The sequence below is a fragment of the Apus apus genome, chromosome 2, assembly GCF_020740795.1.
Source record: "Apus apus isolate bApuApu2 chromosome 2, bApuApu2.pri.cur, whole genome shotgun sequence".
In the NCBI taxonomy this organism is placed as follows: domain Eukaryota; kingdom Metazoa; phylum Chordata; class Aves; order Apodiformes; family Apodidae; genus Apus; species Apus apus.
Window position 1 is genome coordinate 95,203,856 of NC_067283.1, and position 72,089 is coordinate 95,275,944.

At 38.6% G+C, this 72,089-nt stretch overlaps 1 protein-coding gene and 1 long non-coding RNA gene across 2 annotated transcripts; both read right to left on the minus strand.

The window, feature by feature from the left end:
* Window positions 1–18,892: 18,892 nt before the first annotated feature.
* Window positions 18,893–29,896, minus strand: GALR1 (galanin receptor 1). The gene is made up of 3 exons (XM_051611171.1): window positions 29,190–29,896; window positions 22,108–22,173; window positions 18,893–19,455 (listed from the first exon to the last, which is right to left on the minus strand). Exons 1-3 carry the CDS (start codon window positions 29,892–29,894, stop codon window positions 19,138–19,140), a joined length of 1,089 nt encoding a protein of 362 aa, XP_051467131.1. The 5' UTR covers window positions 29,895–29,896; the 3' UTR covers window positions 18,893–19,137.
* Window positions 29,897–33,784: 3,888 nt separating this feature from the next.
* On the minus strand, window positions 33,785–49,241 carry LOC127381079 (uncharacterized). Its single transcript, XR_007888649.1, has 6 exons — window positions 49,199–49,241; window positions 44,424–44,574; window positions 41,561–41,651; window positions 40,259–40,415; window positions 34,032–34,274; window positions 33,785–33,929 (listed from the first exon to the last, which is right to left on the minus strand). It is a non-coding gene; the product is annotated as an uncharacterized LOC127381079 (long non-coding RNA).
* Window positions 49,242–72,089: the final 22,848 nt, after the last annotated feature.

Genomic DNA, 72,089 nt, shown 5'->3' on the forward strand with positions numbered 1-72,089 from the left:
CACTGGTGGCTCATGTTGAGCTTCTCATCTACCACCACCCCGAAGTCCTCCTCAGGACTGCTCTCCAGCCATTCTTCCCCCAGCCTGTATTTGTGCCTGGGATTGTGCCAACCCAGGTGCAGGACCTTGCACTTGGCCTTGTTGAACTTCATGAGGTTGGCACTGGCCCACCTCTCCAGTTTGTCAAGGTCCCTCTGGATGGCATCCCTTCCCTCTAGGGTGTCAACCACACCACACAGCTTGGTGTCATCAGCAAACTTGCTGAGGATTCACTCAATTCCACTCTCCATGTCTCCAACAAAGATGTTGAACAGCACTGGTCCCAGTACTGATCCCTGAGGGAAACCACTCATCACTTGCCTCCACTTGGATGCTCATCTTCAGTGAGTTTAAATGAATAAGTAAATATAAAAATATAGCATAAATATCTAAATGTATAAAATACATCAATAATATGCATGACTATTTAGTACATCTGTAATATGTTCAAAACTCTTTGCAGCATAATATAGTCAGCTAAACATAAAAATTTTAAATAAATGGAAATTTCCACTACCTAAAAGCAATGTCACAAAATCTCTCATTGGAGAATAGAAGGAAAACAGTAGAAAAAACATTAAGGTCCTGTTCTCACCAAGCAAACTCTTTTGTTTATCTGTTCATTCTTATTTTATCTCCATTTCAGGCCTAGTTGTGGGTAGGCTGAGCTCCATATTCTTCAACACCAGAGAGCAGCTGGTGTTATGAACATCATTGTGGCCTCTGTACTTTTCAAGGTTGTTTCCAGCTTAGACCTTGCTAGGCCTGTTTCTTTCTCATGAGAATCTTTCTGCTCCAGGCCTGGTCCTGCAAAATTTAGAGACAAAAAGTAGTTGAATCATAAAGGGAAACTGAGGCAGGCATACTGAGGGATGGAGCGTCCTGCTACACACATTCCACTAGACAGGGTTGCTCAAAGTTCCACTCAACCTAGCCTTGAACACTTCCAGGGAAGGGGCATCCACAACTTCTCTGGGTAGCCTGCTCCTGTGTCTCACAGCTCTGACAGGAAAGATTTTTTTCCTAATATCTAATCTAGATCTACCCTCTTTCATCTTAAAACCATTCTATGACTCTAAGGTAAGAAAAAAATTGTCATGAGCTAAGAAGATATAATGTTAATCATTGCCCTTGCTGGTGGACATTTCTAAGGCGTCTCTGAAATCAAATGAAAAGCTGTAATTTCACTGACAATCTACAATGGCATAAAGCTGGCACAGCTGTCAAAAAAAGCAGTCTGCAAGTGCCAACTCTCTTTCTAGCATCACCCCATGTTTCTACTGGCACAGGTAGCATTCAGCTACTAGCATTTAGCTATATGCTAAAGCTCATGAAGAATCTGATCAAGGAGATTTCAGCTTAAGGTGACCATGAAACTCCCATTACAGCTTCAACTGAGTGAGAGAGAAAGCGGCCAGCAAATACTAAAAATGAAATGTATATACATTTATAATAAGTTGTGAAAAGTAAATCCTCTTGCTCACTGATAGATATATCAGTGATCATAAAAAATGCATACCTGTAATTTTTTAATGGGGTTATAAATCCATCTGCTGCTCTTGGAAAGGCTCATTTTTTAGTCTCTTGTGCAGTCAGTATATCTATATACTCACCACACACTTCTGTATGATTGTTGACACTTGCCATTCTAAAAATGAAAAGATCTGAGACAGGCTTTTTCAAAAAAGGTTTGAACTCTAATCTTGTATTAAATCTAAACAAGATACTTTCCTTCTACCTATTAATAACATTAGATTTATACTAACAGTTTAGTGGTAAACAAAGCTGCTCATTTTTTTTTTACAAAAAAAACCTCTCACTCTCACAGAATAGAATAATGGCATCCTGGCAAGGAAAAGAGGAAAATAAAGAGATCCGTCAAAACAAACACGATTTAGAATTTTGACATCAACACCTTGGGAATGAACCACATACTCAGATTCTTCAGTAAATAGATTTAAAAACCTGACTTGTCTACTCAGAGTTTACTATTATTTGTTTTTAAAATTAGTTCTGTAGCAATGATTTTTTTTTTCGTTTTCACAGAGTCATGGAATTGTCAAAGCTGGAAAAGACCTCTAAAGTAACTGCATCCAACTGTCAAACCGGCATACCCCCAAAAAACAAACAGACAAACCCACTCGAGCATGTCCTGAAGTGCCTCATCTTCACAGTTTTTAAATACCTCCAAGGATGGTGACTCCACCACCTCCCTGGGCAGCCTGTTCTAATGCCTGGCTACTCTTTCAGTAAATAAATTCTTCCTAATATCTAGTCTAAACCTCCTCTGGCATAACTTTAGACCATTTCCTCTAGTCTTATCATTTTTTACTTGAGAGAAGAGGCCAACACACACCTGCCTACAACTTTCTTTCAGGTGGGTGTAAAGAGTGACTAACTCTCCCCTCAGACTCCTCTTCTCCAAACTAAAGAATCCCAGTTTCATCAGTGACTCCTTGTATGACTTATTCTCCAGCCCCTTCATCAGCTTGGTTGTCCTCCTCTGAATTTGCTCCAGCACCTCAATGTCTTTCTTGAAGTGAGGGGCCCAGAACTGCACACAGTACTCGAGGTGAGGCCTCACCAGTGCCGAGTGCAGGGAGAGAATCACATCCCTACTCCTGCTGGCCACACTGTTCCTGATACAAGCCTGGATGCCATTGGCCTTCCCGTCCATCTGGGCACACTGCTGGCTCATGTTCAGCTGGCTGTTGACCAATGCCCCCAGGTCATTTTCTGCCAGGCAGCTTTCCAGACACTCTTCCCCGAACCTTTAGTGATGCTTGGGGTTGTGACCAGACTGCAGGACCCAGCACTTGGCCTTGTTAAACCTCATGCAACTGGCCTCAGCCCGTCGATTCAATCTCTCCAGATCAATCTGCAAAACCTTCCTATCCTCACACGATCACCACTCCCACCCAATTTGGTGTCATTAGCAAACTTACTGAGGAAGCCCCTCAATCCTCTCATCTAGAAGGTTGATAAAGATGTTGAACAAGACTGGCCCCAAAACTGAGCCCTGGGGGACAAATTTCCTAAGTGTAAAAGTAAAGGTAATATCTGTATCCTTGGACAGAGGCATGCCAAAATACAATGCAAAAAAGCACAGCATGCAAGTCAGCTACCGAATTGAGGATTCATCATTTTGTTCCTTCATAGATTACCCACACAGCATTTGAAGTCACTAGAACTAGCATTAATGTTAAGCAAATATAAAATACAATATAAGCTTAGGGTATTATCAGGCCTTAAGTATGTAATTTATAGATTTGACTCATATTGCTTCTATTCTTTTTTGTGAATTGCAGTGTTGCTGGATCAACCAGGAGAAAAACATTTCAATAGTTTTAGTGTGCAAAGCATATGAACTTTAACCAGTGATTACTTAATTAAGTTTGGGTTTTTTTAAATCAGATCATGTTGTCTTAAGCTGCCATTGCTATCAGAATTTGCAAAGCTCATTTTTGCTGTGAGCTTTTCTGGTTTAAAGAGGCAATATTTCTGTTTTATGTCTCCTATTACAGCACTCCCCTGGTTGACTGTTATGAATTACCTCTGGGCAACATTCAATCATTCAGCAACACAAGCCTCGTCCCTGTTACATATGACAGTAGAACTACGTATCTGTTGAAAAGCAAAAGTAGACAATATGGATTTTATGTCAGTTTATACTTCTATGTGTGTTGTAGAGTTTGCAGAACCTTATCCAGCACAAAGCTTTCTAGTAACAAGTAAATTGACTACTTTTTCTGAAGCAGAGCCAACCAAACATGTTTATATCAGATCAGTGCTTTGTATCATGAGGCTGGTGGACTTTCTGGTCTCGAACTATGAGCCTAAAACCAGATTTTGTCATCAGATCCCACAGCTACCTCATCATCAGGCCTTGTTTATATCTATTTTATGCTTACAATAACATGCAATATTCCAAATCCCTCATTCCACATGCAACAAAAATTCATGAGATAAAAATTTGTGCAGAACAATATCAGTTCAAACCTCTGCTGTTATAAAAACACAGCTGAAAATGTGTTTTCACGTGATGTATAAGTCATTCTTGCAGATAATTATAAGACATTATGAAACACAAATTATTATCTGCATCATAATAGAAAAATTGGATGCATAGCAACCTATTGGCTCTCTAAAGCTCTAGCTCTATTAATAATCTTGTTATTTCTCACTCTACCTGATAAAAGTGGAATAATCCATAATCCTCTCATATAAATCTTATTTAACTTTTATTACTTCCTTTGCTCCTGCCCGAAAACAAACAAAAACATTGTAAAGATGATTAGGCAAATATTTTACTAAGAAACATGCCCTTGGGCTAATCTAATGGATGGTGATATAGTCTGGTACATTTTGCAAAAGCAGACATCATTTGACAGTATCCCTATATTTATGGACTACTTGGGAAATACTGCCTTGTACAATATAGCATACTTTGTCTATTAAACACTACAGTTGTGAACATACAGTCTTGTCTTATATATTCAACTCCCTAAAATTATCTCTCTGCTCCCAATAAAAAATGAATGCATGAAAATTTCTTCAGAATTAAATATATATAGTATTGTCTGTCTTCATCAGACTTATCTGCTCTGTCACCATTGCATGGGGTTTATATGACATTTCTTCAAAGTTGTCCAGTCAGCTCTGCACCATTAGTATAAGTTAATTACTGGCTCCATCTTATGGTTAAAGTGTTGATGAGCTTGCAAATAAAAATGACAGTTATTTATCTCAGGGCCCCAAGAGCACCCACAGCCCTGCTTGTCCCTTCTCACCCCTCTGGGGGTCCCTCCACCTGCCCAGGGCTCAAGACTCCATCTTAGCCCCTAGGACCATCACCCCCTGCCCCAGTGATGCTGCAGCAGGACCCATCTTCAGCTCCCCACAGCCCTGCCCAACCACGGGCCCTCAAGCCAGACCCACCCAGAGGCCCACAGCGTGGCCCAGAATAATGGCCCTCACATCCCCATGGCCCTGCCTCACCACAACTGAGTGGTGAAGCTGCCACAGTTGCCCACCTCTGAGTATTTTATCAGATTAAAAGGTAAATACTGAGATAACAAATAAAAGATGCAATTAGCAATCTTGTTTCCACTTTTCACTTCTGTCTTTGTAAAAAATGAAGACAAGAGGTGCTTTGTATTCAAAAAATCAAAGTGAGCAGCCAGACTTGGTGGGAAAACAGAAAAAGAGTGAGAAAAACTCAGGCATGTAGTTTTTTTCCAGAGTACAGCCAATGGCAGGGGTCAGAAAAAGGAGAAGTTGAATAGAAGGAAAATGGGAAAAGAAAACAACATTTTTTGCCTAGAGTTTAATTACTAGAAACAAGACATCCTAGTGAAAATGGCTACTTGATCCTCCCATCTAGGGCACAGGTAAATCATAATCTGCCATTACTTCTAAGCCACTACAGAAGTTTCCTAGCATTCTTTGTTTACCTGAGAAGGGGATTAATTTGTCAACTTTATAAATTGTTTGGTACGTATGTGTATTCACCAGGACTATGCCTCTTAACTCACAACCCTCACATTAAAAAAACAGGTATTGCTTTAAAAAAAAAAATAAAAAAAAATCATGGCATGTTGAACTACCCTGTCTAGTTAGCAAGAGAACTCTATGAAAAGAAGATACTTTTGTCCCTCTTTCATACATTTATATAACTGTCAGAAATCTGAGCTCTGTCCTTGTTCTTACCTCATTATGAATTTTCTCTTTAGCACTCTTCAAAGTATTTGTTTCCAAAACATATTTTCAATCATCTCCTCTGGCTCCGTCGCTTAGCTGCTGTGCTCAGAAATGTAAACAGCCTAGTGAACCAACAAATAACTTTCCCTTTGCTGCAAACATTAAACGTGTCGCTGAAGTACAAAATAACAGCTGTGCTGCTAATCCTTTCCATATTTCTTATCCCAACTTCCTTAGCTTTGCTGGCTAGGAAGAGTTTGGTATAGCGTGTTTTCTTTTTCTTCGGAAAGGACAGCACTAAGGGCTGTGGAAACCTACTTTTGGGTTTCAGGAACACTACTCCAATAAGAATAAAATGTATTAGACACACTGTTTAAGATGTGCTGTGAGCTAAACTTGTACAGAAAAAATTGTTCAAGGCATGCCAGAAATAATGGGAATGTTGAAGCACTGCCCTGCACCAGGCAACTGTGAGATCAGTCACTAGTAGAAGTGCCCCCCCAGCTGCTGCATTAGGTGCCATTAGATGCAATCCCAGCACCTGGTGCATGATATTGCCCAGGAAGTCAGTAACAACCTGCACTGTCAGAGCTCTCTCACCAAGAGCCTGTGAAGAAGGCAGTGAGACTAGAACGAAAGTCTTATAGGGATAGGCTGAGGGAGCTGGCATTGTTTAGCCTGGAGGAGACTCAGAGGGGACCTTATCACTCTCTTTGACTACCTGAAGGGAGGTTGTAGTCAGATGGGGGCTGGGCTCTTCTCCCAGGCAGCTAGCAACAAGACAAGAGGGCATGGCCTCAAGCTGCTCCAGGTTGAGCAGGTCCAGGTTGTCAACAGCAACAGCCTGTCTCAGTTAAAAGACATGAGGGATGTCAGGGAACACAACATGTCCAAGTTCCTCCAGGTCCTGGTCCAATGGTCCTGATCCATTGCATTACTTACACCATCATTTTCTTGTTTTTCTCCTGGTTAAAGCAACAGGAGTCATAGTATGGGTTGGAAAGAACCTTTAACAGTCATCTAGTCTGATCCCCCTGAAAGGAGCAGGGACATCTTCAACCTAATCAGGTTGCTCAGAGGCCCATCCTACTTGTCCTTGGATGTTTCAAGGGATGAAGGATCTACAACTACGAGTAGTAGTACCTTTAGCACCAATAAAAGCAGACTTTGACAAATAATAAGCAGTTAAGATACAAAACAATAACAAAAGAAAAAGCTCTGAAAAAAGCTATACCAAAATAACCTTTCAGAAGGCAGTGGGTACCTGCTTTCAGTGATTTAACCTAAGCAGTCTTGCAACTGCAGTCCTAGAGCTCTTACAGACAAAACATTGTAACAGAATTAACTTCACTGAAAACCTTGTTAGTGGAGATTAAGCCTGACCAAGTACAGTAAACAGACCCACAGAGCTACACAATGCTTTAGACACCTACTCCAGCTTGACTGTTCCTGGTTTAATGGAACAGTATGTCTCAGAGCTCCTAATTAGTTGACAGTGCGTGCAAAATGAGATGTTCTGGTGACATCCGTTTGATGTCTCTCTGGAAACTTTATTTTACTTGGGCTGGTCACTTACATTTGGGTAAACTGACAGTTTCACTTGTTTACACAGTGTTAGAGCTGGTAACCACTTCACCAGCATTTAGGGATAGATGCAATCAAATATGTCTGATTTACTATTAAGACAACCTGTAAAAGTATACTAATACAATATAAATATACCAGACACTTAAATTACTAGTTCTGTAGAAATGCAGTTTGGGTTTTTAAAAATAAAATTGTAATTCATACTAGGAAAGTAAAATAAGCAGAAAGCACGAAGTAAAATCTGAAGCAATACTAAGATAAGATACAGAAAACAGGGAGGAAAGACCAAATGTCCTCCACTTTCTGCAACTCGATCAAAAAGTTTCATTAATATGTGTTGGCTGCCACTCTAAAAGGCTATTATCTAATTCCTTAACCAAATTATCAGTTATAACATTCAAGGGGTTTGTTTTTTATCAATCAGTTAACCTGTTGGTAATTAGCATATTATGTACCTGTTATTTAACATAAAATTAAGTACTGTGTGCTGTGTGTATTAAACAATGTAATAGAACGTTTACACATTGTCTAGATACTTCTGAATTTAACATTATTCCACAAATCCGAGGCCTATAACAAACAAGATCATCCTTCTCTTTTTTCTTTTTTCAGCAGTAGAAATTCAAAGTAGTTTCGGGAATGAATTTAAGCCATCAATTTTGTATTGTTCAGCAGTCAGCAAATGGGGTCAAGTACTATCTGACAGACATTGTAGCTTTCCTGATATAAGTTCAGATTTCTTGACATCAAAAGCTTATCAGGAGATTTTCCTCTTCCTTAGAGCATACTTCATTTTCTGTCTTTAGAGCACTGCTCTGTAGCATGGAGAGACACTGCAGAAGCAGCAATTTGAACACCAGTTTGCAGTGGGAGAGGGAATTGGATCTAATTTCCATGGAAATAATTGGAAAGACTAACTAATATCCTGAAAAGCTAGATCAGATTTTAAAAAACAAAACCAAAACAATCAAAAAACCACCAACAAAAACAAGCAAACAAAAAAAGCTAAGTAAGTGACAGATCATAACAGGCCTATGGCTGGTAGGAAAGTTTACTGACCTGCTAAATCATGTAGTGATCCAACCCAAAAAATTGCATACTGGAGAACTTTCCAACTGCCCAATGGCAGTTTGCAACCCCAGTATCCCACTTATTTCTTCAGTAAAATCCAGATTATTAATTTAATGAAAACTTTTCTATTGCTCAGGTGAGTTACATTAGAAGTCACAATAAAAGTAAAATGAGAATAGAATATAATTTGGTAGACAGGAACATTTTTCATTATCTCTTCTAGTGAAAAAAGGGATGCACTTGACTTAGACATCTATGTAAGTATGCAGCAGCAAGAAATCAGTCTCACCCTTTTCTGCACTTTGCTAATTTACCCTCTTGCCTCTTAGAATGATGTGTAATACAGTTTTTGCTTTAGAATTGTAGTCTTAAAAATATTCTTCCTCTTGTTTCTCTCTCATGTGCTCTAGTTGTTAGAAGGAGAAAAGTAATTTTAAAGCAGTGTATTTTTCACTAAGAGTGAAAGGTTTTTTCAACAGATTAGAAAAGCAGGACATGAACAGGCATTCAGTGTTATGAGCTTTAATTTTATTAATACACAGTTTTTTAGAAATCTGAGTCACCAAGCAAATAATATGTTCCGTCTGCATCTTTTTAGCCAGGCAGAATTAAATACAACAAATATCATTCATACATAAGAAGAAAAGGATTACAGTTATAACTTTCAAGTCAAATTTTAGAAACAAAATAATGTACACACCATAGTTCCTCCTATAATAGCTGCCTCTTTATCCAACATGAGGCAGCCATTTTATTACTGTGTCCTTTTACATGATGTAAGTGATTGTACTTCAAATCACATGAAAATCAGTATTTCACAATGAAAAATGGGAATGGTCTCTGAATAGTACATGTGAGAGTGGGTAAATACTCTAAGATTCAAATTAGAAGTAGGAAACTCCATTTACTTTCATTTCTACTCAACTAAACCATTTATAATATTGCTGCCTCAAAAAAAAACCAATCTCTTGCCTTCATATATTAATGGCAACTATCGAATAAATAATTTTAAAACAAGATTACAAATCATTTGGCATTATAGAAATCTTATGGATGTAGTAAAATCAGAAAACATCAAAAACATTCTAATGAGGGTTCTGTCATTACAAAACATTCTAAACATTCTCATAGTATTTCATCCAGAGCAAAATGGTTTTGAGCCTGTTATCTGGACAGTATTTTCTGTCCATGTTCAGGATACTGTTCTGTAGTACTTCTAGCCAATTTTTTTTTCCAGCATGGGATTGTAGGATAAGTATTCTTTCCAAGCAAGTTTCACACATACACATCAATTGTAATGCTGCAGGTGAAAATTAAGCCCGTATTTGAACCTACTTGGTGTGTCTTGTTTTCCCCCAAGAATCAAATGTTATTGGATTATGTCTCTGTATGCCTAATAGTGATTTATACATAAAAGGTGCCTTGCAGTCAGGAGTCTGCAGAATTGGAGGTAAAAGACCTTTTTTTCTTAAGGTTACCGCAAGAGTTAAAAAGAATATTTAAATCTTCATCCATAGGAATGCAAGAACCTTTGAAAACACATCTCAAGGAAGCTCTGTAGAGCAACAAGGGACAACATAATAGAAATACAATTCTGCAAGGTTTATTGTACATATGGAGAGATAAATACCTGTAAAAAATAATGACTCAAGTCCAGAAGATTAAATTCTTACCTTATACTGACAAACTGCCTCCAAACTACTAAATATTGCCTAGGTAGAGGTTGAAGGTTGGAACCCTAGATATATTCCTGTTACTGACACTGATGGTCTTTAACATTTACTCCCTCTCCTCCCCTTCCTTCTCCTCCTTTTCCTTCTCCTTCTCTGATGTTAAATATTAAGTACTACTTTTAATCTAGTGCATCAGGCCATATTATCAGGATACCTTTGAATCTATAGCAACACATTTTGTCTTTACAGACATAGCACTGTGGGATTAATGAATAGCTACAACAAGTTGAATTTCACCTAGGGTGGCAGATGGCAGAAGATGGGAAGGAAGAGAAAAGACACTCCCTGTGACTGCTGCGATATTGCAGGATCACAGATTTCATGGTTGAAAGTACAGAACTGGTTTCCTTGATGCTCTAGATCCCAGTTAGGCTGCTTAGTTTCAAAGGACAAAACAGTCTCTTTGCTCCTTCCTTACACTGAGGGTAAGGGGAAAACAGAGCAAAGCACAACACAACCTCCTGCTCTGTATACACTTCAGTAGGGAGCAACCACGAGTCTTGAAAACAGCAGAGCCCACTTTCAAATCAGCCTTCCCACCTTACAACCCCACATGAAGCCTTGCGTGGCAGGTAAGCAAGGTGGGAAGCAGCGTATCAGTAGAACAAGATGCTGGCCTGACCATGGATCACGCTAGCAAAGCCTAACTGCTGACAAATCTTTAGGGGGACATCCTTCCAAAGAGACAGGGTGCCATGACCAGAGCCCTGGACAACTCTTCCAAGTGAGCACAATTCAGAACAAGAGAAATTTTGAAGTTGTTTTTTCTTGCAACTCACACAGGGCACTCAGAACTAGCCAGGTTTACCTACTATCCAACAGGTATAAATTTCCCCAAAATGCTGACTGCTCTATCAGAAATGCCATGGCAGCTCTTGGGTATTTGGCGTAGTATTGCTTTTTACAAGGTTTCACTTAAGCTGAGCTAAAATGAAAATATTATTGTGAGAGCCTCTGTCTTGTAAAGATTTCCAATATAGTTTCACAATAGGTTGGTAAAAAGCTTCAACAGTGACTTATGGAGTGAAATGAAACTAGCACTGGTGTTGCGAACGAGCCGGAAACTGTCAGCTCAAAGTTCTCAAAACAACAATAAATTGCTTTCCAAGAGTAATGCAGAGTGATTCCATTTAGATTAATTATGGAAAAAAACCCCACAAAAACAAAACAACAAACAAACGTAAAATGAGAAGAGCACAGAGCATCATTTTACTTTCTCTAACAGTGACAATCCACATGCCAGAGATTTCAATCGAATTTCTTAATCATCATAAGATCTTTTCAGATTGTAGCCCACTTGTGAGTTATTCTAGCTACATCTTCAGATGATCACTTATAGATGGAATAATAGCACCATTTTGTGGTTTGTTTTTTTTTTTTTTTTTTGTACCTGCTTAACTATTATACTATTAATTACAAAAATAAGAGTAAGAATGCTATTAGACCCAGGCCAGAAGGGACCACTGTAATCAGCAGGTCTACATACTCTGTAATGTAGGCTGCAATTTTTTTCCCATAACAGTAAACATCTTTTGAGAAATACCAAAATGTGATTTGAAGCAAGACAAATACATCACATTTGCTCATCAAACATTCTATGGATTAATGAAATGACCTTCACCTTTTTTTTTTTTCCCCAGATTTAACTGTTAAAAGTTTAATTTCACTGTACTGGAACTTGCTAACTCAACCACCCATTTAAGAGCAGAACAGCATCAGTTATTTCTCTGTCTGTATGGCTACAGAGTTATGTTGGAATTAAGCCACTTCTCAACCATATCACAGAATCACACAATCACAGAATTATTGAGGCTGGAAAAAACATCTGAGGTCATCAAGTCCAGCCTATGACCTGACACCACCACATCAGCTAGACCATGGCACTAAGTGCCATCCAGTCTTTCCTTAAACACCAACAGGGATAGTGCCTCCACCACTTCCCTGAGCAGTCATTTCCAATGTCTGATCGCCCTTCCTGTGTGGAAGTGCTTCCTAATATCCATCCTAAACCTCCCCTGGTGCAGCTTTAGGCCATGCCCTCTCGTCCTGTCACTAGTTGCCTGGGAGAAGCGCCCAGCCCCCACCTGACTACACCCTCCCTTCAGGTAGTAGAAGAGAGTGATAAGATCCCCCGAGTCTCTTCTCCAGGCTAAACAACCCCAGCTCCCTCAGCCTGTCCTCATAAGACTTTCCCTCTGGTCCCTTCACCAGCCTTGTTGCTCTCCTCTGGACCTGCTCCAGCACCTCAATATCCTTCTTGTAGGGAGTGGCCCAGAACTGCACACAGGACTCGAGGTGAGGCCTCACCTGTGCTGTGTACAGGAGGAGAACCACGTCCCTACTCCTGCTGGCCACACTATTCCTGATACAAACCAGGATGCCACTGGCCTTCTGAGCCACCTGGGCACCCTGCTGGCTCATGTTCAACCAGTTGTCAACCAGTGCTCCCAGGTCCCTCTCTGCTGGGCAGCTCTCCAGCCTCTCTTCCCCCAGTCTGTAGCGCTGCCTGGGGTTGTTGTGGCCAAAGTGCAGGACCCTGCACTTTGTCTTGTTGAACCTCCCTCTAAGCTGAATAGCTAAATCTTTTCAACTTGGGTGTTTTGACGTTTTTTGTGTAAACGCCTCCTTTTTTTTTTTTTTAATTTTTATTATGTGTTTTCTTTCAGAATCCTGATATTAAACTTAGATAGGCTGATAAATTCTCTACAGGTATTGCTAGGAACATCTATGCAGCTGAGACAGTTTATTACTGAGAGACTATTTTTTTCTCAGAAAATTTTAAATATAATTAGATGTCTATCAGGGAATAGAATAACCATGCAATGTAAATAGTACAAAGTTTTCCAAGGGGAGAATGCTGTACTTAAGGAAATATTTCTAAAAAAATAAGACACCAGCCTGCATCCAGTAAGTGTATCTGGTCAAAGTGCACCAATGTATCTAGAAATGTGAAGTACATATGCAGATAAAAATAATTGTTTGAGTACTGCACCGTAAAATTGAGATATTGGAGTGCATGTAATTTTAAATCCATGCTGTAACATTTACTTTTGCTTTTTAAAGTACATTTCATTAGGCATAGGACTGATGACATTCTGGTTTCATGCTCATCTAGCTATTTTTACTGTACTGAAATAGCCAATGCTCAATGCTAATGCAAATCTACGCAGAAATATGCACAGATTTGACTGTCTCCTTCTAAAAGGGGAGTCACATACAGGCTTCATATAATAAAGTAGGTTTGGATTTCACTTCACTGGAGAGCTTTGTTTCTTGTCATATTCAAACACATGGATCTGGGTCTGTTTGTGTGTCCCGTAAGCAATGTGTAAATTACAGAAATTTAAATTGTGCTTGAATAAGAAATACCAATTCCATCCATTTCAACTGACTTTTACCAGCCTGGAAGAAAGGAGGACCATGCCTCCTGCACTTAAATAGTTGAAAATGAGATTTTTTTCCTGTAAGTTAAATATTTTCTATAAGTTGAATATTCAAATGGTATTTTAAATCAATAATGACATCTAGGCATGAAACTCTATAGAGTTTTGTGCACATTTTTTAAGTTTTCCTGAGGGCATTGCTTGGTTTTGAGCATTATGTAAGTATTTTGTAAGAAAAGCAGTTTGTATTTATAAGCAGAGAGAGTACAGACCTATTGAAAAAAAATCACTTGACCATTCATGCAAAGAACAGCGTATCCTAAAACAACTGCATGTTACTTTATATTCCTTATACATCGAAACAAACACAAAATTTTAGCTTTCTGCTCTTCAACATTTGTACCTGTACTGAATATATAAAAATAATACAAGCTCTGTAAGCTAGAAGCTGTTCTTTTCCTTGTGTTTATCCCTTCCTCAAATACCACAGATATCATTAGGTTCAATGTGACACATTATACTGTGAAGCAACCATGAAGAGAACAGTGTCTAAAGCAATGCATTCACAACATTATTTTATAAAAATATCCCCCCCTTTCCCTACAATGTGGGAATTAAGGTAGAATTGACTTAACTGCAACATTAAATATACAAAGCTTAATTTGTCCCTTGATGATAGTGATATTTTTTAAAAATGAAGATATAGTAGATTGTGAACACATTAAAGTTAAGGTTTTAAGAAAGAGATGCAAGCATAAAAAGGGAAAGTGAATACAAAGCCAAAGGACTGTAAGTCAAAACATGTCACTAAAATGTCTTTTCTTGCCAAAAATGTAATAGTTTTGCAAATGCTTTTTCAATGTTTAAATTTAGAAAAATAGCACACAGGAATCTGTAAATAATCAAAGATCCAATTAATTTAATAATACAAAATACTGGAAGATATCAAGATTGCAGATGGAAACACCCAACTACAAAATTAGTTTTCTCCTTATACAGTCATAATTTTTACATATAATTCATGTATGAGGAAAGGCTGAGGGAGTTGGGCCTCTTTAGCTTGGAGAAGAGGAGACGGAGGGGAAACCTCATCAATGTTTACAAATACATTAAGGGCAAGTGTCAGGAGGACAGAGCCAGGCTTTTTTCAATGACGTCCAGTGATGGGACAAGGGGCAATGGGTACAAACTGGAACATAAGAGGTTCCACATAAACATCAGAAAAAAACTTCTTTACTGTGAGAGTGACAGAGCTCTGGAACAGGCTGCCCAGAGAGGTTGTGGAGTCTCCTTCACTGGAGACATTCAAACCCCGCCTGGACACGTTCCTGTGTGATGTGCTCTAGATGACCCTGCTCTGGCAGGGGGGTTGGACTAGATGATCTTTTGAGGTCCCTTCCAACACTTAAGGTTCTGTGATAATTTCAGCCAGTTCAGCCTGACCTTTGTAATCTACTATAGCATATGATTTTGTTACCCACCTTAGACAGATTTGGACAGGCTGGACAGCTGTGCAAAGAGGAACCTAATGAGGTTCAACAAGAACAAATGCAGCTTCCTGCACCTGGGAAGGAACAACAAAATGCACCAGTACAGGTTAGGAGGTGATCTGCTAGAGAGCAACTCTGTGGAGAAGGAACTTGGAATCCTGGTAGACAACAAGTCATCCATGGGACAGCAATGTGCCCTTGTGGCCAAGAAGGCCAATGGTATCCTGGGGTGCATCAAGAGGAGTGTGTCCAGCAGATCGAGAGAGGTTCTCCTCCACCTCTATTTGGCCCTGTTGAAACTTCACGTGGAGTATTGTGTCCAGTTCTGGTGTCCCCAGTTCAAGAAGGACAGGGATCTACATGAGAGAGTCCCACAGAGGCTACGAGTATGATTAAAGGACTGAACACCTGCCTTACAGGGAAAGGCTGAGAGACCTGGAGCTTTTCAGTCTAGAGAGGAGAAGACTGAGGGGGGATCTAATTAATGTCTACAAATACATGAGGGCTGGGCATCAAGAAGGCAGGGACAACTTCTTTTCACTTGTGCCCTGTAATAGGATGAGGGGTAATAGTTTTAAACTCGAGCACAGGAAGTTCCACCTCAACATGAGGAAGAACTTCTTTACCATGAGGATGACAGAGCACTGGAACCGGCTCCCCAGAGTGGTTTTGGAGTCTCCTTCTCTGGAAACTTTTAAGACCTGTTTGAATGCCTTTCTGAGTGATCTGCCCTAGTTTTAGGTCCTGCTCCAGCAGGAGGGTTGGGCCCCATGATCTTCAGAAGTCCCTTCCACCCCTAACATTCTGTGGTTTTGTGAATGCCTCAGTAAAGGGACAGAACTGAGCTTCTTTCCAGCCGAGGCAAGAAAGGAGGCTCTATCACAAGGTTCTGCAGAGATAAGAAGCAGAGTATTCATTCCTGTTGCCTATTTTGTTTTGCACAGAATAATATTTTCAAATTCACACAACAGGGTGGAATTCAGTGGGATTATTTACCTTTCAGTGAGTGGAAAATTCAGCCTTGTCCAGATAATTTTTTTTCTCTTTTTCTGCAGTGTGCACTGAAGTTAACCCTTCTGTTTAAAAAGATTTTTTTTAAAAAAAGCTTATTAGACAAGTAAGTGGTGTGAAACTTTTGCTTTTTCTGCCCATATTAGCTGGTTTTGTAGCATGACAGCTTCTTGCCCAACTGTCCAGCTGCTCAAAGGTTAGACCAAACTCACAGCATATGTTAACACTGCTTTTGCATTCACAGCCTCCATGTCAGAGCTGGGCACGTCAAAGTCACTCTGGAGACACTGATCAGCAACAGTGTGTTTTAGGCAGGAAACAGCCTTGGCATGTCAGCTGCTCCTTAAGGTTTCTCTGAAAAGGGAGGTAGAAGTTTTACTGACACTCACCAGGAACCAGGTGAGGCCTCTCTAAGTAGTTGTTACTGCAGTCTCCCCCCATTCGCCCATCCTTAAATTTTCAAATAGATGTAGCTCCATTACTATCAAGCACCTGGGTTTAAAATTATGTTCAAGTAAGAAAAAAACCCCCACCTTTTCTAGATAAAACAATAAACTCAACTTGTTAAATTTATACAATTACATATTTACATTGTAATTTTTTATTCAAAGTAAGAAAATAACAAGCAATTATTTTAAAGGAAAAACGTAATTTTCAAAGCTGTAGAATGTCCTAGTGTTATGAATTCAGCTGAATTCTGATAGTGCTTTAATGATTTGAGTGATTAGTGGATGATGCGACTCTGAAAATTCAAAGGAACTTCAACATCGTTCTAGGCTGTGTTTCCTCAATCCTAACCCAGGAAATGGTTTCCTGCACAGAACAGCCCTTCTGCTCTAGCAGAGGTTTTTTTAATATATTTTGTTTTGTTAGCAATATCATCAAACTGTCTCTTAATGTGAAAGAATGGACATACACACCATGCACACATCCATGTAATAGCATGTCTTCTATATGATTTTACTGATTCCAAGCAGACAATACTGACACATAAACATAGACATTTTCATGTGAAATAAACCTCCATAGCTGAAGTGGTTCCAACACTATGTAAATTTTTTTTAAAATCAAGTTTATGGAGAAAAAGGAATGTGACTGAGCATCTGGCCAACACCATTTAGCATCTTCAAAGACCCAGACAAGGATGCAGGACTCTCAGCATGTTTACACTTGATACTAAACCCAGGGGAGTGTGGATATGCTGGAGGGCAGGGCTACCTGTCAGAGGGCCCTTGACAAATCAGGAGAATAGAAGCAACAGCTATCAAAGCCAAAAGCAAAGTCCTGAAACATGGACTTGGACTCAGTGCAATTCTGCAGAAAAGGACACAAGGATGCTTGTAAAGCAGAAATTAAATATGAGCCAACAATGTACTCTTGCATCAATAAATTATTGTAATACTGGGTTGTATTAGCAAGAATCAGCCAGCAGGTCAAGAGAAGTGATGAGTCTACTCAGTGCTCATGAGGCCACATCTGGAACACACTGTTCAGTTTTGAACACCCCAGTTTATGAAAGGGTTGGACACACTGGAGGAAGGCCACTAATCTGGTCAGGGAGCTGAAGGACAACAGATGAGGAGAGGCTGAGACTGACACATTGTTTCAGAAGAGAAGGCTTTGAGGAAATTTTAATTGCCATCTTATATTACGTATTAAATACAGAGAAGACAAGCACACAGCGAAACGACAGAAGGCAACAGTCACAACCTATATCAAGGGGAATCCCAACTGTGGATAAAAAAACAAACAAAAAACAATTTTAGTAAGGGTGATTAGGCATTGGCACAGGTTGCCCCAAAAAAATTGTTGAGTTGCCATCCTTAGAAATTTTTGAAATGTGCCTAGACAAGGAAGCAATCCAACTCTGAGGGTAGCCCTGCCTTGAGAGGATCCTGCTCTGGCAGGGGAGTTGGACTTGATGACCTCCAGAGGTCCCTACCAACCCCTAATATTCTATGATTTTATGACTCTATTAAGTCCAGAGCTTCCTTCTACTTCATTTATGAGTCTATAGGTCATTAATAAAAAAGGCAAAAGCATATCTTACTCCATCTAATAATAATGTTCTCAAGGGATTGAGTGCCCTTCCACTATTTCTTTGGTGGTTTACCACTTAGAGACTCATTAAGTACTTTCATAAAACTGATGTAACTACTCATCTAAAAATTTGCAGAATTGGACTGTTTCCATTATGTACTTTGTATGGATTTAAATGCCACCTCCTGAATTTTTCCAATTTAGAGTTACACAATATCAAGCCACTCCTACAGCTTTTAAGGGAACAGTCTTTTAAAATGCTTAAGCATTGTACAGAGTTGTTTTATGGAACATAATATTTTAAAACTTACATATGCACTGCACATTTAAAATTCTATCTCCATCTCCAAGTCTACAAAGTTAACAAAACATACACAATCCTCATTTTGGTACAATGACATACCAACCATAAATAAAACCCTATATAGTGTACACAAAAGTTCCATGTATACAGTAAGGCAGACATATGGAGTGGTGAAAAGTCCATCATAAATCAGTATATTACATTAAAAAGACAGCTAAACAGACAAAATTAGCATTTCCTCTCTAAAGCAATTGCTTCAAGTTGTAGACAGGTTATTACAATGCCGAATAAAGCCCATCCTTACTATAAAGAGAAAAGGCATTCTCAAAACAATCTGAGAAGAGAACAAGTTTTCCTCTCAGAAATCATAGTACAATGGTATTTATTATCTGTAAGCCAGAAAATTTAGCCAACTCTTCACTTTGATGGAGTAAGATGTCAGAAAGTTACTTGTCCATATCAACATTTCCTTTGTGCATGTTTGAATGTTTATACACCATATGCTTAGTAAGAACATAGACACAACATCTCCAACTTTTCTCCCAAGTATCTTTTAAAAGTCCAAGACCTTAATTTGACAAAGCTATTTAAGATGCAAAGAATCAACCCAGGTTTCTTTCATGACAGTCTCAGAAACTTTTGCTACAAATGCAACTTCAGTATATTAAATACTGATTAGCTTTATTAAAGTAAACCCCAGGGATAAAGTTCATTGTGCTTTGTTTTCTAGGTGTTTACTTCACACAAGTGAAGAGCCAACATACAGGACTTTTCAAAGTTCACACATGTGTACAGTTGGTAGATGGTGGTGTATCTATCCGACTTTTATTTTCCTTAGCATCATTCAGAGGTGACTCATGACCTATCTGGCATTTGAAGACTTGTTTGTAGGCCTTCCTAAAATTTTCAGAGAGAAATGCATATATAATCGGGTTCACAGAAGAATTGCTGTAAGCCAGGCAGTGTGCAGTTACTCGGAAGAGAAAGGAGGCTTGAGTCAGTGGGAAAACTCCAAATTCAGCCCAGAGATGAATCACATGATGCGGCAGCCAGGAGATGCCAAAAACCACCACAACCACCAACACAGTCTGTGCTGTCTGAGACAGGGAAAGGAAAACACAGATGTCTGATGAGCATTTGAAGAATCAGCTTTAACCAGCTTCAATACCATTGTTTGGGGGCTGGGGGGGAGAAAGGTATACTGAAAAAGAACACACTTTGGAATATTTATTGCCGATTTTACTCCATTACCTAGATGGGCTTCATTTTGCATAGTGAACTTCTGCAAGAAGCACCTTAGCATTGAATATGCCACCATAAAAGGCAAATGTATAATTCTGCTTGAAAGTAAAAAAATATGTTCCTGAATTCCCACACAAAAGCCCAGCCTTCTCTGAGGTTTTCATAAGCCTCAGGTAAATTAATGATAACATAGGTCTTTGGGAAGTCTCATCCTGATCTAGTGAATCATATTTTAGTACAGTGCACAGGGATTTCTGACCAAAATTCTAGAGCCATCTATTATACACGAAGGCAGCTGGTGGAAGATCTTAGAGCACTCAAACATTTTGCTCAAGCGTCTACAAAAGGAGCAGAGCTTTTTTGAAAGTCTCTCCTTTAAATATAACATTTCCACAGGGAGAGTCATTCAACAACATTCCAAGATACAACTAGGGAAAAAACAGAGATAAGTATAAGGAGCTTAAAATACCTGGTGACTGCAGATTGTCAAAACAAATCTGGGAATGAAGGCTCACCACCTAACACTGAATTCAGAAAAATGGAACACAATGTGTCCTCAGTGCTGCCTCCTGACTCCACTTCTGTTATTTATGAGAGGAAGGGCCATCCAGTTCATTAGATCCATCCAGACAGCTACAGTGTGAGTCAGTACAGCCCTCTCAGGAGCTGCAGGTATTCTGCCAGGGCACAATGGAGTTTGACAGTCAATGCTTTCTTTAGCTTTCACTTACTTCAGAAACAGCAGTCAGTGCTTTGCAGTTGCTCAACTAATTAATATCTACTCCTCTAACAAGTGCCTCATTCAGCTGAATCACTCTCCTAACAAAAACCAAATATTAATTACAAAGCATATTATGTTACGGACCATTATAATTACTGTATTAACACTTTACAACATAATTTTTCAGATAACTTAAGCTCTTCTTTACAGGATGCTAACCCAGTGGCCACAGAGTGGTAAATACTGCAGCATGGAGAATATCTAGGCTTTTTGCTGGTTTATTGAACTTGGTTTATGCTTCTTGAATTGTTTAAGGGTCATTAGTAATTCAGACTGATCTACCTAATCACAACATGACTTCTCTTATAGAAAATCACAGGGAAAAAAAATGAAAACAAAGTTTTATTTACCAAAATTTTCTTAAGGGTTTGAATAAAGCTAGAAATGTATAGTTAGGCCTGAAATGCATTCTTAACAAAACAGTAGAAGGAAAAAAAGAAACACACAGTAACCAGAAAGAGACAGCACAGTAGTGAAAACAGAGTGGCTTTGGAAAACCTAAGTTAGGCCCTAGGGTCAGAAACTTACTTTCTAAGGCAAAAAGAGTTTGGGGCTGCCTTTTTTTTTTTTTTGGTCCCCTTTGATTACTGAAAACTGATATGTCCAAGCAGTCTTGGGCATATCTGTAATGCTTTTCCCTGAAGCTATGAAGCTAGTTCCTAGCCAGATCTGATTTTTATTTGCAATTTTTAAAAGGAATTGCACAGATATTTCCAGTTTGAAAATAATTTAGATGGAGTAGAGAGATGGCATCTACAGAACGCCTTTGAAAACACCACATTTGTGGTGTCTTAATGTCTTGATGACATTAAGTGCGAAAATATGTATGTTAAGTATTTTACGGAATCAGGGCCATAATGCTTTTAATTCTAGGAATTAAAATTTCTTGACTAGGATATTTTTCAAAGCCATAGAGAATGCATACTTATTCCCTGTTGAGCCCATGTATACCTCATTTACATTGCAGACAGTCTGCTTGCCCATATGGTAATAGCGATCAGATCAAGTGAAGAGCTGTAGCCTAAGGGGTTTTCTGACTCCACATTCATAAACTGAGAAGTTAGGCAAATGATGTCTCTGGTCAAATCTGCTCGAATATCAGAACCATGTTATATTAACTGACAAATTCAATATATAACCATATATTTTAAATATTATCTATTTATGTTCTAAATCACAAAGCTTATATTTTGCTTTTAAGACCTCCATGATTCTATTTGTAACCAGTATATGACTTAAGTCTTGAAGAGAAAAAGACATTCTGTGGAAAACTGATAGAATTGCAGAGTCATTAAAAGTCCCTTATTAGACTCCTACCAGGAAGCATAATAAAACTCATTTTAACGTTTCATCATAAAACCTAGGAATTCTTAATATAACATTTTTAAAAACAGCTAGTTAAAAAAAAAACATTATTAAATGATATTTAAATGTTAGGGGAAAATATCTGTGAGGCAAAAAAAACCCCTCATGTTTAAATTTCAGATGCTCTGAAGTTCAAAATATTGGGATTTCAGGCAATGGCTTGATGCACTGAGGTGGAAAAATTGGATCAGAAAAGATTAGTTCAGTCCTGGTAAGTTCCGAGCGACAGCAAATATGTAATTAAATGCTTCATTTAAATTCCTTCTCTCCATTACATGTTTGGCAACAAGCAATATAATATCGAATTCGCTTAGACACAAAACTAAAATATTAACAAATATTGGTAACGAAAACACTCTACCTTTTTCTTGGACACTTCTGACTTCTTTGACATGTTTCTCAGCTTTTTATGCAGATGATTAAGAACCTGAAAAGATTAATTTGCATCTTGTATTTCACCATTTTCTAAAATTCAAACCTATTTCAGAGTATGCTTTCCAGTACTGCATGAGTCACTTATCACTGATGCAATTTACACATTTCAAAAGTGCACAGTATAACATCCAAAGGAATTACGTATCTGCATTTGTGTGAGTCAACAAATATGAAGCAGACTGCTACTGAATTATTACATAACAATTCAGATGAATTACATAGCAAATACATATTACAAATGAATAAGGCAAGATATGGAAATGCATCATGAACCAAGAATTAACAATCATTCCTCTTCCATAAAAATATCAGTGCTTGTTCATTTAGAATGACCTTTACTGCATGTAACATAGAAAATACATGTTTTGAGTCAGAGATTTTCTGAGTCACCTGCGTAATTTGCTTTCTTCAGATGGATCATTGGTTAATATTATTAGGATGTTGGCACTATTTGATCTTTGAAAGAAGCCCAGGCATTCAGAAATAATTTTTACTAAAAGGTATGGCCTTTCTCAACAATTTGATGACAATTGAGCATGTACCTTTCACATGTAATTTTCAACATATGTCTCAAAAGGCTCATCATCCAAAAGCAAGGTCCAAAGTTAAAAAAAAAATTATTTACACATAATATTTTGGATAGTGGATGCATGATTTGTAGGCACGGGGGGCAGCGAATGTGCTTTTCAGCTGAATTTGTTTAACAAGTTGTAAACCACAAAAAAAAAAAAAGAAAGAAAATGTTTAATGCAATTCAAGCATTTAGTTAAAATATGGTAAGAAGAATTTTTTAGAGTGAGCATCAAAGTGTAGAGCTTAGTTAGATGATGATTAAAGTTAGGTTGCATTTTACATAGCTCTAAGATGAGCTGAGAACAATTTAATAAGTAAGATCATCAAAGCATTACAATTATTTTTTAAAGGAATATAACAGAAAATTTTAGGGCTTATAAAGAGGCTTCTTGAGGTAGGAAAAGTGTGTGAAATAACATTATCTTATATCATCTGAGGACATTCTCTGTTTCTAGGATGCACAGCTAACTACTGCCAAGACAGACACCAGACAAGATGACCTACTGACTTGATCCCACTCTGGCATTTGAGTCTTAGAAACATAATTACATTACAAGAAATTAATTACATTAATTACAAGAAATAAGACGACATTTTTTAGTAACCATAGCTCAGCAGTAGATTCCACTTTTTAAGTATATACTCTTAGTTACCAATGAACCACAGGCAACAAGAAAATTCACTTGTGACTACTTAACATTTGAAGCGCAGTTCATTTGTGCTTATCTGTGCATGAACATTCTTGTGTGTGAAAGGCTCAGCTGTGTACACTCTCTCTATTCTGAAACACCAGCCAGGCCACTACCAAGGCTAATGGCAGCTCAGGAAAGACAGAAGAAAAATAAATGGGTTTTCTCTGAAAAGGTCTGGTTTTGGCTTCAGCCCTTCTTCCTCCTCCAGGATGTAGCAGAGTGGAAGGAAAGGACAAAAGAAGCTCTGAGGTCCAGCACAAGACCAAGGACATGATCCTCTGGTTCACACACTCTTTTTCCACCTGCTGGCACGGCATGCAAGACAGCTGAATTTCTTAGTCCATGGGTGAAAAGAAAAAAGAGCATGAGAGAAAAAAAGTGAAGTTCACTTCCCATCTCTGCTGCTTCACCTAGCATAGCCCTTTCACATAACTTACAGTGATGGACTGTTTCTACTGGACATTTGAAAATCCCAGCAGCTGCCTCCCAGAGACTTTACTGTGCTGGGATTTTCCCTCACAGCCCAAAACTACAGTCAGATAAACTCTTCCCAGAAATCAGGACTGCAAAATCTTCTTTTAAAGTTATGAACATTTCTATTTATTTTTTTTGTTCTGAAACTTTTAGCACAACTTTTTGCTTTGCATCTCTCTCCAGACCAATGAAAGATCATGGAATAGAATCATAGAATTGTTTTGGTTGGAAAAGACCCTTAATATCATCACGTTAAACTGTTAACTTAGCACTGCCAAGCCACCACTAAACCATATCCCCAAGCAGTAAGAAAGACAGATGCAGTAGGCAAAGCTGTTAAATTGGGTATTTTGGGGATATTTGAAAATTTAGATGATAACATTCCAATTAATGCTTCTCAAATTCCCCTCTTTCAAATTATATACATATTTCATAAAGTAAGTCTCTGCAAAGAAAACATGCTGCCTGTATGTGGTATGTAAAGCAGCAGTGAGAGGAATAGGCAGAATTTTATTACCTATCAACAGCTGTAGAACAGCACTCAGAGACCTATAGAGAACACCATGGAGAGATATTAAAGGCGGTCTTTATGCATAAACAGTACAAGGCAAATCAAAGACACCTCTCCTCACTGTCCTGTTCAAATTACCTCTTCTCTGGGCCAATGAATAAGCAATTGCTCCTCTAACAACACTGTCGCACCACCAAAATGAAGGGTAATTTTAAATGAACATCTCATTTTGTCTCAGGTTATTTCTTCAAGGAAAGTCTTTCAAAATAGTTGCTAATAAATGTAAATGTGGTGCATTTTTAACTCAGGGAATTAAATACTCACCTTGCTGAAAAACAGGTCACAACATTCTTAAACAAAGTGTTACATTTTCAAAAAATTCAGCTCTGTGGAAAACTTAAACCTTTACAGGAAGCTTTTCTAACTCCAGCTTTCATGTATGTCTTGATCTGAGAGTGCATTTGGCTCTTGGGGAAAGAATAGTTTCCTTTTTTTCCTGGAGATGAGGGTGGGGTGTTGTGGGAAGAAAGCTACACTGTTGGGAAAGAGAATGTAAGGACACTTGTAGGATCACAGAAGTATATGAAGGTCCAGGATGGTCCAGGCTGTGCTACCACAACTCCCACTGATGGCACTTGGGAGGCCCTGAATTTTGCCTACAGACTACCAATTTCTAATTTATTTGGTTTTTTTCATTTGTTTCAGAGACTACCTTCAGATAGTTTGACAGCCCAAGTTGAGGTACTATGACCAAATAAAGCTGAAAAGGGGATTTTTTTTCCAATAAGGGAGAGAGAAAAAAATAGCTTAAAAGATCTGTACCTGTTCGTATAGGTCTACCAAACAATATAAAAGTTTGAAGTCTAGACTTGTTGCAGAGACTATTTCCCATCTGGCTACATTTCACTGACTACACCTTCCTTCTCAGTCATTGAAAATCATGCAGCAAGAAAGCCTGGTCAAGGACATAATCTAGTAAGAACAAAGTGCTTGTTTAACAGAGCCATGATGTGAGTATTACAAGCTGAACCATATTTTATAGTATGAACCTGATTTAAATCCAAGTGCCATTGCCTGCAATCCATTTTTCAAAGAAATCATGCTACTTCTATTGTCACAACAAATCCTTCACCCTCTTTCATTCAATAATCTTTGGTAATGTATCATACTCTTCTTTTTTTTTTTTTTTGTCAGTGTAGTTTAGTAGTTTTCCCTTGCTGCTCAGCAAGATTTAAGATAATAGTATCTTAAATCAAGCACCACACAAGCTTGTATTTTATGTTGAGGTTTCTACATTTTATGGCTTACTTTTAAGCAAGTCTATAAATCATAACTGTCTTCCATGAATTCAGAATATTCAGAATGATAGATAATAATAGAAACACTTTTAAGGCAAATAAAATAATAAAAAAAAAGCTGATAACATATCTATAGGAAGAAAAGTTTTTTAAATTTTTTAGGTGTCCAACCTAAATGTTTGATAGGAGGCCTGACTTTCAAGGACTGAAGCCTCATAATTGGGTACTCAAAAGCAGAGGTACACAAAATCAGTTGTCACATTGCCTCACCTTGGCACATGTTATTTGTTAAAAGCTAACTAGGAATCATTTATCCCTTTAAGAAGACATTAGTGAGCAAATGTTGTAGCAATGTTACAAAACACATACAAAAAGTCAGTTATTAAAAAATATATAAGGGATATGATAAGTAATGAAATAAAAATACAGGCCGTCTAGAAGCGTGTAGCACTGTAACTCTACTGGTAACTATATTTTCATTGCTCCTCTGGCTGAAGTGGTAAGCTCATTTCAAGAGTAGCTTTGTGAGCCAATAAAAGTTGGTTTCCTATGGATTTGTGATATCTTGACTGTGTGTTCCCAAAGTCTCCTCCATAAGCAGAATGACATAAGACCTCTTCTCCCTATGTCATATTTTTAACAGCTGAGTGCAAATTGACTCCTTAAAAGAGAGAGTAGAGGGAGACTCCACCTTCTTTACTGACTCCTGTTTCCACAGAACTAGGGAAATACCATTCATTCCTCTGACATTTTCCCTCCCCTGTCAAATTTGGTTGAAACTGACCCAGTTTTCATGGGAGAGAGGAAATAAGTATCTGTACACACAAGACAGAGAACGATCTCATAAATCTCTGCTTTAAGAGCACATCACGTGAGATTTCACTGTTTTGATTTTGTGGGGGGACACTCTTTCCACATACCTAGCACTATTTTAGCACTTCTGTAGTTTGCAACAGTCTTGCTGCCCACTGGGGAAAACACAAATAATTTAACATATTTTAAGAGAGAGTGAGGGAGAGAAAAGAACTCAACTCCTTGTTAGAGTACTTAAAAAATGAGACTTTGAAAACTGAAAGTTCAGCTGCAATTTGCCTACAAGAGAAACAGAACTGCCTTAAAGGATTCTGGAAGAGGCAATATATGCAAATAGAAAAATGAGTCTCCTGTTATCAGAAGACTGTCTTATTTATCTGGCCCATGGTTCATGAAAACCAGCAAAGTTCATAAGAAACTAATGCGTTTATTTTTATAACACTTCTGAGGCTCTTACACAGCAGCAATCCTCTAAATTCTGTGTGCATCCAGAAGCCAAAATTGTTGTTGTACTTCATGGTACTCTACTGACAGCAGTAGAAGCCCACAGTGACCACTCTGCTGCAGAGCTGTGAGCGCAGCAATAGCTTTGGCAAACCTAAAGCTTCAGCTCTCATTTTCAACACAAATCATCCTTAATTTATCCTCACTCCGTTCCATGTGCTAAAATATTGCAGCTGAAGATTTGCCAGCAGCTCCTAAGGAGGGCAGGAATGAGCCTTGATGCCATAGGGTGCAAATACATCAAATAACCTTGTAGAAGTCATGGCATTTTTCAGCTTCATTGACACTGATGGGAATGCCACATATCTCCTAGGTGTCTCCCAGAACTTACCCCTTCGGGTTAGGTTCTCCAGCCCGACATCATGGCAAGCAGGATCATACTTACAGAGTCAAAACACATCCCCCAGTAAGGGAGATACCCTAGTCTTGGCAATATTTAAGCAAAATATTTTAATTGGAACTTTGAGTGGCCTTTATTTTATTAACTAGTTCTGGGCACATATTTCACACAATTGTTTTGTTGTTTGTTGAGGGTTTTTTTCCAAAATACATATTCATACTGATATTATGGTATCTATTTTTGTAGTGGTGCTTTGTGACAACATGGTGTGTTACATTTACTATGCTTACATCTTGTTTAGGCATATTTCCTTCCCCCCCCTACTATGCAGGGCTGTCATAATTTTGAGACTTGTTTTCAGTCTTCTGCCATATAATTTGAAGGCTGGTACTTCATGCTGAAACCAAATATGCTTTGCCTTTGAAAGATACCAGGAAGATTCTTAATAGCTGAAAAGCTCCCCCTGCATGCATTTGGTAACAGTCTCCCTGAACGATATAGTATTTTCTTAAAACTCTGATGTTCTCTGGCTATGGCAAGTTTCATCCTTCTCACAGCTCAGTCATATTCACCACAGTAGATGAAATACCAGTGTATTCACCTAGGGAAAACAGAATTTAGTTTATGTATGAAAACATGTATTTCTTCTCCGTTTGCCAGGTTGGACTTGTTTCCTTACAAACCATAATTAAGAAATGCTGCCCTTTGAGGGCTGCATAACTCAGTTTTCGCTTAATTGGATGCCATTCTATCTTAAATTTGCACATCACAATTAAGCTGATGTAATACATATAAAACTGAACAGAGCATAAAATTATTTGTTCAAATCTAATAGATTAATTACATCTGTTTAACTTGTCAATTAAAGACTTCTCAACACTTAAACAGTCCTTATTTGGGAGAGCAGACCTATCCCCTCAAATGTAAGTTACCGCCTAAGGAGAAATGCTGCTACAGAAAGTTGCTGGCACAGAAGCAGGAGGATCTCTGCCTAACTCAGCAGGTAGCAGCCAGTGCTCCGGATTCCATCCAACAGCAAGCAGTGGACCCTACACTGAAGGCTGCAATAAATATTCCCAGAAAAATGTGACAGTTTGCCTGAGCAGAAAAGTCCGTAAGTATCATTATCCAGGCACCCTTACACAATGCCTTTTCCTACCCAGGTCCTCCTGTCACTGTTCCGTGGCACCATGTGCCCTTCCCAAAGCCAGAGGTAAATCTCCCATCCACTTGGACTGGGGAAAGACCTGGCCTACAGGAATTAGGCAGCATGATGCACCTTTTGCATGCAACATGGTAACCTGATCAGAGCCAGCTGGTGGATTTCTGTCATTTTTAAGTGCACTGCATTTTAAAGAACTGTAATGCTTCATCTGAAGCCTGAACACCTTGTTGCTTTATTGTATTTTATTTGAATCAAACTCCTCATACAGCACTGCAAGGAAGTAGGAGAGTTGCATTGACAGAGAAAGGAGCAGAGCACAGAGGCTTCTTAGCACTTTGGAACAAGGAAATCTGTCAGAGGGGACCCCAGTAATGGCCTGTACAAACCCCCTGTCTTCACTGTGGGCAATCCTGGTCCTGACCTTTCTGTGTCACACACACGTGTGTGATCCCCAGTCAGCCCTTGCTTGTAAAATGTGCTTTCTCCGTTTATGCTAAACTCACCCCTGTCCCATTGGCTCCAGACAGTGCCATGTCCCTCCATATGCCCAGAGACGTCCCCACAGCTCCAGGACACCTGCCACCATTGTTCACCCCCTCCCTTTCACAAACCCTTCACCACTTCCCAGTTTGCCCCACCTTGGCATAGCAGAAGGAGATGAGCATCAGAGGGAGCAGATAGCCAAAGACAAACGTGCAAACCACGTAGACCTTCTTGTGGCGGGGGTTGGGCCAGTGCTCCCAGCAAAAGGTCTGGTTGCTGGCATCACGGTGGAAGAGGCGCTGGTGGTGAGCCACAGGCGAGGCCATGGCGAAGGAGAGTGCCCAGATGAGCCCCACACCCAGTAGGGCATTGCGGGAAACACGCAAGGTTGAGGAACGTCGGGAATGCACGATGGCCACGTAGCGGTCCACCGACATGGCCGAGAGCGTGAAGATGCTCACCAGCATGGAGACAGTGAAGAAGTAGTGGATGAACTTGCAGATGAAGGCACCCAGCACCCAGGTGGGGAGCACGTAGACTGTGGACTGGAAGGGGATGCAGAAGAGCAGGTAGGCCAGGTCAGCAATGCTCAGGTTGAGGATGAAGATGTTGGTGGTGCTGCGGCGCTTGCCCGGCTTGCTCCTCGCCAGCACGGTGATCACCAGCGAGTTGCCCAGCACCCCCAGGGCGAAGATCAAGCCGAAGACGATCAAGGTGATGAAGTTCTCGATGCCGATGCCGAAGAGGGGAAGCTTCCCCTCTGCCTCCAGCGGCCCGGACAGGTTGAACTCCCCGCGGGGAGGCTCTGCCCCAGCCAGGGACAGGTTACGGAGCACCTTGGCGGGCTCCCCCGGCTCCATCCTCCCCCTTCCCAGCCGCCCAAAGTTCCCGCGGGCGGAAAGCGGAGCTGCCGCTCCCTGACACCACAGACCGCGGCAAGCAAAGGGCGGCCGCCCCCTGCCAGCGCCGGGCGGCAGCAGGGACGGGAAGGGGAGGGGGAAGGACGGAGGGATGGATTAGTGGAGGGATGGAGGGAGAGAGAAGAGATGCCGCCCCGCGGAGTGCCCAGCCACTCGCGGGGACTCAGCCCGGCTGCCCCCGAGCAGGCAACACCCTGTGCCCGGCTGCCCCGCCGGGGGAGGCACCCGGACCCTTCGCGCTGCGCCCGGGGCCCGCCCCGCGGAGCTGCGGGGCCTCCGCGTCTCGCCCGCTGCTCCGTGAGACTGCGATCCCTGGGGTGTCTCCTCGGAGAAAGGAGGGGAGGGGATTTTTTGCCCTTCCTCCCCCCTCACCTCCACCTCCCGCCTTTTCCCCCCCCGCCCCAGTCCAACTTGCAGTTGCCTCCGCAGCGCTGCTCCGGGTTGGCAGCCGGAGCGCGGGACCGACTGGCTCTGTCCGCCCAGGCTCAGGAAACTTCGTTCTGCTGTTTGCCCTGGCTCCTAGGGTGGGCAGGCACAGAAGCCGCGTCTTGCAGCGTGGCTGGAAGGGCGCTGGGCAGGTGCAGCTTGGCTTAAATGAACTCCCTGGGAAAGACGGAAAGAATTAAGCGCCTGCGTAAAGCTGCCGCAACAGGTAGCCGGCAGCGAGCGTGAGTCCGGCTAAGCTCGGCCTCTGCTCTCTGTTTGCACCTAATTGACGGGCTTTCATTAATTATTCCGTAATGCACAGTAGCTGAAGGGACAAGAGGTGGCAGACGTCACTCCTTTCAAAAAAAAAAAAAAAAAAGAGGCTGGCCGCTTTCCAGGCTCAAATCCCGAAGCCCCCGTTGCAAAACTCCTCCTCTGCTCCAGCACCTCCCGGCTGCGGGCTGGGCGCCGGGCAGCGCCTAAAGGTGCCCAAATGGGCCCTGCTGAAAGGCCAGTCTTTGCAGAACTGGACGAAATACAAAACTTCCTGCAGAATATGGGTGCGAGTTGGTGTAAATGCGCACGCAGGCACATCTGCCTTGTGAACGGGACAGATTTGCGTGAGGGTTCTTACACATTTGTTTTCGATTTGCCATTGAGTGGGCTACAGGTGGCGATGTATTTTAATCTCCCTTCTCTAGGGATCCTGGCTGCTAATTGTTAAAAATCCCTCTGTGGTAGAGGGCAGGGGGGTGCAGGAAGGTGTAGGCTGGAAGAGAGACCGCTGTCTCCAGCCAGAGCCCTGTTTGCTCAAGAGCTCAGTGCTCCCCGGCAGCCGGTTTCCTGCCGGAGCAGCAGGGAGAAACAGATCTGCTCGGATATGCTGCTGTAGGCACTGAGCTTTTGTTTGTTGCCCACGATCTGACAGGGTTTTTTCTACCTTTTCTTTTGTTGCTGTTATTGAGGCTGTGCAGCAGCCGACCGCAGAGCTACTGACTTCTGTGGATTTTAGTTTTAATTAAATTCATGTATGGTCTGGTCCATTATGTCCAAGGGAACACATAATGAGAGAGCACAGTTCAGTTTCTACAGATCTGGGAAATTTTTATTTGGATTGAACTGTGTTCTACATCTGTTATAACTCAGTTTAGAAATTACTTGCTGTAGAAGTTACATTCCTAACAAGTCTTGTGGGGTTTTTTGTTCTGTGCGTACCTTATCGTTATGTTGACACATTCAATTACAATTCAAACCTACTAGTCTCTACTTCTGTGAAGGGTTTGAGAATGAACATTGTTATACATTTCTAGAATATATCAGATACAGTGGACTTTTTGGAAGTGCTCTGAGGATATTGTGGAAGTCAATAGAAGTCTCCACAGATTTCCTTAGTGTTGCAGATGCCTGTGGTTGCCACCATGAATTCCTTCATATGCTGAGATACACGAAATAGTTTTGAATACCACTGACGTTTTGCTTTTGAATCCCATCTGGTTTCCAGACATCACTGTTTTCTAGGATGTCAGGAGTGCAACCTGAGCCTCGCTGAAGTTAATGCTAACATTGCATTGATCACAGCTCTCCATCTGAAATGCTGTGTTAATCCTCATTGCTCACACTTTTCTGTCTTCTTAAGAAATATTATCTTTTCAATAGTATAGTCTGAAAGGTGACCGGAGAATATTAGATTGTTTTACAGACAAGTAAGCAGGAAAAGTGGGTACCGAAACAAGATCAGTTTTAAGGGAAAGCAACCTGAAAATCATGCTAGTGATCTGCATGGGAGTCTTGACTCTATTAGTTTCCTTAGATGTTCAATTGACAGGTTTGCAGTTCAAGCCTTTCTTTTATGTTATGCATGTATCATAACATATACAGTACCTAAAAGACTGCCCCTGAGCAGTAGGGGAGAAAAACCCGGAGAAGACAACTTTATTTTAGCTTTCTGCCTTAGGAAAAGAGGCTGACAGACCTTTTGAGCCTTCAGCGTTTACATCAGTGAAGTTTGACAGCACTCATTATTCCTGTTAAGATTTCCACAAATAAACAGATGTTGACATTTTAATCCACTGTTCTTGTGATCTAGACTGAGTAAACTGGTAACATTTTAATGCAATAGAAAGTTCTAAAGGGAAAAAATCTTATTCATTCAGTATAAGAATTTATATAATTAAATACATAAATTACCTGAAAAAGTGGGAGGAAAAAAATCAGTACAAAATTTACATCCCACTTTCGGAAAATAAATTTATTACCTTTGCAAAACAGATCTCTTAAGTGTGTTCCTCATGCATTTCCCTGTACCTAGTTCTATTGAATTTAGTCCTGAACACTTTTGACATGAAAGGTCTACTTTTGTCAAAACTGGAATGGCTTTTGAGCTTCAGAAAGGGCAAGACTAGACATGTTGGGCAGACAACAGGAAGTGAAATGCAATTTTCTTCTGTCTATGGCCAGGAATTAGTAGTAGCTTTTATTAGATTGTATTACTGACCTCCAACAAAGTATTTTAGCTCTGTAATTTTCCACAGGAATTGATAGGAAATAGTGGAAGTAATCTGTATAGGAGAACAGAACCAAAGCGAGTCTAGTTAGGAGCCAGGAACATAGTTAAGTCTAGACCTACATGTTTGCTCTTCAGTGGCTTAATCAGGAAGATATTATTGAGATTATGTCCTTCATGTTGTTTACTCCAGTGGTAGGTACCTTATTTTTTTATGGTTCCATTAATAAAACAGCTTGACTTACACTGGTAAATTTTTGTTTCAGGAAAGAAAATTCACTATTTAACAAGCCAATAAATTGATTTAAAATATTAACTACTAATTAAAGATTTTGTTTCTATGTAATGCATGTATAATAAAGCATGTGGTAAAAACAATGTTGGTAAAATGCTCTTATACTTAAAAATGAAAATTTACTTAGCACCTCAGAAACAATAAATGGTGCATATGTTAATTGGCATGTCCTACACTTTTTGTCTACAGTCCCACTTTTCATTTTTAGGATACATTGAATAAGTGAGGCACAAAAATCAGGGGCTGATTATAGACATATATACATGGGTGTATGTCTTTATACATTGTATCATTTACAGGAATAAAATGTGTATAGTAGGACTTGAAACTTCTTCAGAGAAGTGTTTCAGTAAAATTCTGTACAGATTTTTTTGGTTTGGTTTGGTTTTTTGGGTTTTTTTCCCTGTACTGAAGATGAAACTGGAATTGAGGTTCAAGCCTCTAAACTGCACTCCAGTGTCAGTGCAGAAACAATTTAAAGTGAACTTACATTAAAGCAGGTCTTTTCACAACTCAGCCCTTCGCTGATTCACCAGTTCTATTTGCTGCAAAAATATTCTTCAGTCTTGGTCATGTTTTTTTTTATAAAAAAGGCTGAAAATAGGCTTATTTTGAAGACTGACTCTTTTTATTTATTTGTGAAACACGATCAGGCACAATAGTCACATCAACCATACCCCATTATTTATTTTTTGACAGCTCCTAGAGTAGAACTTTACATTTTAAAGGCGGATGTGAACTTCAAATATCACTAAAAAAAAAAAAAAGTTCATTATTCATAACCTACCTTTGATTCACCTTCTGTAAAGTTATTAGCATGGAAGAAGTCAGGTATCTATATACATTTACTCACCTTCTGCTTATGTTCTTGGGAATAATGTAACCCTGAGGTCACGGTTGTCACTATGTTCAGATTTCTGTATTGGAGAGATGTCACTAATAAACTGACGTTTATTGCTCCTTGTTGACATTTAGAAAGAAGTAAACATCTCCTTCTATTCAGTTGAGAGCCATTGCCATTCCATCACAGAGGTTGTGCTGATTATTTTTCTCCTAGTTCTCTATTCCAGTTCTCAAATACCCATTCTAAAATAGCCTTTAAAGTGCAGGCAAACAAAAGTGGAGAATTAAATTAGAAGCTATAATTTCTAAAATCCCATCTATATATTTTATTACAATGTAGTGCTTTAAGACAGTATTCTAAACATATGACTTCAAAATTACAGATTGAAACATTTACCCATACTTTATTTAATGCCCAGCAATTTTCTCTGTAAAAATGGCAAAAGCTATTCACCACTGTCTAACAACATGCTCTTGCTTTATAGTTGGTGAAAACAGTGGCTTGTTTCACTTTACTTGATTAGTGACAATTACCCCATGGGATGCCTTTTAAAGGTGGCTGCAGAAGCAAATTGCCTGTGCATAAAGACACAACTGTGTTTTATTTAAAACAGAGAGCATCAATACATGATTTTCCCCACATGAAATGGAATCAAGAGTATTTTGACAGACACTTGGAATACAATATAGCACAATAGAGCAAGTCTTGTAAACGTGGGAGGGCACAGCAGACATCCAGGTCATGGGCGCAGCATCTGCAGAATTGATTTGAATGGACACTTAGTCTACCTTCAAGTAGCTTCATAAAATAAAATCCGACTGGTTAGAGGTAATAGGGCAAGATTAGAAAGGGTTAAGTTCTGTGACATGAACTTCATGTTTTTATATAGGAAAAGTAGAAATACAAGCTAGAGACGATATCCCAGGTGTGCGGGAAACATCGAAGTTCTCTATCTAAAAGAGATCATAGTGGAAAGAAGCAACTTGAAAAGCACAATTGCTGCTGGAGCAGGTGTGTACTGCTGGTAAAGCAACAAGGAATTTGCAGGTTACTTTGTCTAGGGTCAGCTCCAGACACAGGCCGCAGAAGCAGTTGGCAAAGGCAGTGAACAGTAAAGTAAGTAAAAAGACTCAGTCCCTAGAGAGCTCGGTCACCAGGGCAGCTCTTTGGGCAAAGAAAGAAAATGGGTGGACAGGGAGACAGAAGCCAGCAGAGAGTGGATGACTCATCCTTTCCAGTGGTGGCCACAGCTGCTACCCTCCCTCCATCCTGGCAGCAGCTGCAGCAACAACCTTGGTCAGCAACATCCTGGCCTTGGCTTGAGCCCAGTCTTCCCCATTCAAGGGAAGTAAACCCCCATTTGTCCACACTGCTAGTGAGCCTCTAGATGGCTCCAAGTAAATTATGCAAGAAAAAAATATGAGGGAATTGCCATTTTCCTGCAGACATCCTGTCCAAAAAGTGTGTAAATAATGATTTTGATTGCTCTTGCAACATTGAAAACTTGTTATATGGAAGCCTATATAAGCAGAGATGTATAGCTTCTATGAAATGGGTACAACTATAATTCTATAGCTGTGCAAATGCCTTGTGCAGATACAGCAAATAAAAACAGACTCCTTGTAGACAAATACTGCTAGTTCACTATTTTTGTTGATTTTATACGGCAAACTGTTGTCACATAAATTGTGAGCAGGAAGAGAAAATCCTAAGGCAGAGTTAACAGTCTTCATTAGAATTACTAACAAATCCTGACTGCTTTACAAAACATGTTTCCTATCTTCTAGTTAAATAGCCTGACAAAATTATTTTCAGTTAAAAAGTTTTGGGGAAGACTAGAAGTTTATTTTCTTTCACAGGTTTGTATGCTGCCCATCACTTTACTACTGTTATGACTTTGGCTGTGTCAGTATTCAAGGAAAGGACGTTAAAAAATAGAGATCAAAATGACAAATTCAACATAGAGAAATAATTTTATAATTGCCATAAGATCTTAAGCTCTTGCAGGAGCCAGTTTTCAGTGCTTCTGACAGCTCTCTGGGTTTTGGTGAATCCTTTTTCTAGCTCTTGTCTTTTTTTCTGATAGAAAAGAGATGCACTTTACTTCCAGGTATTCAGTGAAACTTTCTTATTGCAGTAGATGGAGGAAGCTTAAGCTTCATTTTCTTTGAGTCAGACCTTTCTTCTTTATTGCTTTTGATAACTACTTGAGTTGGTGCTTACTGATTCAGGCACAGCTGTATGGTGTTCTGATTTGCTTTGGGAGAGGGCTTCGTTCAGAGTACGGACCATGAGACCAATTATATTTTTTATTTTTCTGAGAGTTCATGAGAGATTTTCTTACTTAGAGTCTATTTGAAGCTTACTGAAAATATAGATGACTTTGTCTTCCCTTCCCTCTTCCCTCAGGACATGCTGGGTTTGTGCAGAGCACCACGATAGAGCGTTCTGCTGAAGGAATTCCTGATCTAACTGCCCTCCATCTCAGGAGGCAGACAGAACTCAGAAAAGAGAATGATTAAACGTGTGTAACCAATCATCATAAATACCCATTTTTCCTTAAAAGTTGCCACTGATGGAAACCCTGCCAGCTTTGTAGACATTCTGTTTTAGTGCTCAGCTATCATTTACAAGCAGAAAATTGTTTGCTGTTGTTAACTTGCATTTCCGTTCAGCAATTTAAGCATGGTCCTTTCTGATCTGTGGATATGGAAAACAGTTTATTCTATTTCCTTCTGTAGACATTTTATAATATTTGAAGACTCAAAGCCCTTGTTAGAAGCAGCTCAGGTTTACATCTGTCTACCTGGTGGAGGGACTTGAGGGAAAAAGCTTGATTCAAACTACAAGGATCTCCTATGTTTGTACTCCTGGAAGGAAAGTAGCAATGCACCTTTATGTACAATGATAATTTTTTGTGCATTCAGAGGATTATACAAGCTGTCCTTAGAAAGCACTGGAAGTGGACACAATGGTGGAGCATGCATATTGTGTGCCTTTAGATGTCTCATTTTTCCTTTCAGTCCTGCAGACAGCTTGATCCTTTGTGTCATCAGCCCTAACAGGAAGCAAGGGAAGCTGTGGTTGCTATCAGTCTTCAAAACCCCTCAGGACATTATTTTTTAGGTATTTCACTCCCAGGGCTCATGACCTGTGAGAATCAACATGCAACTGGGACAGTTCCATATTTAATTAACCAGTGACAAACTCTGTGTATCTGTCAGAAGAAAAATTATTGCTGTATTTCCTTTTGTATTTTAAATTATTTTCTTTTGAGTTTTAGTTTGGTAATGAAAAAGAGGACAAAGTAACTTCTTTTAGGTTGGCTGGCTTCTTGCTATTCCTTTTTCTTTTTTTCTCTTTTTAAAAACATTCTGGAAGCCCAGCCTTTGAGACTTCTTTTTTTTTTTTTAATAAAAAAGTACAGTTTTGGAGAAGGCTAATTATGCTCAGCTGCCACTGATATCTTAGTAAGTAAGTGTCCAGAAACACCTAATTCAATCACAGCATCAAGTCAGCAGATTATAGAATTTGCATAACTGTGAATCTGCTTCTATTTAACAGTATTTGACTCTTAGGTTCACAAAGGTTGAAATCTGTCATTGATATAATTTGGGTCAGTTGAAGCCTTGTCAGTTTGTTTCGGTTTTGTAGCTGTGTTAACTTTTGATTAAAACTCTTTTATTAAAGAAAACCCTAGCCTATATTTACAAATTCATTTAAGAATTTAATACACTACTATTCATTAAAATCCAAGCTTATTGGTTTTGTTATTGTACGGGCAAGGAGGAGCCTAAGTTCAACAAGAACAAGTGCAGAGTCCTGCACCTCGGAAGGAACAACAAAATGCACCAGTACAGGCTAGGAGATGATCTGCTAGAGAGTAGCTCTGTGGAGAAGGACCTTGGAGTCTTGGTAGACAACAAGTCACAGCAATCTGCCCTTGTGGCCAAGAAGGCCAATGATATCCTGGGGTGCATTAGGAGGAGTGTGTCCAGCAGATCGAGGGAGATTCTCGTCCACCTCTGTTTGGCCCTAGTGAGACCTCACTTAAAGTACTGTGTCCAGTTCTGGTGTCCCTAGTTCAAGAGGGACAGGGATCTACATGAGAGAGTCCCACAGAGGCTACGAGTATGATTAAAGGACTGGGACACCTCCCTTACGGGGAAAGACTGAGACCTGGGGCTTTTCAGTCCAGAAAGAAGAATACTGAGGGGGAATCTGACTAATGTCTCTAAATACATGAGGGCTGGGCATCAAGAAGGCAGGGACAAGCTCTTTTCACTTGTGCCCTGTAATAGGATGAGGGGTAATAGTTTTAAACTCGAGCACAGGAAGTTCCACCTCAACATGAGGAAGAACTTCTTTACTGTGAGGGTTACAGAGCACTGGAACAGGCTCCCCAGAGTGGTTGTGCACTTTCAAGACCCATCTGAATGCCTTTCTGAGTGACCTGCCCTAGTTTTAGGTCCTGCTCCAGCAGGAGGGTTGGACTCCATGATCTTCGGAAGTCCCTTCCAACCCCTAACATTCTGTGGTTTTGTGATCCAGTCTTTGATTATTTTTTTTAAAGAAGAACTAAAACACTAAAAAGAAAAGGTATGGATACAGAAATTAAGGAGTAAAAACACTTTTTGATTACTTCAAATTACTTCTCCTGTTTTTTTGTTCATTCTTATTAAAAGCTTTTTAAAGTAAAAATACACAGAAAATGCATACAGAATTATTTTTTTATCTGTATGAGACCATGCTAATATTAGTTAAAGTGTTCCAGTCATGAAAGGATGACTTTATTCATTAAATATGCTCTTTCTCTGTTCTTACCAAAAATACCATGTAGTAGTCAAGACCACTATCAGTTGTATCTGTCAGTTGATTTCTGGAGATAGAATTAACTCTTCCGATTTTTTCAATGTAGAAAAAGTAAAGAATAGAGAAAAATATTGCTTCTGAGATGCAGAACACAACCTTGAATGATCACCATAAATATCAGAAAGAGAGACTGTACATCAGGAAATCATATACCCCCCTGTGATGCATCGTTAGAAGTGATGTATTGAGCTGCCCGTAAGTGTTCCAAAAGCTTGTTCTAACAAAATTATAATTTACCTAAGAACATTCTTTTTCTCAATACTTTGGAGAGCAAGTAGCTTTTTAGTGTTGAAGACAAACTACTGTGAAATGTGTGAGGATGGCTTAAAAATAATGTGAATACTTTAAGAGCTCACTTGAGTTACAAACTACGGAGAACTTTTTGTCTACTTATTTTAATCCCCTGTCACCAGCAGCCACGCTTCAGCTATAGTCTCAACAATGCTTTTCCAAAAATTGCATCTATGTTAGAGTCTAGAAAACATCAAATTCTCAGCAATTGATCAACTTGAGCATGTTGACATTTCCTATAAACAGTCATCAGCAAGTACTCTGCGTCCCAGACTTTACATATGCGTAAACATATGTGTGCATGTATAAATGAATCTATCTATAAATAAATATAATTTAATAAAAATATCATATATATACAGACAGGCACATGCTTATGAGACTCTCTGGATATTTTTTTCCTAGAGTAGTGAGCTGAGGAAAGAGTATCTCTGGGATATTAACAGATAAAACCATTATCATTCAATAAAACGTCTTGAAAGACCTAAGAGTTGCTGAGCAGATAGGAGAGAATAGTCTTAAACATATTCCTGTGCCATAACTGTGCTCAGATCCAAAAGGAGTGCATTTTTTTTACTCTTTGCACATTTCTGGCTAAGTCTGTCTGATACTCCAGACAGAACATAACAAGTGTAAACACAAGAAGAACATTTTCTGCATTGTTACATTCATCATTTAAGCATTTATCACCTAGAATGATAATGAAGAAATATGTATTTATCGCCCAATTTCTACTGTTCATGATCTCTGTACTTAGTTGTTTCTTGGAACTGAAATACCAGTATTTTAACCATGAGAGGTTCTGAAGAGGCAAGAAGTGTCAAAAGCTTCACCTCAGTGAGAAATTATTTAGTCATAATTCTGCTCATCTGCAAAGGTGATGAAGGTAAAATAGACTTGTCAAGTGTAACTCTAACATATAAATCTAAATTTTTTTTATATAGATATAAACAAACACCAAAAAAATCTTATTTTCCTTGTGCCTGTAGAGATGACTATTCATGATATTTTTTATGGAAAGATTTTTTAAAACTCTTAAAAAAAAAAAAAAAGTAATGTTAAAATTTTCTCACCGTCAGCTGAAAAGAAGGTGACGTCTCCTGAGCTTTCAGCCAGAAATTCTTCCATTCTTGTCTGCAATGTCCCAGGGATCAAGAGAAAGACCCACATCCATGCCTGATACTATCAGATGAGAGAGTATGACATACCCAGACTACTGGAGAATTTTGCCTGAGTAAGGAGAAACATTAAAAGTCACTCAACTAAAATTAGGGATTTAGATGTTCTTTTTGGATCATTAACAAAGATATTATGGGATATTAACCTACTGGTTAGTTGTATCACCCATTTCTCACCTTTTAAACCCCAAACTACTTTCAGAAAAAAATAAATCTCAATGGATTTTTCAAATCCTTTTAGCTCAGAAAGCAGATTATTATCTATATTACACGACAGTAGGCTACAGAAAGGCTTAGTCTTAAATAAATTTATAGTTAATTAATTGTTATTAGAGCAATAAATGCTAATTAAATTAGTCTTTAATTTGCGGTTTTATACGTGGCACTTAGTGAAACAATTGGTTTTTTAAGTAACCACCAGAGGGAGCCTTGTGAGTCGTTAGAGAGAAAACCATGAAGAAAAGTGACAAAGCAAAAAAGTGTTTTGTTTTTTTTTTAATAATTAAAAAATAAAAGCTGTTCTTGCCTTTTTGTTCCTGCGCTAGAAGCTTTTACACAATCTGATGCTTCCATTGGTTTCAGTATTAAAATCTGTGTGGTTGAACAGTTTCCTGACTGAAATCCTGCAAGAGGGCAATGAAGGTTGAATGATGCATCCTCATTTCTTTAAATCTCATCTATAGATTTATTAAAAAAAAAAAAAAAATACATAGTGGTTCTTTGTGTACACAGCAGCTAAAGTGTTTCCTTTTAAAAACTGATAAATTGCCTAAATTTCTCATAATTGCTATCTTTAATTCAACATATACAACTAAGTAAAAGTATTAGAGTTGAAAACTCACAAAAGGGCTTTCTTCTTTTGGTACTGGTAATAGCCCTTTGACATCACAACAGCAACTGGAGAAACTAAGGTAGCACAGCAATAGAAATTAAAAATGTACAGCACACACAGGTATCTAGATTACAGCATATATAGGTGAAAACTGTTTTTGAACATAATTTTCCAGTTTGATAATGGTTCAGTGTCAAAACCTACATATGTATCAAATGGGGAACTGCAAAAAGTTTTAGTTCAGCCACATTCTTATCAGTAATTTCAGCAGTTATCTGTGCTGCAGAATAAAGACCACACTTTGTAAATTTGCAGACACTGCTATTGTCAACACATTCAAGTGCAGGTTTAGAAATCAAAAGTACCTGAGAAAAACTGAGTGGCAGTACCAGTTCCTTAGTGTCCGGACAGCATCTGCACACACTCCTGTGAGGAACAACAGGCAAGGCAGTGGAGCTGCAGAAAAAGATCTTGGGGTCATAGTGGATTTGAGGCTGGATCATGAGTAAACAACACGTTATTATGAAAAAGGGAAATAACTACTGGAATATATAAACAAAATTGCCTCCTAAAATTCTCAGCAAAAACAAAACAAAATGTTATTTGATTTTACCACGTGCTTTATGAACTGGTGAAAACACATTAATAGAAGGAGTTAATGACTGAAAGCCTACTAGTTTATATCCTTCAGCTGAACTGGGAAGCAGAGGCTGCTTTATTTTGCTGGGGTCACTTGCATTTAAAATAAAGTTTGGGGGAACCTGATTAAATGACTGCTAATATTGAAATGTTTAATAGACAAAGGGAAAAAGAATTTGGCTTGTGGAAGCTCTTAACCCAAATACCTGTAACAAATTTGGAAGATGAAGTCTTGAGGTTTCATCAGTGTATGTGGGCATCTGTGTTTTGAAAACAGTTAGGATCTGCATGTGTAAAATAGAATTTACTTTTCTAAACGTAAATGGCAGTGATGATCCACCATAACTTTCTTAGCCTTTTTCTGATAGTCATATATGAAATATGATATTATAATTTGAATGAATGGTCCTTTTAAAAGGTGATTTCTTAAGATGATGGTCTAAAGAATTCAGCAATGTCACCAGCAGCATATCCAGATTCTCCTGTTCAAGGGCATGGGTTCATTTTCCAGCAGGTTGAATTTTAAAACTGTCTCATAAAATTAATGCTGCCCTTTTCTGTATTTCTAGACAGTATAGAATGAATCAAGTTTTTCCACTTCATCAATTTCAAATACTTAGAAGAAAAATGAGAACTCTTTAACTTTCTTACTGTATTATCATTAATTGTAGAAGTTATAATAAAATGGGTTTTTTTTTTTCTTGTTTCAGTCACTTAGGATTGTAGTCTGAATGTGGGATTAAATAATCTTTTAATTGCATGCTAGCTCATGCAATACAATTGGTATTTGAGTTAATTGCTCTAAGAATTTGAATATAACCAAATCTAACATAAAGTCAAGGGCTATTTTAGTTGCAGTTGTAGCTAATCCAGTGAAAATATTCCACAAGAGCATTCAATGATTTATGAGTGGATGTGCTTGCATTTTGACTGCTACTCAATAGCCAGATTCCATAAAACCCACAATGATTTAATGGCATGGGGAATATGGCTGCAATTTACCAGGAGAACTGTGCTTGTTTCCTCTCAGAGGTAAAAATTGGCTTTTCTTGTGATACCATCTCCTCAGCTCTCAACACCTGATGGCATGTTTGTACCTTATCCTCTGAAAAGTACAGTAAAGGTACAATACACAGTGTTACCTGTGAGATGATGTCTCTGGCAATTTCTCTGAGTGACACTATGTACAGATTAAAGAGTAAAATGTTGAAACAAGCCTTGAACATTTTGGGAAAGAAACAGATCTTCTGTTTGCTAAACCTCCTGCACTCTGTGTTATGGTACAGCCTCTCTGGTTCACAAGTTGCTTCCTGATGTGATAAGATCCAGTTCTGGATAATGGCAGATTGGCATGGAAGAAGAACAGAAAGAACATTTCTCTGCGGTCAGAGTTTCTGAACTTTGGTAAAAATAGGAGGAAACAGTAAGAATCCCCTTTGTTTCTAGCCACTGTTCCTGACTAGACTTTCAAGTTGGACGACAGAAGGGGAAAAGCCGGCCTATTTTGCATATTAGCACTATCCCCTATGAGATTATCTTATCACATATTGTATTGTCTTCTGCAACAGGGCAGGCTGGATTGATTCTTCAGCTTTGCTGAGGCATTTGTAAGTCGAAAAAAGAAACCAGTGACCCCTGGGAAAAGGCTTACAGCTGGAAGACTAGGTCTGAGAGATGTAGACTCAGTTCTTTCTCTGGCAGTTTTTAGTGCTATACTGAGGAAGTAATTAGAATCTTTTTTTTCCCTTCCTTGCCATTAGTGGAGTCCCAGGCAGTTTTTCAATTGCTCAGATGCATTGCTGGCCAAGGACATATGAATACCTAATGCAGAAAGCAGTCATGGTATGATTTTCCTTTCTGGACCTGATGGCAACAAGTGAAGTGAACAGTTTATCAGTTCCCTTCTAATGCTTGTGAGTTACCTTTTCTCTAAAAGCAAGTGACCACAAAGAATAGTTTCCTCATCTGCTCTGACAAAGTGAAAGTCAATTAATAATATGAATAGAAACCTTGAGCTCCAACTCAGACATGCAGCTGTTTGATCTTCCTAAACTATTGCTTCTTATCAGCAATACTAAAAATACTCCTGGATTTTAATGGTCCTAAACCAGAAAATGTCCTTCAACTTTTAATTACTGTTAATATTCCTAACATTTGGACAAGTGTTTGTGATCAAACAACATCTAATTACTTCTTATGTTTAAAGGAAATGCAAATACTCCATTGCTACTCAGATATTCATGTGGAAAATATCCGTACGTGTAGCTAGCTCTATAGCTCCTACAGATAGGAGTATCATAGGGTATCTTACTGATCTCTGTAAAACCAACAGAATAGCTAATCATGTGCCTAAGTGGTAGTACCACCAGAACATTGGAAGCCATTTTTTTAAAGCATCCCCAAGTCTAAAGCTAAAGAACCAGCTCTTAACATCAAAATATTTTAATTCTCTTTTTTCCTTTCCTTCTGGACAATTTACTATAAATAGTATGCTCTGGCTATATATATAAATATATATATATATATTCCTTTCAGTCAATATAGTTTTATCACTAACTAGAGGTAAACCACTGGAACTGGAGTTCTTACCTTCTTGTGAAGATTTGTAAAAGAGCATTTGTGGCCTTTCATGACTGGAAGAGCAACAGCATTACAGACCATTTCACAGATGAAGATTGGGCTGAGGTCAGTTCTTAGAGCAGTGAGCATTAGTTGCCTGCATTTTATATGACATTATGACCTGACAGAGAGGGGGAAAAAAAAGAAAAAGCAGAGCAAGAGCATAGAAACGTTACTGGAAGCAGGAAAGGCCAGAGAACAGGTCACTGATGATGTCTGTGCACACTGCCTGAAAATCTTTCAACTTAGGGAAACTTCAGGGTTGTTTTACCAATTTAGCCCAATGCAAATCCCTTTAATGAGGCAGTATTGTGACATTGCATTAAGATCTTCAAACACAATTATGAAATGGCAATAGAATAAACTTCAGAAAAAATATAACTCAAAGACCATACAAACAATAGAAAGGAAAAGGAAAGGTAAGGAAATCTTTTCCTGTAAGGCAAGAAGTGGCACCCCAAAAATGATTTTAAGGAAAATGGACAAAACTTCATTTAATGGAGTGATCTGCAATTTATCAGTTATCCTGAATCTTTTCTAAGGTCTACAGAGGAGATATTGCCTGTATAAATAAGCCATTGGTGTTGCAAAAAGAAAAGTAATTTGATTCTGCAGTACTGAAATAAAAGAAAACAAATTCTGTCAAGTTGCTTGGAAAGAGAATCAAATGGCAAATTTGATTTATCACAGTTTCCACATTTTCTGTAAATAAGCCTGAATAATACTGGACAGGGATGATGTTTCATAGCACTAGTAAAGCTGATTGATTTGTGGCACCTGATTTTAATATTTGAGCTGCCATTTTTATGCTCAAAGTCAGGACAAGAAAGAAATAGTGTAATAAGATGTCATTTCATGAGAAAATTCTAATTTTAGGGTAATATTTCTGTCAATATCTGTTTCTGCAGCAATGTCTTTTACTTGCATAAAAAACATTGCTATGCTGCTTCTCTGGGATAAAGTTTTTCTAATCACTGATTACTCAATTACCCAACACTGTTTATGTTGAAAAGGATGAATCATTGATTATGATCTCAAAGGCAACATTAAATTTGAGGAAAAAGCAGCAAAAATGCTAAAAAGACAAGGAAAGTTGCGTAAATTCTTTACCCTATAATGGTATTGAACACTTTATCGGTATTAATTAGTTGGTGTAATGCAGGGATGTATGAACAGGTAGGAGTAAGATCTGCAACAGCAGCAGGAGAAATGATCCAGCAAGTTGCAAAACTAGAGGCATGAGAAGCTTAGCTAGGAGATGTAACAGCAGTCACAGTGACACCCACACTTCGGATTCTTCATGCAACTTAAATCTGTCTTGATCAGGATCAAATCTACCTGCTTTCAGAACAAGATCCTTTCCCTTGGGAGAACCCACCTGCTTCCACATAAGTAATGGGCTGAGATATGATATTGGTTCATAAAGACTTAAACTTTGCTTTTCCTGTGGGGTCCACATGTGCAGTTCACACCAAGGAGTTAGGACTAGCCCTGGTCCACGGATTTGTTCATTAGACATCTGTTGCTTCAAGACCAGCATCCTCATACCTGCGTTCCCTCTTAACATTGTATATCTCCTAGAGGCTGTACACAAAGTGCACAGAAATACAAGGTATAATGGAAATTACCATAATACTGTAATTAACAGAAAACCTGACGGTATCTCAAATAGTTTTAGGTAATTGGTCAAATCCTACTTTCAGAGCAATGCCAATCTACCCAATTAAATGCCAAATTGGCTACTGAATTTGTGTTAGAAACATTCATTCTCATCACAAACCATGCTGAGAATAGTTTTAAAACCTGTTTTATTCACAAGGTTATTAGAGTGAACATTAATAGTCTAAGAAATACTCCACAATTAATGTGTCTTACTTTGGCTATCTCTTGATTCAGTGCATTTTCATATAACAACATGTTTCAATTTTTTGGATAATGTAAAGCTAAACGATAGTGAACTCTGCCAGGTTCAGGCCAGTACAAAAAGACTTGAAGGATAAAATGACATTGCTCAACTAATCATCATTAATCAACATAGGGGAAGGTCTGTTATTTGTCACCATAAATGCAAAGGCAGACAATAACTGAATAGCTTCTCCTACATTTAAATGCATTTTTAAAGGAAGAAACATTGCCTTCATCCCATGCTCTCCATAGTATAGTAATACATTTTGCTCGGATATGCCTGGATTCAAATTTGTTGAGTTATGTTTACCCTGCACAGCCCACCCAAGAAAGAGTTAACTTCAGCTTCACTAGACCTTGAAGTCATTAACTTGAGCAGAATTAACACTATAGGTCCATAAAGAATTGTTAAAATCCCTGAATAATTAATTGTCTTTTGTATTTATTTTAAAGGCTAGTATTTCCTTGTGCCATGCTACTTGGTCCCATAACAGAACCAAAATGCAACTCTTCCCTGAAGGCAGGATGAAAACCACCTCTCTAGAACAATAATTATTTTGAATCACAGGTTAAATAATTTCTTGAATTCGGGCCAAGGTTAGGTCCCTTAGGATAAACATGGGTACATCTTATACTAAGTAGAATAACTGCAACTGGTTTTGTTACTGTGTATGTTGTGAACAAGTATTAAGTTGGGCACTTTAAGCTGCAGATGTTTACAAGTGACATTCATTAGTCTGAGTGTCCCTGATGATGTGTTGGGGTAATGAGAACTACACTTTGGCAGTGGGTCTGCCCCGAGATCTCCTTTACTTAGAATAGTGAGAAATAACAAAATGAAATTTTAAAGATAAAGAACCATTTGCACAAATAATTTGTAACTTGCATCCTTATTCAGTGATGACACAACTATTTGACATGTAAAGAATGATAATAATCAGATAGTTATCTTAGCCCATTCTAGTCTTTCATAATAAAAATGGTTTCATAATAGTAATCTTAGAGATTTGAAGTGGTCTTCAGAAGGGAATTCATAAGAAAAACAGATTTGAGCATTGCTTGCCTGAGTTTCCTTATTAATCATCCCTGAAATTTGCTTAAGAGCCTGTGTTAAAGATAGACAACTCTGTGGGAAATAATGATGTTTAGATTCCTGCATTGCTAGATTCACTTAATGAGTTATTGAAAGTCAAGGTCTTCCATATTGAAATCTATTAATTACATAAAATAAAGATAGAGCAATAAACCCAGATGCTATTTACTTTGAACTCATAAGGGCTTGCAATAAGCTTACTTCTCTGAAAATTAACAATCAGCTGCAGCTGTGCATCTGTTTATTAAAAAATACTGAATATTTTCACTTTCTCCTTCATTTGCATTGTACAAGTGCTGTAAAGATGCTTAGAAATAATGAACTGAATTGAAAATAATTAAAATTTATTTCTTTGTCAGTTGTGTAAAGTCATTCAGGTCTAGAAAGGACCTTCTAGGTTAGTATACTGCAGGAACACTGTGGAAAGATAAGGTTCAGTCTTCCCAGCGTCATGGAGCAGCAGGAATTCCATCATTATTATTGAAGTACTGCTTATTTGAAAACATCCAATGGATGTGGATTTAAAACAAAAAGGTGGATTTAAAACAAAACAAAACATCCCCACTACCAATCTTGGAGAACACTTCAAGAATCTAAATATGTTGTGTTAAATCAGTTCTGTGGTTCTCTGCCTAAACTTTGAAAATTCTGGTTTCCTTATTAGGAATTTGGGGGTGGAGAGCTGTTCCTGTGTGCTCATGTGTGTGTGTGCATGCATGCACGTGTGTCTCCTTCTTTTTCAGCCCTGGAAATGGAAATGTTTCAGATCACATTAAGCATAACGACAGAAAAATGTTATTAAGTATAAGAGGCTAGACAGTATCAAATCAAATTCATTAAAAAAATGAAACAAAAAAACCCCAACAACAACAAAACAAACAACAAAACAAAAAACTTTTACAAAAATAGTCTGAGGAACCAGCAACCATCATGACCTCGCTGCTTTGCCAAGACCGCTGCCCAGAACTCAATCACTGAGTGAAAAATTCACAGAGCACTCACCTGGCAGCTGCTTACCAGGCTAACGTTGCCTGTGCAATTTTCCTATTCTGCATTTTTATAACTCTAGTTTCAAAAATTCAAGACCTGGGAACCAAAATTTGATCTGTTCAGCCATCCAGTCTGGTATCTGCAATGTTTTCTTTCATATAATTATTCAAAATTTTCACATTACGTTGACTTCCCAAGGAATATAAATATTGAGCCATGATAGGCATTCTTTGTGTCTGAGCAAAGGGCAAAATTAGCAACAAAGCACACCATTCTTTATACTTCACCTTATTACTCATATGAGTCTATCAAACATGTAAAATGGGTTAGAAAAGCAAACATTTCCAAGACACATATTTAAAAGAGTATCCCAGCAATTTATGTGAATGGCAGTGTTCTGATAAAGTACATATACAACGTTATGTGCTCTCAGCCATTCTACTAATATTTTATATGACTCAGTCATTTAAAATACTGTGACTGGGTAAAACTGCTTAGAAGCTCTTGCTGAGTTGCTCACCTAGACAGAGAAGGATTAAAAGAAAATCCTGAACAAGATATGATATCAATATACACTAATGAAATTCTAATGATGCAGCATTTTTTTAGTGCTTGGAAATTACCTAGTTTATGTCCCTTCAGCTGGTAATCTAAGCTCCATAAGTAAACAACAGACAAAGATGAATTTAAGTACTCTAAAGTGGTCTCCAGAGGTCAACTCTCTCTGCTGACTACCATGGAAAACTAGACTACTCACCCCTGTTAGAGCTCTACAGCAAATGGTGGTATGCACCGTACTGGGAAGTAAAAACATAAATAGAAAAAGACACTTCCAAGTTCCTGTAGGTTAAAAACATTCTTCAACCCAATTGCTCTCACATATGTCAAAAGTCAGTGACAGTTTCTTGTAAACACACAGTGTATTGGAAAGATGATACATAAGTTATAATTAGAGTGTATTACATGGATAAGTTACAGGCTGCTTCCCTACTCTGTGTGATTGCCTCCTGCAATGTGATATCTGAAAATTAACAGAGCCATCCTTCAGATTAGTCTTTTTGCTTGATTTACCAGCAAAATTTATTTATAGATGGTAACCATGAAATATCAAAAACAAATAACAATTAATTTCTGTAAATGTGAGAATTCAGTTATGTGCTGTCAATATATATATTAAAATTATTGTCTTTTTAGTTTTTCAGTCAGCTATAACAGATCTACACTATATTATCTATATATATTTCCTTCCTTCCTTCCTTCCTTCCTTCCTTCCTTCCTTCCTTCCTTCCTTCCTTCCTTCCTTCCTTCCTTCCTTCCTTCCTTCCTTCCTTCCTTCCTTCCTTCCTTCCTTCCTTCCTTCCTTCCTTCCTTCCTTCCTTCCTTCCTTCCTTCCTTCCTTCCTTCCTTCCTTCCTCCCTCTCCCTCTCCCTCTCCCTCTCCCTCTTCCTCTCCCTCTCCCTCTCCCTCTCCCTCTCCTTTCTTCCCCTTTTTTTCTAATCTATCTTGACCTTGAGATTTTTACTTATAAATTACTTCTGGTTTACAGGCAACATTTTCATTTCACACTGTCCAAAAATAGCGTTCATGTAATTGTATACTTCCTAACAGATATCAGATTAAACTCAGCTACAGTCTTCTAAGTTTCAGTACCCCTGATCTCTTTATCTGGCTTGGATACACTGGCCCATATCCTACAAAAGAGAGTGAGTGACCTGGTGTTGTCCTTCTCATCAAGCACATCTTGCAAAAACAGCTGAGGAATGTCTGAGGGAAAGCTCGCCATGGAGAATGCAGAATTGTGCAAGACTTGGGAATCTTTTTAGTAGGAGGAAGCAACCCTATGCTCAGCCTCAGCATGGTTCAGTTAGCAATGCTCAACTATGTTGATAATCTTCTGGTCAATAAAATGTTTCCATACAAACTGGGTGACCTCTACAACCAAGTTTCTTAAACAGCTATAAACTACTCATTCCAATACTTGGCTATGAAGTACTCTATCAAATTACTTGCAGGCTACAGTTTTTTTTAATTCTTTAAGAGAAGATGAAAATGCTCACTGAAGAGGCAACACTTCACTGTTTAAAGACAAGGAATTAGGGTTTAATCAATTTTATGTGAAAATCAGCAGAAGTTGATTAATTTACTTCCTGCTTTTGTGATACATTACATGCTTTTTTTGTTCCAAAGCATGTTTAAAAAGTTGGTAGTCTATTACTTTTGGTTCAAACAGACAAAACAAGCTTCTCAAATTCTACATTAACTGATTTTTTTTCGTAGTTGTCAACAGAGTGGCAATGGTCTTCAAAAATACTCAGTAGAGGCACTGGATTATGCGGCAGAGCTGAAACGGTAAAAATAACTGTACTACTGATGTTTGTGTGCACAAGAAAGATCTTTATTCCTTGCACTGAAAAACTGTTGGAGCTTTCTGTGCTTGCAGCTGAATTCTCATCAGAAATAAGAAACAAATAATTTGTTTCTGAGAAAACATCTGGGAGAAAGTGCTTTAAATTAAAGAACGGGTGGATGTGTAAAAGGAGACTTCCGTTGCTGTGAGGCCTTTTTCTGCTTTCTGTGCATTCAAACACAGGGGAGGCTGCATTGCAAGTAATTATCTGACTGCCCACAAAACTGAGTGAATCTTGTTCCTAAGTTTTGAAAATGTTGTATTTGAGAAATTTTGAAAATTTGAGACCAGGCTTTGTATTCTGCACTATGTTTTTAACTCTGAGCTGTTCCAATAAATCTGATAAACTTTGGAAATTACGAAGAGTACTACTCAAAAGATTTGAGCACAGGAACCTCTTTTACTTGGCCAGCAGAATTACTTGTCCGTGCTAAACCAGCAGAATTCTATGAGGTATTTTGCAAGATTTTTGAATATATATATAAAAGCTACAATGAGTATATATAAAGAGAGAGAGACAGGGTGCAGTGATGTTTTCTTGGCAAGAGAAACTATGGATAGTCTTCAGTTTATTGTCAAAAGTACAAACTTCCATTTGTAATGCAAGCATAAATTCATAATATCGAGTGCTATTTTTAACCTAGCTTTTTTTTGCCTAGCTATGCAACATGTATCTCTTGTTTATAATGCATCATCTTATTTTTTCAGGCAGAACAATGCTGAACAAAAAACCGCAAGCTGGAAGCCAAGACTTACAGTTAGTTGTAACTACTCATGCTTTAAAGAGAACTTGTGAGATTTCCTCAAGCAGGAAGTATAGTTGGAAGACTGCCCAGCCTTCATCTTGCAGAGCATAGAAAGCCATAGAAAAAGTGTTCACATTTCCCTTGTGTCTTGCTTTATAACTGTTGGAGGTAATATGAAAATTATTCTCAAAGTAGTACTATGAGTTTTCTATTTTATTCAAGCAAAACATTTGTGGGTGAACATTGCTATGTGCATGTCTAATGCCAGTGTTCACAAACTGAAGTCCTATGAGCAGATGTATGATTACTACTCAAGAGTTCAGAGGTTTCAAAAGCAACCTGCAGAAGGCACTGGCCTTACTTCTTCTTTGCAATGGTGCTGCCTTCTGGCACCTGTCTTTCACCTACCCAACTGGGAGCAAAACTGGACCAAAGTGATATTTTGATGTTGTTCTTCCTCACCACATCATCTCCTCAAGTTGTAAAAAGGTAAGGTTTTTTAGGGCTCATACCTAAATAGCCTCTGCAGTTTCCATTTTAGAGCATTTTTCATGAACGTGAATTGTACCAGCAGCAGTTGTGGTTGCAAAATACCAAATTCAGCTTGTTCGCATCTTGATAATTATTTAGCTCCCTCTGTCTTGTTTGTTGGATTATATAATATGCCTATGTTTATCCCTTCTGCTGCTTAGTGGGCTGCCTTCTCTCCTTAGACAGGATTTATCTTAAAATAAATATATTCCCCTCAGACTGAGAGAGAGGGATTTCTTATTAGAAATTCAAATTCAAATACACCTCGTGTTTTAAGTCCACTTGGGAAAACTGTGGTTCTTGGGAGTTAATTCCTCAGAGAGGATGCATAAGCAGGAGTTGTTGTCAGCCTTCTATTACAGTGGTAAATCCAAAAGGAGATGAATACACAACAGACCTACAATGCCTGAAATGTTATGAATCTGCTCTAACCAAAACACTTGTGGCTGTCTTCCTGCTATACCAAGTCTGTGTGACAGCTCTTGATACACATGAGTGGTAGTGAGTGATGTGAAGATCCAGGTAATTGGAAAAGACATTTTCCAAAGAAGTACTTTATTTTCTTTTATAATCTTTGGAGTGGGCCCTTATGAAAAATACATAGCCATTGGGAAAATATTAGTTGCACTTATGAATGTCTATGTACTTTAGAATCTTGGTTCCTTTTGCTCATCTCCAAGTAAGTGGTCCCACTGAGTATAGTGGAGTCTTGGGTGAGAGTTATAGAAATAATGATCTTCCCCTTCCCTCTCAGTGTCATACCATGGAGATCAGCATACTTGCTCCCAGAGAGCTGCTCACACAGAGCCACTTATTTTATCAAGCAGGGAGCTACTGGCAGTATGTTCCCACCAGGAGTACTTTGATTTGCTGGAATTATTTTGCCCTGGCTTTCTTAATCCTTTAATTTTACTTCCCTGGTAAACTGCAGGGGGGAGCATTGGAGGTATAGTTAAACCAGTTCTACTGGGCCTATTATAAAAAGGTTCTTTATGGAGCAGAGGGAAGCGGAAGAGGAAGGGGAAGGAAGAATGGAGAGAGAGCTTATAGGGTTCTGTCTGCCTCATTTAAAGTTGGTCACCATGAGCCCTCTCTTTAATCTCACTCCCTGTGGAGAGGACATTATGTGACTGACCAGCAGAAGGATCAATTCTGTAACCACCTGCTAAGCTAGTGCTACTTAAGAAATGCTCATTATATTAGTATATCTCTGCTCTGGGTCAGATAAGAAACCAGAAATGGCCCTTTCTGCCTATGCTTTTCAAAGTGTGACTCTTTATACAGTGACTCATTTTATTAGATTTCTTTGTATATCTAAAGGAGGAAGCAAGTTCCAAAAAATAGCTCATGTATCCCGTTGCCACAGTTTTTAGAGTTCTGCACATTTTACTCAGCTGTTAAGGAGAAACAAAAAAAGTATGATAAAAGTTTTCAGTTATTTTACTTAGTTGCATGTCCTTGAGCAAATTAAGCATTGTGCAGCCGTTTTGAAGGAGTTTTGCACAAGTTATTCATAGGAGATAAGATTGTTAACTTTATAGCCACTCCAGTAAAAGACAGTGCTGGTGCATTTCTTCATTAATTATCCACTTATTTTAAATCTCCATGGAGCTAGAAAAGGCTTTTGTATGATTTAGTTTAGAAAGGCCTCTTGAGCAAATCTGATCCCTTAGTCTGACTGAAAAATGTGTTCAATATAATATATTGACTCAATTGATTTTGGAAAGTATCTTGTTTACTAAACTTAGAACTCCCAGTGAAGTTTCACTGTTACACATGGCAGCAGAACAAAGGTATTTTGCTCTGTTAGATGGTCCAACATTTGGTCTCTCCAGGGTTTGGGTGAGGAAAAGAGAAAGGCCTAATATGTAAAGTCAGCATAACCACCTCCCCTCACACCTGAGTATTCGATCTTTCATTGACTGGTAATGTAAATGTCTGTCATTCTTGGCTAGAAGTGCAAAAGAGGGGTATGTAGAAAGAGAAAAAAAAATGATGTCTCTTTGTAGGTAGAAGTAGCTTCTACAGCTATAGGTAGAAGGCAGCTTCTGCAGACAAAGGAACAGCTACTAGTCCTTTTCCTTGTGAATCTTTCTGAAATCTACTTCAGGACCAGTGGAGGCATTCCTACTGAATAGGAGAGTGAGGGGAAAATCCTAGCAGGAACTGCAGTGATATTGTCTTTTAAAGCATGAGAATGAAATGACCTAAGTGGAAGAGATGGTGACTTCCAAGACTTTTAGCCAGCTTGCTTTCTAGGAATTCAGGAAAATAATCCATTTTTGATACTGTTTAATTTTCAGAACTATTCCAAATGAGCTTAGTTTTAACAAACCGCAGTTTTCCTATTTAGACATTCACATAAAAGCTGTGCTTTTGTCTATACTGAACCATTCTCCAAACCTTTGAAAGACAAGATGAAACATGCAATTATGTATACCATGGAGTTTTTTTATCCTTATTTGCTGACAGGAGTAAACAGCATTATACAATCTGAACTTTCAGCATGTCAGAAAAGGTCTCCAAACCCAACTTTTTTTGGGTGTGTTCTTCAGCCATTAATTTTGGATGTATCTTGGCTTTATGACATGCTGCAGGAACACTGCTACAGATGTATTTTTCTGCAGCTTGATCATTTTCTAGTCAGCTCTGGTTTTCATCTGAAAATTGCCAGGGCTACATGCCTTCTTTATTTTATCTTGAAATCAAAGCTGGCTCAAGTACCTAACTAAAGGTCAACAGGCTATGTGAACAGCTACAGGTCTGATAGATAGACTGACAGACAGACAGACAGATGACTTGTATATCTAAAGGTATTCTTCAAAAGACACAGCAATGCAAACATCAGACTGTCCTTCCTTCCTGCTGTTTTATCTATGTTATTTGAAACCTGACTCATTTTTTATCAACGTGAGATTCTTCAAATATTCTTCAAGCACATGTTAGCGTTATGTGAGTCAAGACAGCTCTTGCCGGTGCTCACAGACAAAACATTTATTCCTGGAAAAGTATTTGTGCTGCATTTTATCTGTGAACATTTTGCTATCACCTTCAAAGACAGATGGGATCTTCACTGCTTGCTTTCTGCCAAGATGCAAATATAAATGAAGGCTAGAAGGGAATGATACAGAACTACGGCAAGTTTCTGGAGGAAATATGTTGCAGGAAAACCCAGACAGCACATCTTAGCCAGACATTGCTTAAAGGTCCTTTCAAAAATGCTTGGAAGAAAACTCTTGAAGATTTGAAGTAAGACTGTACAGCTTTATTGTACTAATCTTATAATTTAACAGAGAATAAAACAGTTTCCTGGGAGGACTCCATCCATTTGTCTGCCTTTGATCCTGATCTGCGCAGGCCTGATTCCATGTGTTCCTCAGTCCAGTTCCCATCTGCCCCTGATGCCAGAAGTCCAGTCCAGGGTTTTCCCAGGGCCTGCCCTGCAGCCTTGGTGGTGACATGAATGTTATTAGGGGGAGCAATATACTGGTTTTGTAGGTATTTGAACATATTTTGTTATTTTCTTTTTTCATCATTATTGTTTCATTAAAACTGAGAAGTTTAGTTTCCAACTGGAAGTCCCTCTTTTCTTTATTCTCTTTCATTCCTATTTCTGGGAAGAGAGAGGGGTTAATAGCAAGAATCTGCCATTTATTTAATTGCCAGCCTGGTGTTTGGCCTTGTCACTCAGTACATTTGTCAGCACGAAGCCAAGGCTACAAAGTAATCCATAAATCATACCCCTGATAATTTTTTCATTATTTCTGTTGGTCTGTTCTGCCTACTACAGAGCAAATCAACAAGAAAAGAAGTCCTACCATGTACTATTTAACAGAGTGCACAAGGTAGATGCTTCTTTGATAGCAATGGCTGCTTCTTGTCTTCAGCAGTTGCAATTTTTGAATTAAACACGAGTTTGAAAAACCTTTACAATATGAAATTAATTAATATGCAATTGGTTAATTGCAGTAGTGTGTGGGTTTAAAAGTGTTTGAGATGTAAAGCATGCATGGATGATGATGTTTTCTACAGATGTTCAAGGAAAGAAATTAGATTTTGTAGAAGAACTGGTTTATAAGGAACAGTACAGTTTTAATGCAAAAATGGAGTAATCTCATATAATTTATGGTCTTAATTTAATCTTGTTTATAACTGTAAATACATGAAACAACTTGCTTTGTTCCCACAAAGCTTTTAATCTTATCTCTTTTTTCCTTTGCTCATTGAAGGTAATATTTTGGAAACAGTCAGAGGGTTTGTTCAAATTTTCAAGTACATTAGAAGACTACACAGTGCCTATAACAAAAACATTTCCTCTTAAGTTCTACTGGGAATTGCAGGAAAAGGAATCATCTTTCTTTAGCTTCAGAGATAGTGTAAGGAAATCTATTAAAATCTGATGGGGGGCATTTAAGATCAATGTTGCAAAACCTAGGATAATAAAATGGAAACCATTCTTCACACTGACATGGTTTTAAATAAAATATTCTAACAGGAATAATAATTTTCACACAAACTGGCAGTCCATTAATGTCTTTTGTGTTCATATACAAATGTGAATTGTCTTTTCTTTAGGAAGAATAATTTTTCTTTAAGAATGATACTGAATGCTAGAAATAAACTCTTACTGTTAAGCAAGCATCAATTAGTGCAATTTCTATGAAACTGTGACACAGAAACATGTCATATCACAGTAGTCTCTGGGAATTTCATGTTTCCTGAGCTGTTTTCACCAAACTTCTATAAGTTTTTCAGGTGAAATCACAGGGGTTGCTCATGGTTCTCTGATAAAATAAGATTTCATCTGCCTTGCTTTCCTTTGCTTTCAAATAAGGATAAGATTTTTAATAGAATATTGTGGGGCTTAATTTGGCTTTTTTATAGTTCGTAATGAATGACCTCTTTTTAAGGATTATTGGTATTAGAACTGGTTAAAACACAGATATTTTTATTTCATGGAAATTTTTCACCTTGTCAATTTCTTTCTAAATGGAAACAAAGCCAATTTAAAAAAATACCTTTCCCACAAAAAACTTCACATACATTCCCCTAATAGTTAATAAAAAAATAAATTTGAAAAGAGGTATTATGCTTTTGGTGTACTGCTTCTATTGTATTTCATACCATCTTACCTACTGCTGTTTCAAATACCTTCATAAAAATTACTTCATGTCACACAATTCTACATCATGAATTAGTGTAAGAATGTAATGAAATTTGGTTTGGTGTAATTTATTAAGTTTTATAGAACAAACGCTCTCTCTCAACAATGGACCATTTGTCATTTTTGTTTTCATTTGTGCGAAATTTTGCCAAAATTTTGCCAAAGTGACACCTTTTTTCTGCAGAAAAAGACTTACTTGAAAGGGCAAAGTCGGCAAAAATCTACTTGGAGATGCCTTGCTACCAGCTCGATTGCTGTGCATGATCTGTAACTGAGCACTGCTTGATGCTTTCCACTCAGCTGCCAGGGCAAGCACATAGTGCAGCACAGCCCATAAGGAGTGTGGCAGGACTCTGTGAGGCTGCTGATGGCAAGGCTGCTATCCTCTTATTTGTCAAGTGCACAGTGAGAGCTATCATTTATAATGCCAAACTGTTTATTTTATTCTTCTCATGCATCTTTTCCTACACAGTATTTCTATTTGATTTAGCATGTCGGCACCATAGTGTAACATAAAGGTTGCTAGAGCAATTTAGCCTGTTTCCAAGCAAGGATGCCAAGCTTTTTCCATGTACTGATCTTTGTTCAAAGGAAATCAAGTGAATTCACACATTCCCTAAGCACAAAGGCAAACATCAATTTTCAGAGTATGGCATTATAGAGAACAACTTGTTCTACATTTAATGTGACTCTACTGCTTGTACTGGAACAAAACCCAACTATTTCTTTGGAGGGGAAGCTCTATTAAAACTATCATGAAGATAGCCCACATAATTCTACTCCAGTATTTGATGCCTTACAAAAACAGTTTAAGCTGCTATGAAGATTATTTTTACATTGTTTAAAACAACCTATACCAGTTGTGATTTAGACTTCTAAAGCTCTTCTCTAGCTCCATCTATGTCACTGAAGGTGGTTCCAAGTCCCAGGTCTGCATCACATCTGAGGGGAAACATCATATATGTAGGGGAAGTATTCAGCATCTGACATGACACATGCATAGATTTATTCTGCAGAATAGTCAAATTCAAGTACCAGAGATAAGATAAATGGTAATGATTAGCTCATTTTCCAGTGAAAAATCAGTTTCCAGAGATTTCCCTAGAATGATTGCAAGACAGTTCATTTGCAACTCATGCTTCTTATATCTATTTTACTCCCAGGAAAGACAGAATCTAATGAAAGCAAATCTCCCTTGCTTTTGTTGAAGGTTCGTGCACAGAGCATTCCTGGGTACTCTGCAGTCAGACCTAAAAAACCCAATATGGCCCACATAGCAAAAGAGTATTTTCTTATGCAGAACTCTCTTATCTGAAAACTTTTGGCCTGTTTCTAATAAAAAGTTAAATTCTTCCTGCCAGCTGCTAATTATCCTCATTCACAGATCCATGTAATAGAATCACAGAATGTTAGGGGTTGGAAGGGACCTTGAGATTGACTCCAACATCCTTTGCCAGAGCAGGAACACCTAGGGCAGGTCACATAGAAATGCATCCAGATGGGTCTTGAAAGTCTTCAGAGAAGGAGATTCCACAACCTCTCTGGGCAGCTTGTTCCAGTGCTCTGTCACCCTCACAGTAAAGTTTTTTGTCATGTTGATGTGGAACTTCCTGTGTTGTAGCTTGGTGCCATTTCCCCTTATCCTATCACAGGGTATGACTGAAAAGAGATTGGCCTCTCCTTCTTGACACAACCCTCCAGATATTTACATACATTAGTAAGACCCCCTCTCATTCTTTTCTAGACCAAACAGCTCCAGGTCTCTCAGCCTTTCCTCATAAGGCAGGTGTTCCAGTCCCTTAATCATCCTCGTAGCCTCTGTTGGACTCTCTCAAGTAAATCCCTGTCTGTCTTGAACTGGGGACACCAGAACTGGATGCAATACTCCAAGTGAGGTCTCACTAGGGCCAAGGAGTGGGAGAACCTCCCTCGATCTGCTGGACACACTCCTTCTAATGCACCCCAGGATATCATTGGCCTTCTTGGCCACAAGGGCACATTGCTGTCCCACGGATGACTCGTTGTCTACCAGGACTCCAAGGTCCTTCTCCATGGAGCTGCTTTCTAGCAGGTCAATCCCTAATTTGTACTGGCACGTGTTGTAATTTCTCCCCACGTACAACACTTATTCTTGTTGAACCTTATCAGGTTCTTCTTTGCCCACCTCTCCAGTCTGTACAGATCTTGCTGAATGGTCGCACAGCCTTCTGGTGAATCAGCCAATCCTCCCAGTATTGTATCATCAGAAAACTTGCTGAGGATACACTCTATCTCATCATCCAGGTTGCTGATTAAGATGTTGAACAGGATTGGACAGAGCATCAATCCCCGGGGAACTCCACAAGTTGCAGGTCTCCAGCTGGACTCCGCACCATTGATCACTAGGATTACAGACCATTGATCACAGACCATGAGGAGCAAGGAGCATGGCAATGGCAATGGTAAGTGCTGTGCACTAGATTGAGACGGACGAGGAGATTCTTGGAGCCAGGGAAGCCCAAGGGAGAGCAGAGTGACCCAACCAGAGTCAGGAATTGGCAACTCAAGAGAGAGAGACGGAGAAGCCAGGGCAACAACAGGAGATTTAAACATGGTGATACCAGAAGATACACTCAGACCACAAGGAGTGAGGAGCGAGGCAGACGCAACAGTGATGTGAAAAAGGCATTTCTCAGTATGGGTCTTTCAATAAAGGAGAACAAAAGAATTGGTATAATATAAATGTCCCTGCACTGCTTCCCTATTAAATCCCAACTGCACTATTTCTTCTCCCTGAGAATTACCACAGCCCATGAATATGGGAAGGTTGTTATCTGTATCAGTTAGTAGAAAAGTTGCTGGTATTCTAGTGTTTTCTAATCTGGAAAAGTCCCAGGTTCCTTTATTATTTAAAGAGTACATAGGAGCGTTACACAGTCAAGAAGCTGCAAGTTGTAACAAGGAGGAAACAGGTCACAACAAATGCAAGATGTCAAAGTAACAGCATGTCCCAACATGTACTTTCCATATATGTCTGTTGTTAGGGGGTTTTTGTTTGTTTGTTGTTGTTGTTGTTGTTTTAATGAGTGCTTAAATGCACTATTATCACGTTTGTCCACCTGCACAGTATTCCTCAGCAGGAAATTTTCTGGTTATCCCCAGGCTTTCAAAGATGAGCATGTGGCACTTCAGTCTTACTTCAAAAAAGGGACATGTAGAGAAAGATTAAAAATCCCTTTACAAGGTAATGTTTTCCAAAGTGTAACATCTAAGTAATTTTGCTGTCAGTGTTATTGTGTTACTGCTAGCAATAATATACACTGATCTTGTTTTGTGCTGTGCTGCTTGATGAAATATCAACTGTGTTACACATGCACAGATTTGTGCTTGTGCAAAAATCTACTATTAAGTTTTCTGCTGAGATCTCACCAGTCAAAATGTATTAGAGTTGCCACTGATGATGCTTCATGCGAAGTAGCCTCTAGTGAAATACCATTCTTTCTTCTCTTGGAGTAGTTGACAGGGATATTTTTTCATAGCCACACTGAAAAACTGTTTTAATTTTCTGTGCATAATATGCACAGACTAAGAAAATTATGCCTAAGAAATTAACAACACAAGAGAGCTAAGTGCTGGTGCCTACATCAAGTTCCTTCCTTAGCATACTTAGTGATTGCACACTCCCTTTCATAGCCTTCATTCATGTCACTCAAGAGAAAAAGCAGGAAGCATTCTGTTGGCAATGACACAATGAAGAAACCAAACCAAGTACAAGGGGGATGGTCCAGTTTCAACACTACAGCAGTGAAGATCAGCCAATGTACCTACCTGTTCAGCAAGCACAGGGAACAATGAGAATAGCAGAAACACAGAGGAAAGGTGATAGAGCCAGTGGTATTTAACGTGGCAAATCCTACTACACGTATGTTTTTAGTGGGCTGTGGTCATTACCCTTAGAGGCATCACTGGGTGACTCAGACTCACTGAGAGATTGCAATTTAGTAACGAACCCTTTACAGCAGGCTGCAGAATGAAAGAAAAAGTGTAATGAATCTTGAGGAGGAGAGAATGAAAAGCTTCAACAAACAGGAAGTGTTGCCTGCCGTTACCTCTCGCTTCTGAACATGACAAAAATGTGTACCCAGAGATGAGGTCTTGCCTTTTAACCTCTTCTGCATATTTAGCCATTTGTTTACATTCTCCTTTTTCTGTACAATAGTTGGAAGAGAACAATTCTAACTTTCCCCATCACAAAGTATTTGCTGCACGGTTATGTTATCAGGAAAAAGCACTAATTACTCAATAAAATACCATCTCAATCTGCAAGGTATGTACTTAAAAACTCTGGCACCTAATTCTGCTTTAACACATGCCACCAAAACCGAACAACACATTTATGTTAACTTCTCACCAACCATTGGAATGTTTTAGCTATTGCAGATCTGGCACGTTTTTGTTTACCTATAGGGTTTATTTGCCTCCCAGGAGATATGTGGAAGTTTTCATGTAGGAATTTGTTGATACATGGTGATTTATTTTGTGATGGCTTATCTCTGAGGTGCAATATGGCAGGAAAGGACACTAGTTTGGCCACACAAATAGGTATTTTTGTAAGGAACACAGAGGGAAAAGTTGAGAATGCCTGAGCAGTGCAATGGGATTGCTCTGGAAAGCTAATGAGGGGGTGAGCTTTGGAAAATGAGGAGCTTCCAGGCCTTCCTGGCTCCCTCTACCTCTTCTGCCAAAGCAGCATGAGGACATCATTGCTGGAGTGTTCCCCAGGACAACAAACAAACAAGCCCAAACAAGAAGAGATTTAATAAAGGCATATGGAGGGAGGTAGGGAGTAGCAGTAAACTTAAATTATATTCACCTAGGAGAAAGATGGGGTCTTGAAACTGGGAGCAGTAACACCAGAGCTGGATAGCTGGAAAGAGAGGATGGGGTGAAGCATGCTCCAAAGAAGCATGGCCATGCTCCTCTCCTAATTTTGTATGAAAAGGGGTTTTTTTCGGTCTGTGTTTGTACATAAATCAGTCCACGTTCCCCGAGTAGAAGGAAATCTGCTTCACCTCTTGATTCACTTTTCTACTATGTGGAATTACATTGTGCTCTTGCATTGTAAAGCTCAGCATGCCTCCTTTTAAACTGAACTAGGAATGTGATGTTAGTATGAGATTCCTCCTGCCTACAGAAGGGAAACCATAGGACACCTCTTCCCTAGCATCAGCCCTAATAAAGCACAAACAAATCCAAAGGGTTCAAAAATCACTCACCTAATGCAGAGCAGTTAGAAAATGTAAAGGTTAATGAAGTTTTAAAGATTTCATATACCTAATTATTTGAAACTGTGTCCTGCTCACAAACTGATACTGGAGGAAGTTAAACAGAGGTAATTAGCATGTATGATGGCAGTCTGCTCAGCTTAATGCTCTTGCTACTTCCTGCTAGGTAAGAGCATCCAGAGACTAATAACAAAAAAACTTTGGACAATTTTGTCTTGGCTGAGTGGCTGTGTAGCAATTGCTCTTATACCCTTGCTGCACAAGTTATTTTATAAGCTAATTGAGGAGACTTTGCTGTTAGAGATGCAACTGGGCACTTAATACATTGGTAAGATTGCATAATAGAAGGAGGTTTTTTCTTTGTTAAATTACTTAGAGAAAACCACAATAAAGCCACAGCCTTCAGGTGGTATTCTGTTACCTGACTCACCTTGGCCTCTAAAACTGAGGAGGAAGAACTGCTTGTAATGACAGAGTACTTATCAGAAGATGGCCCAGATCCTTGGGCCAAGATCTGTGGTCCCAGGTAGAATAATGGTGCAGAAATACTGGCTTAACAACTCATGTGTGATGGGTGATTAATCAGAGAAAATGAACAAATTAAAGCTTGTACACTATACATATACAGTCCTTGGAGCAGAGAGAACATTTGGTAAAAAGAGGTATGACTACTGTTAATCCAAAATATGATCTTTTTAGGATCTGAAATCTATCTTTTGAGTACCCCTGGAAGCCTGGTGTCAGACTCTTGAATCAGAAGTTCACAGTACCTAAACAAAGAGGTTCACATGGCAAAAATCCTTAAAGCACCAGGTATGTTTGGCGCATGTGGTTCATCCACATTTCAGTTTTGCAGAAACACCAGAAGTTACTAGTGTAGAGCTGGGCTTTTTCCAAGCATCTGCATTCCATCTGCAGCAGGCCAGGTGACAGGAATCAGCCATTTTGTGCCAGTTGCATCCAGCAGTTTCTGGACAAGTCCTTCACTCACTCGTTCTTTGTAAAGTCATGTTGTACTTGCTTAAGCTCCTTAGTTGATCAAGCTAGTAAAAGAACTGAGATTTTTACTGGTGATATGTGGGTAGGGCCATGCTTCTACATCTCACTCAAAAGCCAAATACAATTTGCTTTGGCTGCTTGGACAGTATTTCCCACAGGATCAGCTGCTCAGAGGATAGAAACCTCCTGCTCACGCTACGGTTGTTCCTTCTCTTAATCTAACTTACTTCTGACTTACTTGCCCCAGCACTGGCTGGATATTCTAGATGCACAATGAAAACCAAAACATCCTGCAAAAAGCTAAACTAGTGGAAAAATCCCTGATTCATAATGCAACTTCATGCCCTGACAATATTGCACCAAGTTCCAAATCTAGGGTCCAATGAAGTAATTACTTTTTGCAGGATGAAACACCCAGCACAGGAACAGTGTTTCAACTCCAGCCTCTGACCTCTTTCAGCCTGAATTTTTTTCACCAATACCAACATTTTGGTATTAATGAATACTAATCTTGCAGAAGGCAACCATGTGGTAACTAGGGCAGATGAGGGAAAAGGACATGGGGTAAAAATTCACAAGGTCGTTTTTCACAAGGAAACAGTATGGGTTTTTTTCCAGTGTTCTAAAGGATAACAACTAAATATTTTTTTCTTGTTAGCATTATCTTGGTAATGAGTCACCCATACTGCTCTTATTTTCTGTCAAACCTCCATTATTTGCATACACAAGCATGAGTCTACTGCAAAACATACGGTTAGATTAAGAGCACTTGCACAGCTACCAGAGAAGAAATCTAGGTTGGCAAAGGGTTCAGCTATAAACTTTTCTTTAGCAAGTAGGGGTACTGATTAGTCTCGTATTAGTTTCTGGAACTTAATTATTGCTCTAAATGCCTTCTGAGTGATGTACTTTATACAGCGGATAAGCATATATTGGGGCCTGTGGTATGTTTTTTTAAAAAGTAACTATCACACAGTACAGTCTTTGGATCTGCATAATGTCACTAGAAACATGTGCAGATCTTCAGTTCTTTCTAATCTTATTACTTTCCTGACAGCTATAAACTTCTACCTTAAAAGGCAACATTTGCTATAGGTAAAAAGGTTTCTTCTCACCAAAAATAATTCCTCTGCTGGAGAAATAGTCCAGTGACAACAGTAGCAGTAAGCCAGTTTGTGGCATTGTTGTGCTAAAGAGTGAATAGGAGCAATTTCTAATTCTTGTCAGAGTTTCAAAGTCTCAACCTTCTGCTGTTACCCTTTGGATAATAATGTGTTGGATTTTTTCCTTAAATGATCAGCTGTTTTACTCAAAAGCCAGAATACAGTGAAAAGTATCCCCACTTTCACTGTTTGAACAATTTTTTATTCAGCTTCATGTTTTTAGGTTCTGGACTGGCAATGTTTTGTCCTTTTTAGAATATTTGGGCCTGCGATATTTTAATAATGAAGAAGCAGCTGCAGAGGCATTGGGATAGCCTGCTAGTCTTTTATCAGTATAGGCTTGTATTTTCACACATTTTGGAATGGTCACCAGTGACTTCAGTCAGTTCCATGAGTTGGTAATTCTGTCACGGGAAGAACAACTTGGGCAAGTACTACCCACTGGTGAGATAAAGTTTGCATAGACATTCACAATGGATCAGTTAAAGTTCTCCTTTCTCTTATCTAGTGTTATCTAACATGACTAGTGTTATGTTTGTGTTTCCTGACAGTGCCTCTTTTTTGCCTCCTTTAATCAGAAGTGATGTGTAATTTCATCATGATGCAGTGAGGTGAACAGCTCCTGTCTCTTAAAACTGTTTTGTCAGTTGGCAAAGAGAAAGATTGAAGGAGGTTGCACTGCTTTGTGGTTAGTTCAAACTCTGACAGGTTCCTATCTAGACTCAGAAGAAGAAGCTTCAAAGCATTGTATGCCATGCACAAGACTGCTGAATCACCAGGCTGTTTCAGTCTGGTGAATCAATGTACGTCAGGTTCGCGACATATGGAAAGAATGAACAGAATATGTACATGGGTCTGTTTCTTTCCAGAGTATGTTAATTCACCATTTCTTAATAAAAGGTGTTACATATAGAAAGCCAAGTCTTCCTCTTTTGCCAACATCTCAGGTTACTATTTCAGTCTTACAGTGCTAGTTCAGACTCCCATCTCTCAGTACACAGGCATTGTCTTCTGAGTGCAGCAGAAGCATCTGTAACCCTAAGTCAGGGTTTTAACTTTGCCCTCGAAATGTTCACATGCCTGGAGCTCAGTGACATAGAGTCAGGTGGGTCTTGCCTGTGTCCTTAACTTCACCCTTTCTCCTTGAATCAGATCATTCTGTGGTTTCTAATCCATAAGATAAAACAGTCAGATTGACTTTTCTTTGATGAACCAAATGTGACAGCTGTTTTGAAAACATAAAAGATTGTGGATTTGTTGTCATAGGTTTATTTCTGATACTATTGTGGGTTTGGAAATAGCCATTAACATTCTCAGAAGGACTATTTGACAACCCAATCAAAAATTCTGTGTGCCAACTAGAAAGCACCAGTAAAACCTCTACAGAACAAAAAGCTCTTCAAACCAAATAGATCTAGTACACTAAAAACATACTTTGATTACCCAATTTAAAGGTGTCCAAAGACTCAAAAACAGTGAAAAAAAAATTACATGCCACATAATAATGGCTGTTAAGTGTGACTTTTTGCAACTTACTTTACTTCCAGAAATTTAAAATTAAAATAGATGTATTTTTTAGTTTACTTCTGTTGGGTTACCCATTATGATATTTCTCAATTAAAGGTTAGTTTAATTGAAACTGAGAAGAAACATCACAATATTAAATCTTTATCAACTGAAGTCAAGCTTATAGAAACATGTATAGAGGGGTTATAATGGGTTTAAGTGATGAAACTAATGTTCTGGACTGAATCATATGAAGGAGGTAAAACCAGAATTTTATCACAGTCCTTTTCAGTCTTTGTCTTGAAAATTAGTCTTTAAGTCAATGCATAGTGAAGCAGATGCACAGTTAGGTGTGAAACTCTGTAAAGACTAGGCAAGAGATTAATTAGACTGGAATTTGAAAATTCATCCAGAAACTTTAAAAAATAAGACAGGTTGAACACAATCAGCAAATCAAAGGCAAGCTGAAGTAGGATAAAACTGCCTAATAAAGGTGCATGTTAAAAGCCAGTTTCAGAGTACGTGGTTCAAGTTCTCTGTAAGCGGTTCAAATACTCTGGAGTTTGGTAGCACAACTCCAACCAGCTTCTATAGTGTAAAAAAAAGCATATTCTCATACTTTCAGTCCCCTTAAAAGGATTATCATTAGATTTGCTAAACACTCCCTTATGAGAAAAATGGATGCTGACCAGGCCATGGATTTGCAAAGTTCTAGGGAAAGAAGCAGTTTCCTCAGCTAAAAGCAAAGACAATTTTGAAACCTGAAGTTTGTGCCTTACATATTAGAAGTGAAAAAACTCTTTCTACTCTCAATAGGAAAATCAATAATAATTATGAACAGTTAGCAAGGTATTTGCCTAATTCCTTTGATTATTATATTTTTTAACCTATTTATCAGTGATGATGTGCTTTTCTAATCAGATGTAACTGCTAATAGCTGAAAACATGAGCAGCAGATACAATACAAAAGTGAAGAAATCTAAACATACTTCAGTTCTGCTCATTTAAATGAAATTTATCTTCTATGCTAGTAGCATAAAAATATTGATGGAAGAAGATGCTGGTTTATTTGAGGTGCAATTCTAGAATATATCAGGCCTGGATGTTAGGTTATATTCAAACAACAAATCCTAATCTCTATACTCACACACAATTCAAGTGTAGACAGGCATTTCTTCTAAATTCAGAAGCTGCCAGGTGCAGATGATGATTATGAAACAGTACAGTACTTGTTACAAAATGTCAGTTTACTACCCTGAGCTAACATTGTTTGGCCTGTCTGTGTTAGATAGCTGTTCTCTGATTTTTGACACAAGTAAAAATTAATCTTGCAAAAAAGAAAAAAAAAGGCCTCTGCTGCTTCACTTGTCTGTTCAAGTGAATTGTATTTCGTGCATTTTGTATTGCATTATAAGGTCCCAAAATGTTGAGTTTTATGCCATAGACTGATTGCATCATTAATATAGTAACTGTCATAAAGCCAATTTGCAGCCACTTTCCCTGATGTGTGTGACTTCAGTTACACTAGTCTTCTATGTCAGCAGCATAAGCAGTCTTGTGGAACAGAGTTTTTTTTCTGTTGTAATCAAATGTTAAGACAAATTTCACATAAAATGTAGAAAATATGAGAGCCTATCAACATACGGGCTATGTACTTACCTTTTCGTTCTGCTCTGAGGCAACATAAAAATTAATGAGAAGATAATTCTGCTTTTAGAGCATCATTTCTGCAGCATAGGGTAAATATGATAAATAAGACATAAAAAGGCATTACTTGCACAGTTACTAGAAGTGGGGGGGAAACAACCAAAAGACTGGATAGCTTCAATCTGCAGAGTACTGCCAGCTCTGCACTGAATGAGGCAGGCATCTTGCTGAAGAGTATCATTCAGTTACACAATTAGTGCATTTCCTTCCATTTCTTAACTTCAGAAATCTTCACTTAGTAGTATCCTTGCCTTTGGTCAGTTGGTTTCGTAAGTGTTATGTATTCAAGGAATACTGAAGCTCTTGTAACGTGGTAAACAACAATCAAGATAGAGTTCACATTTCCTTACTGATTGGTCACAAAACAATGACTTCTTGCATCTCACCTAATAGTGTTCCACAATTCACGCCTAAATCAGCTGTCAGGGAAAAAAATTATCTGTCTGCTCTATTCTGTGCAGAGGACCCTCCTTTTTGCTATGGTTCTCTTAGTTTCCTGCTCTGGGGAAATGACTGCCATTAAGGATAATGAATATACTGACTCACACTTCTGTTAACGATTAAGTCACATTAAAGATTCTCCCTCTGTGTGGGGAGAGGAAGCTGGGCCTCATTAGGGGTTCAGAAGGAAAGATCAATGTATTAATTAATGTACTAGAAAATGACAGCTGGGATCTCTGGATCTGAGTTCAGACTGTGTTCTAGCTGCAATAACTCAAATGGCAGTTCTACATTTAGTCAAAATTTGTTGCATTAGAAGACTGTTCATACTTACAAATTTCAATAGGGTTTTCCATTGTTAAGCATCAGCACTAGGAAGTTTTATTGCTCCCGAGAAAAATAACTTGTATATATTCATCACCGTACATCATTGGCATGGTTCTGCTTCCCTCTGTGCAGAATTATTCCCCCGATTTGTGTAGTAGTGCAGCCAAAATGCTGCAAAATTGAAGTATTCCGTTTATAGTGACTCTTTTTTTCAGGAAAGGCTCATTGTCATTTTTTGTGGCCCTCTAAATCTTGGTAAGTAAACAGGATAGGTAACTTTGTAACCCTTGGCCCTCTAGATAGACAAAAGCGGCTTTTTTATTATTAACGTTCAAAACTTTAAATCCTATATGCATGAAGATGCTATTTTTTAAACTATGAAAATTCCCCACATATTATCAATATTGTGTGTATTGAAGATCAAGTTTGGATTTTTAATTCAGAAAAGGATTGTTTATGTAGGCAGCAAGGACACAAAAAGTTATGTGGCTATAAACACCGCTACAGTGCCTGGTATGCCTAAAATCTACTGTGCCAGGTAATTACCAGTGTTGCAACAAAACCTTAATCAAGATGGACAATCCCACCCATCGGTAAATTTTACAATACAAAAGTTTGCATCTTCAATGGAAATACTTGGAGGTGAGTAACAGAAAAAATGGTAAAATCGAGGTGATAGTAGGTGAACCAGCATATTCTTAAGTGCTAAGTTTATTTTCTGGTTTTTATCGTACATTCTGCCATTCTGGGAGGGGATGAAATTATAGCTGCCAGCTAAAAGCAGCAGTGAAGTATTAGAAGCTAGATAGAATCTTTGCTGCATTCAGCAATTCCTTCATTCAAATTCTGTTGAGTGCTGCTGACATTGCTCCTTCTCCCCCAAGCTTTCCATTTAAATGTTTCCATCATTATTAAATACTGGTTTAATGCACAGGGTTTAACTTTGTGGCTGGATAATGAATAATCAAAGTCCACAGAATATGGTAAATACAGCTGTCTTTCACTTGTTTGTTTTTTCGTGCTTGTATCATCCATTCTTGCCTTTTTATCATCTATTTAGTTCATGAATTCTTTCAGGCAAAGACATATTTTTCTGTACATTCACTTGCTTAATTTTCTCTAGGTTGACTTTGAATGTATTTTAATTGGTAATCCCAAGACAAGCATTTTTAACACTTATACCTCTCATTTTAATTTGTTTCTAAAATACTCAGTTTAATGTTTTTCAGGCTTTTTCCCCATGCATTTCTTCTTCACCTTAGAGAGTAACTGCTCAAACTGCTGCTTAGGCATTGAAACCACTGACAGTCTGTTCCACCTTTTCAGATGCTGTTAAAATTCAATCTTATGTTTCTTGATTTTAATTAGAAAAATAATAATTTCTTAGATCCATTAATTGAAATGTACTTTGGCAAGAGCTGCTTACGACACAGTTATTAATATTCTGTTCTCATATTGCTCATCTCTGAGCGACAGCAACTACTATCAAGTATTTTGGGACACATATAATTAATAATCACCAGGAATACGCCTGGTTAACAAAAAAGCATTAGCTGCCCATTGCAGCTAGTGTTTTCTCTCCATTCTTCCCCTTCAGCATTTCAGAGTACCACATGCAAGCAAGGTCCTCAGAGTAGAAAATGGACAGGAATGAACTAGAAGTCTAAATTGTTGTGGATACATTTTAGATGGGAAGAACTGAGTTTCCTATTCACCCACTTTGTGTGTCTAAGTTGGACCAAAAGCCTGAGAAAATACATACCCATCCCTCTGTTCAGCAAGAGCTGTTTGAGATCTCTTGCTCTTTTCCAGGCCTGGCACAGACCACCAGGCTGGTGGTACCTCATGCCATTGAGCCATGCCATTGCTTTTAAAAACAATTGTACTGTTTCAACTTCTTCCCCACCAAGGGGAAAACACTGTAGGTGTAAACAAGACCAAGAAACTGTATTGCTGGGGATACTCACCTGCACCAGTGAAGAGACAGGCACACCTGCTGCCAAGCAACACTTGCAGAGCACTGACAGAAAGGTGAGATATGTGGCACGTGGTAGAATAAAATTGCCTCTTTCAACGTTGCTTGTGAACCTCTTGGGGGGAGAGATATATATTAAATCACAGGTGAGGTTCCAGAGGAAGAAGACATTTGGCCAGTACATGACATTTCTGTTGGCACCAGATAGTCTTATTTAAGGTGGTCCATGCTTGCTTGTGTAACAGTGACACTATCTTACAAGCAATAGCACAAAACTGTAAATGATTGAGACAGGGTGAGCATTCTTGAACTCTGCCTCTTCCATGCTCCATTATATGCATATGTTATATTGATTTTAGTTTGATTAATGAGGTGACTTTTTGTATTTTCAATATTTCACTGTCTGATAGATGCCTGAGAGTGGAGAAGGCTGAACTTGTTATCACACATCGAAAAGGAATTGTTAATTTATGAGAACACATCATGACTCTCTTTGTGGTCATCACATTTTGAAAAACAATGTATGGGAAAAGCTCCTGAAATAGCAAGTGTCAGAATGCTTGTTTGTTCCCAAATCTTGTCCAGAATAGACTTGGTTAGAGCTTTGGTAACCTGCCACAATTGGCTGCCACCAGATGCAATGGTAGTAGTATCTTGACTACAGAAAAAAAAAAAAAAAAAAAAAAGGATTATGTATATCCACCTTATTATTATTTGTGAACAATATGTTTTTTTCCTGTTGATCTGCTTTGAAGACTAAAACCAGGTGTTATGTGCCAGACAGCAGAGAGTATAGAATTTATGTGGGGTACATTTGTTTTGAAAAGACAAAACCTGTAATAGAGCTTGTCCGTCTTTTGTGTTTTTACCTTTCCTTCCACTCTTCTAACAGCTGTATTGGAAATTTAAGAAAGAAATTCCATCACATTTCTCAATAACTGCTCTCCACTAGGGCATTAGAGTTCTCCACATAAGAAGCCTGCAGGAATGCAGTATATTGTATTTTCCAGTTCATAAAACGTAAAGAATGGAGCAAGCTGTTCTATTACTCATGGCTGCTCCATGCTTTGTACTCCTCCATCTTCACAGATGTGCAAGTCACATAGTAAGACAATGATGTGTCTGGTTTTGACCGCTTTTTGGTGAAATGCATCTTTGCTCTATCCCTACTGCACAGCATTCAAAAGTGAATGGGGAAACAATTTTTTGAAACCTTGTTTGATTTCATTGTCTGCTTTGTTCACACAAAGTAGTCCACCATATGCATCCATGTGCTAAATGGTATATAGGGATTTTCACCTTAGAAGTGCATGCTTTGAACAATGTAGCTTCAGATGATATATGGGTTACATTGGCTAATTTTTCTGTATTTATGAAGAATGACTCAGATTCCTGACCCACACAGATTTGCTCAAGTT

What these genes read in the sequence shown, in the direction of transcription:
- GALR1 (XM_051611171.1), bottom strand. Translation starts at nt 29,894, where the DNA reads ATGGAGCCGGGGGAGCCCGCCAAGGTGCTCCGTAACCTGTCCCTGGCT. An exon ending in TCTCCTTCTGCTATGCCAAG is followed by an intron (nt 22,174 to 29,189) that starts GTGGGGCAAACT and finishes TAATCTTTTCAG; the next exon opens with GTTCTTAATCATCTGCATAA. An exon ending in CAGAAGTGTCCAAGAAAAAG is followed by an intron (nt 19,456 to 22,107) that starts GTAGAGTGTTTT and finishes TCCCTGTCTCAG; the next exon opens with ACAGCACAGACTGTGTTGGT.